Here is a 51,547-nt window from a genome sequence, read left to right as displayed (position 1 = left end):
ACCATCTGGTTGACGGGCTATAGAACTTACATAGCCATACTTAGCTAATATCTGTATCTTCTCTTCTTCATTCTCTTCTAAAACATGAGGCATGAGACATAGCAAACTTTCTGATAATGACATCTGGTGCCTGCAGGCGTTAGACTATGCTACCTGCAGATGGTCCAGGTTTTGCTTCTTAGTCTCAAGATGAGAAAGGGGGAAATGGCAAGACAAGGCAAGTTTATTTCTTTAGCACAATTCATACAAATGGTTGGCAGCCTTTACCTGTAAAAATATTCATGTTTTTTTGTTTGTTTGTTTGTTTGTTTGTTGTTGTTTTTCAGTTACCCCCTCTATCACATCCTATTGATTGCCTAGTAATGTAGTCCATATGCTATTATAATTCAACATTTTAGCCAAAGAGCAATTATTCCCGAGGAGCAAAGCTGGTAAAATGCAAGGCAGGCCTATAATATACTAAAATTCCATTTTAGGGCATTGTGATGTGTATCTAAGAAACTGATAAACAATAAAAATAAAAATAAAAATCTCAACCATTCTTAATGGCCGACAAAACCAGGCAAATGGAAAGTACATTTTGTTAAGAGTTGCATGGTGCTGCTTTCTTGCAACCCTGCATTGTGTCAGATGGTCTTCAATAAGACTTCAACCTCCACAGTAATGTTCAAATGAGACCACTTATGTTTGAAAACCTTTAGTATTTTGAAATTTTTTGCTTCATTTTCTTGAATTCTTTCTAAATAGGCACTGTATTCTGGGGAACTCTTTTTCCACAGTCCTGAAAGTGCAACATTAACATTGTTAAAGACTAAACAAAATGAGTCAGTTCAGTTCAGTTAAACTATGTTTTGTAATCATGTTCATCAACATTTTTGGAGCAGCAATTCCCATCAACCCGAAGATTAGTAGTTCAGATTTCCACAGTATCAGTGTAAGGGTGGAGCAACTTTTGCAAAGCTGGACAAACCAAAACAAAACCCAAACAATGACATAAACCAAGCTTTGCAGTGACTGTGATTAGCATGAATTGGTTAGACCATTTACACAATATTATTTTTTTTATCTAAAAAGAAAACAAATGTTGTAGGCAATTGTATAAATGGTAATGATAATTTAATAAGCATCCCTTTTTTAAATTGTTTTTATTTTGTAGATCTCTGAATTCTAGTCTTCTGGTCATTTTGAATTAAAGGGTTACAGAGTTATTGGGTAACACATATACTTCTGGAGTTGCAGAAGGTTATACAGTGTTAAGCAACATTAAGCAAGGGACCAAAACCGATGGCTGGCCCTCGACATGAGTGTGCAAAATAGGCTGTAAATGCATTCAATGAATGGTGAAATTATTGTGAACTCTACATTTTTATTAGACTTAAGGACTTTAATAGCCTTTATAATAGCTTTAGACCAAAGGGATTACAGGAAAAACTCATTTTACTTATGTATTTATTGCTTTTGTTCATGGTTTTTGATCAGTTTGGTCTCTCAGCACGTTTTCTGTGGAAACAACACAGTTTTCTCCCATTGGGGCATTAGGATCAACCCTTAAAGTACATATACCAAACTTTCCAATTGTACATTTAACACAATTTTGATTGATTATACAGAAGGATTTGTTAATTTTTAATTCCAAGCAAGTTTTAACTAAAAAAATAAGGCAAAATGTGAAATTTGTCAGTAAGTTTTATTTTTCCCAATACTAATTAAGATATTAAAACAACAAAAACAAAATGAAGCAAGACATTTAAACAAGTTTCTGTTTTAAATTTCCCAAATATCGCTAATTTTGGCAATTTTTACACATAAAATGGTTTATTCACATATGAAAACATAATATGATATAAAACGTGTAATGCATTTTTTCGTACATTGTTGTAGTTTAGTAAATAAGAGAAGTTTCAAATTGATACCTCTAAATTTAAGATGTTGTCCTATTCACCTGCAGTGTCTTAAGTACGATGCCAAATGCATTCCTAAATACAACATGGATTCTGAAACACAAACATTTTATTTCATAAAACACAAATCTTTAGGGTAGCCTCAGTTCATTTTCATTTTACCTTGTGACTGGAGACAGAATTAAGTGGACCATAATAGCTAAAGTTCAAAGGCTACATGACATGTAAATGATGGAATCATAGGCAACAAGAAATTTAGAATGTATAGGCTTTATGTACGGGTCATGCAGGAGGATTTGTTGACAGAAGAGATTTAAAACTGGCTTTATCCATTATTCAGTTTCATATGTCCAAAATATGTGCTTTTGTGCGTGTGTACGTGTGTGTGTTTGTGTGTGCGTGTGTGTGCCATTTTTACATTTAAATACCTCATATATATATTAAAACATTAAATGATTATGAAATTAAACTACATTAAAGGTTTCAAACTGATATCTCTAAATATAATATTTTTCCCATTGATCTACAGTGTCTGGGCCTAAAATACAGCAGAAAAGTAGGTATGGCTGCATGACAAGCATTTGTTATTTAGACTATTTTGTTGCTTACAAAATTTAGCGTCATGGATCTAAGTGTACGCATGCACAAACATGACGTCAGCTTTAAGGGCGGGGCACGACCTTGCGTACAGAAGCCCCGCCCACATTTTTTAACAACAACCCCCTCACACACTCTCCACTACTGCACACTGACCCTGCTCTACCTCTCACACCCCTACGAGCTTTTCTGGGACGTTTGCTGAAAAAAAAACCCTCTCATTCGACGTGCCTGTCTTTTGAAGGGCCTGTTCGTGATAGTTTTATCGCCCCATGACACGTTTCAGACTTGGCTGTGGGAAAGCTACGAGCAAAGAGAGGGACGCTCCGGCTCTGGTGTGTTTGGATTCATTCAACCACAACAACAATGGCAGCGCATGATTTCAATTTCTTACTTGCTACTGATTCGTACAAGGTGAGTAAGGGCAGCAAATGAGGCTTGTTCAATCTTTTCATCTTTGATCCAATCGCCTTGTGTTTTAAAATTCCCCTGTGCAGCAGTAGCAGGCTGTGGGCTATGCTAAATGTCACCACTTTAGTTTACGATGGCCACACAAGCTACACCGTGTAGTTTGGTGAAAGTCCACATGCTCCAGTAGAGGTCAAAGCTTCATCTTAATCTTAATCTTGCCTTTTTGTTGGCTGTGGTCTTATAAACGTAAACACTGAGATCACTGGAACTACAGCTCATCCAAGATTCAGATTTTAACTAAGTGGCCATCAGTGTTTATCAACCACAAATGTCATGATGCTCAATTATTGTATTGTTTCACTATAAGATACCTTTGTCAAATACTATATGCCAGCTTAAAAGGAATAAAACTATTGTCAGACAGTATCATGCTCAATAGCCTCATGCAGCATTTTAGCTTTCATTTTCTTTTCAGCAGAACCTGAGCTCAGCAGTGAGGCAGTTGTAGTAGATTGCACACTGTAAGTTATGTTTCGCAATGGTTTATATTAATCTACTTATGCTCAATGTCTTTGTTACTACTGTGAAATAATATGACCTTTTTATCGAATGCTTTTTAGGATACTCTTGTAAAGGTCTGTAATAATCATAAAATATATAGGCTAGGCTATATATTTAAAGACCTGTTGGCTCAATTTGTGATTAAGTAATAAAAGTGTTTTTAAACCAATACCAGACAGAGCCAGGTTGTCCTTAGAGCACTGAGCATTCCTTTAGTGATTAGCCTTTACCAGAGTTATGCTTTTACTTTCGACATAGCAGTCCCATTATCCTGATTATCCCACAGCACTCGCAAGGTCTAACCTTTTTTTCCTCTGAGTTGGTCATTACAGCTGGATTGCATTGTCATGCTTCTCTGCTTCTGACCTGTGAGAGCCAATAGACTCCCCCTTTCTGAAATGACATTCTTTAAGACCAATGCCAATGAGTTTTCTTTTTTATACACCAGATAGCCTCTAACTCCAGTGTCTGTCACAGACTTAGCGCATGCATGAGGCTGTCCAATACGAGTGAGTGGGTGTGTCTGTGTTCGAGCATGGAGTTTCATTCAACAGAAAAAAAAAGACTGAATAATGATTATCTCTACTCTGTAATGGCACAAGATCATATGCTGTCACCACCTGACTGAGAACCTCACTCTCAAGTACTGCAGTGTAATGTTTCTGTTCTTTAATAAAAAATGTATACTGATACTTAGACAATTGGGCTTATTCACGATCAATGTAACAAATAACAGTTGTTTTACTAAGAGGGGGTGCTATCTGCTTGAATCATAATGAAATTGAATTTGTGATCTTGGCTTTAGAAAATGATGATATGATTTTCTTAAACTTTTTTTGCATACACCCTACGCCAAACTTGTTTTGCTCTCAGTTGTGACTAATCTTCTTTAGTTTGAGGAACCACACCTAAAAGACGTCTTCCACTGAGTGCCAGTAAATCATCTTATGGTATAAGTCCCTTTCCCTAAAATGCCATACTTATTGACCTAGATGCCAGAAATGTTTTCCTTTTCGATCTCTCATTGTCACATGTTGATTAAAATCTGGTTAACATATATTTTTTGATGATGTTACTCTTCTGGCTCTAATTGAGAAAGCACATATATTTAGGTCTGTTTGCATAAATTAAGGTTGTTATGCTTTTGTTTGTGGTGTCATTCTTTTGTTTTAGATCACACACTACAAACAGTATCCTCCAGATGTTAGCAAAATCTATTCCTACTTTGAGTGTCGGCGGAAGAAAGGCTCCCAGTTCAATGAAGTCGTCTTTTTCGGTTTGCAGTATTTGCTGAAGAAATATCTTACAGGTATGTTCAAATTGTGATCTAAAAATGTTTTATTCTGTACAGCATTTTTTAAAATTGTCTGATGTAGGTATGTAATGTTATTTATATTTTATCACAGGCCGAATCGTGACAGAAGATAAAATTCAGGAAGCAAAGCTCTTTTACCAGATGCACTTTAAGCAGACTGTATTTGATGAGGAGGGCTGGAGAAAGATCCTCGAGGTATCATCCGTTGCTACACTGTGTGTCCATTTGGCTAGTGTGCATTAAATGTTTATATTTTTTGTGTCAGAAACATGATGGGCGTTTACCGATCCGTATCAAAGCTGTTCCTGAAGGCAAGATTATTCCAAGAGGCAATGTGCTGTTCACTGTGGAAAATACAGACCCCAGCTTCTTCTGGCTGACCAATTATATTGAGGTAATTACTGTACAAAGGTCATTGTGTAGGAGAATTTTGGTCATTTGCCAATTTGCTTGTTTCATTGATGAAGTGTTGGACTGTTTGATCAGATCACTTTTAAAAATGGCCCTTAGGACACTGTTGTGATGTTTGGTTATACACATAAAATAAATTGGGAAATTTAGACAATGCATAGAGATAGGAATAAAAAGACCTTGTTGTTGGCGATACCTTCTGTTCCAGTTTCTAATCTGACAATTAAGTAAGCAACCAGAAAATTATTATTCTCGTTTTTTTTTTTCAGACTATGTTAGTCCAAATGTGGTATCCCATCACTGTTGCCACCATTTCCAGGGAATTCAAAAAGATCCTTGCCAAGCACCTCAAAGCTACATCAGGTAGTTTGGAAGGCCTAAATGAGAAGCTCCATGACTTTGGCTACAGAGGGGTCTCTTCACAAGAGGTCAGGATTACTATATTGATACATCATATGCAGTATATGATATTTATCTTCAAATTATCTTTGCTTATTACCTGTATCTTATTTTAGTCTGCAGCTCTAGGGGGAGCAGCTCACCTGGTGAACTTCTGTGGCACCGATACAGTGGCAGGGCTGTTGATGGCACAACGATACTATTCCTGCCCCATGGCTGGTTTCTCCATCCCAGCTGCTGAACACAGGTACTATATCTTTCTAGGCTGGCTACCACTGTTGTTTTCCTTGTTTTTATTTAAGTCTGAGGATGGAGTTATGAATAGGAGATAAATGATGTCTAAAATCACCATTCCTATTCAAAGATGGATTGTCTTTCCTAACAAAATTGCCTCTTTAATTCCTATCTCAAACCTCTGTACCTGATTATCTTCAAAAAGAGTGGTTAGTGGCTTAGAGATGGCGATTTTACAGATTGGGGTCCCGGGCTGCTTTTGCAACTGTCTTGGTACATTCTCTTATGGAGTGGCTGTTTAGTTTCTCCAATGTAACACTCACTGCAGTCTTCACTACACTGAATGGAGTAGACTACATTGCTTTGTTTGTGACTCAGAGTTTTGTCCTTTGGGTGGGCCTGTTTCTGTCTTAAAGTGTTAGTAGGTTTGAAATAAATTTCATGCTATCTGAAAGTCCTCTGAAGCTTTTCAGACACACCAGCTCTGTAGGCAATAGTTACACCTTTTCTCTCAGAAAGCAGGATGAAGTCATTGATTGACAGATGTATTACAGACTATCCTTGCATCTCCCAAAAATACACAAATAAGGAGCACAGATTCCATCACATACAATGTGGCCAAACATCTGAAGACCATCCTGGCTGGTTGGTAACACGGAGTGCCATATTGCAAACAACAGAATTTGTTGGCAAAGTCAAGCATCTGCAATTTGACCCAGATGAGACACCATGATTTCCTTTGATGTGTCCTCTCTTTTCACTTATATCCCTACATCAGTAGTGGTGGAGGCAGCAAGGAGAAGACTACTGGAGGATATTAAGGTAAAAGAGAACTAACCTGTCACATGACCAAATCTACCAACTGCTGGAAATTTGTTTAAATAGCACATATTTTCAGTTTATAGGAAACTTCTTCATTATTGCTAACTTGCTTATAGAAGTTTTCAGGCCCTCCACCCACACATTGGCATTGCTACATCGATGACAACTGGACAAAAATCTAAATTTAAGATGTGGAACCCACTACACACTGAAATGGGCCTTCAATAGACCTAAGAGAGCCAAAAAAACAGAATCAGAATTTAGGAGAAAAGGTATAATTATTCCCTACACAGCTGGTGTGTCTGAAAAGATTCAGAGGATTTTCAGACAGCATGAAATCCCAGTCTATTTCAAACCTACAAACACAAAGACAGAAACTGGTTCACCCAAAGGACAAAACCCTGAGCCACAAATAAAGCAATGAGGTCTACTCCATTCAGTCTAGTGAAGACTACAGTGAGCAAGAAACAAAACAGCCACTCCATAGGAGAATGTGCCAACACCGTTGCAAGAGCTCCTCGGGACAATTTGCTGTATATCTCCATCTCAAAGCCACTAACTACTTCTTTGAAGATAGTGAGGTACAGTTCTTAGCTAAAGAAAAGTAAATATTTTGAGATGGGAGTTAAGGAAGCAATTTTTGTTAGGCAAGACAATCCTTCTTTGAACACAAATGGGGGCTTAGACATAATTTATCTCCTATTCATAACTCCTTCCTCAGACCTAAATCAAAACAAGGAAAACAATAGTGATAGTATGCTAATAGGTGTGAGAGCCCCCATTAGCGGCCTGACACAAGTATGGCACAGGCACAGTTCACACTTGGTGTAGTTCAATAGACCTAGTCAACAAACTGTATACAAACAGGCGTGTCAGTATCAGTGTAGTTGGCTCCTTCCTTTAAATATATATAAGGCAGTTTCCACCAGTAATCTAACCAGAACTAAGAATTAGGGGAGAAATGTCTTCACTCTAAAACTTTTCTTGAGTTGACAGAATTGAATTTTTCTTTTGCTATTAATTGTTGTGTACGTTTTATTTGCACTAGTGGGGTAACATAAAGCACATTGTAAGCAAATGTCAAACAACTCTGAAGCCCAATTCCAAGCCCCACAAGAGTGGGGTGCACACTGCATGTAAAAAAAAGGATTAGTTTAGGTTTAGATCTGCTTGTAATAACTTCTCTGTGTGTCTTTAGCACCATTATATCATGGGGCAGAAGTCGAGAGAAGGACGCTTTTGAGCAGGTATTGGACCAGTTCAGCTCAGGCCCTGTGTCAGTGGTGAGTGACAGCTATGACATCTTCAACGCCTGTAAGCACATCTGGGGGGACAAGCTGAAGGAGCGAGTGATGGAGCGCAGCCAGGACTCATGTCTGGTCATTCGGCCAGACTCTGGAGACCCCGCTGAAACACTTATCGAGGTGTTTTTGAATTTTTTCCTAACATATCAATCTTAAAATATATCTAAATTTCCCCTTAAACTACTACTAATGTTTTACTCTTTTCATTAGTTCTTACACAATTCCTTACAAGAAACACTGAAAACTATTTATGAGAGTAAAATACACCATACACAGTTCCAATTTTACCTCTTGCTGCTTTTAAAATGGCTTATTAAAATCTTTCCCACAGGTCATAAAGATCCTGGAAGATTGTTTTGGCTGCTCCAAGAACTCTATGGGTTACAAAGTGCTGCCCTCCTACCTGCGTATTATCCAAGGAGATGGTATAGACCTCAGCTCTATTAATGAGGTAAGCCATTTTTTCATGCAACATTAGGGATGGGAAATTAAGGACAGGGCAATAACTCTGTTCAATATTGGAACAGAGGTTTTTTACACAGGGGTTTTCACATATATCTGTAGCGGCCTATATAAAAAAAGAAAAGAACAGTTGGAGGATATTTAATCTATCTTTACAATAAGATAAATTTGTGGGTTATGGACTTTCAAAGCTAAATATCTGTATCTGCAAATTGGTTATTGGTTACAGCAGCAAGCCAAATGTTGGGTATCGACATTGGCTGAAAAAAATCCATAGCGAATCATCCCTATTTGTAATTATATCTGGCAGCAAATTCATTCATTTAATGCTTTTATTATCACTGAAGTTTGCTCATATTGTCTTGCACCGCCAATTACCAATGATCTTGTTACTGTTTACCTCATCTTAACCAAATCAGACACAACCCTTTCATTGTTTATTTGAGGTGAATGCACTTAAGTCATGAGTTCATTACCACCATTCCCAGTGAACAGTGAGACACAAGCACCTATGTAGTGTGTGTTTTTCAATCTGCTAACTAACTAATATTACAAAACGTATTTAACACATGAATGTAAGAATACATTGTGTGTAAATGGTCATGTTACCTAGACAAGTTAGTAGAAATAGTAGAAAACTCATAAAAGCATTTGCGCCTCTGATGATGATGTCTTCTTATCTTGCAGATTCTTCAGAAGTTGAGTGAAGAGGGCTGGAGTGCTGAGAATGTTCTGTTTGGATGTGGAAGTGCTTTGCTTCAGAAGCTCAACAGAGACACACTGAGTTGTGCCTTTAAGTGCAGCTACGTGGAGTCGAACGGCAAAGGCGTAGGTTCTTGTTCAGCTACACACCACTCTGTACATTCATCTTTTTTAAAGCTTTGCTAAAGAGGTACTTTTCTTTGAGATGTTATGTACCATTTTAATTTTACATTTCATAAACAACCTCTACTCATAACAGTTGTAATGCTGATTTATTCTTATCACAAAAACATTTGAACATGACGACCAAGTTCTTTGTCTTGAGGGCCAAAACGTCAAATTATAACAATTATCCAATTATAAAGAAGAATTAGCCTCATTCTTGGGTTGCTGAGTTTAGTGTCTCAAATTCAGTTGGTTTAAGCCTAAAATGACTCTTTCTGATCGGAATCCTCCCTACCTAAACCTCAGCATCTGTAGCCAGTCATAAATCAGTGATGGTACAGCTTCTGCAGCTGAGAGAATGCATGAGTGAATTCTCGATGTTCTAAGCTTTCACATGGCCTGTCTATTTACTGAGAATGAGGAAAAAACATCAGTTCAGTCGTTGTAATGCCTTTATTGTTATACATTACATAAGAAAAAAAAAACATACATCCACAAAATTTTCTGCAAATACTACCTTCATATGTTTAAGCACCATGTTCTAAGATTAACATGCAATCTGCAGTTGCAGATTGCATGTTCCCCTTAGAAGAAGAAATGCTTGTAATAAATACTTTTAATTTCCATGTGTATTTACGTTTTTTGCAGATGGATGTGTACAAGCAGCCTGTGACTGATCCCTCCAAAGGGTCGAAGCGGGGCCGGCTGTCTCTGAGGAGAAACTCTGGTGGCTTTATTGAGACAGTGGAGAGAGGCGCAGGGAAGCCAGAGGAGGTTTGTCATATATAATAATCAAAGAGTTTGTGGGTGTAGGTGGATATGGAATGGCAAGTTCTTGTTATAACTATATTAATGTAATGTTTATTGTAAGCAGTTATTAATCAGTTGAACTGCAAGCATCTGCGTGACCAGTGAAATATTGTCACACAGACGCTTGCTGGTACTTGTATTTCCACATCCATGAATCATACCAGCCATGCATATAGTACACCAGTTACAAAAACAGTATTATTGATGTATGTTCACGTCTGCCTCTATTACAACATGTTGCAAAATGTTGCAGGATCTGCTTGTGACTGTGTTTGAAAATGGAGTCCTCCTTCGTGAATATTCTCTGGACGAGATTCGAAAGAATGCTCGACTTAGAGACCTTGACCTAAACACCACCATGTACAACAGTGAAAAAGAACTGCTGGGGAAACATATCCTCAATGGACTGCACTGAGGCTAACAGCTGTGAGTCTAACTACGCGGCAGGAACAACTCCTTCAGACAGAATTGGCCAAATCCCTACTCACTTGTTACCAGAGGAGGCCACATGAAAATATTTTCAAGTAGACTTTGCCACCTGGCAGGACATCAGTGTTGGGGCTTGTCAACACACATTCCACCATGTTAGGCTGTTGGTGGCGACCAATCAAATATAATATGCAGACTTGTATTATTTCCTCTCACCCAGAAAACAGTTTACCTTAATATCCTGTTTGTCTTGCCAATTTGACAACATACCAATTTCATTTAAGAATAAGCTGTAATGTATCTAACAGCAAAAGGCTGTTTTTAACATGCAAACAGTATGTTTTTTATTAAACATTTTGTTTAAAGTATGATTATATATTTTTCAGACTATTCATTCATAATTATTAATATAATCCACTGTGTTTTTATTACTACTTCACTGCCACATAAACAACAAATCATGGTTAATGTTTTAGCTTATTTAGCCACATGCTTTAATCAGTTGCCATTTGAAAATGTTATGACCTGGAGCAAGCACAAGAGGAACTGTTTTATGTTTTCACAAGCCAAGCCACCCTAGCTCACATTATAGAACACATTATAAAAGATGACCATGAAAATTTACTTTTACCCTAAATTGCAAAGTCTTGGTCATTCTAACATTCAAGATCTCATCTGTTAATTTAATGTAATCATGCTGTTTTACATTTCACACGTTTTTCATTAGCAGATGAAGGTGATCATGTTATGTAGTACTACTTACTAAGATAAACACCTGAAGTGTCAACAGAGAAAAGAACAATGTTTTGGTCTCTGACGCCCTCTACTGGACTAGCAGTAGCCATGCTGGTGCAGCTTATAAGAGGAAGATCTTTTAATCGTGGAAATTAGAAGCACCACGCAGTGGGTTGTTGTCATACTTAAGGTACTGAAGGAAATGATTAACCAGCAAACCTTCCAAATATTGTTCTCTGGAGCAGGCCTCTGTCAAGTTTTGTTTTGGTTTTGTTTTTGCTTAAGCATTTCATTTAGCCTAAAATCATCGTCATTGTTCCGTTTGAGGTTCTTTACTGTATCCTATTTTCACAACTATATTATGTGTAATGAAACTATCAAAGGGCAACGTGTTTCACTATTAATTAAATTATGGACTTATTTTTTGCCTTTTTGTGATTAAAATAAAAATACAAAATAAAACAAGACAAATTCTCTCAGTTACGTTTTGAATTTAGTTAACACGCCCAAAATTCCAACTTAATTAGACCTTCAATTAAATTCCAACTTTCATATTCTGGAGAAATGAAAGTGAAAGTGGCCATGCCCAGTCCGCGCGCCTCTGTCTGCTCGGTGCACATTATTCTGGGCTGGAGCCTTTCCCCGTGTCCTCGTTGGTAGTGTGCTAATAGTAATAACCAACGCAGACATGAGCTTATGGAATCAAGAGGACTCAGTGCGTCCCTGCATTGACCTCATAGACTCGCTCCGGTCTCTGGGAGTGGAGCAGGACCTGGCGCTGCCCGCTGTCGCCGTCATCGGAGACCAAAGCTCGGGGAAGAGCTCTGTGCTGGAGGCGCTCTCTGGAGTGGAACTACCAAGAGGTGCTGTTAGGTCATATCATGCCACTTTAGTATTATTTTTTGCAGTACTGTATTGTGTAAATCAATCAAATAGCCTATGTGCTTTTATGTTAAGCCTAAATAAAAGTAAACAACATATGCAAGTTGTTAAAAGTCACACCAAAAATACAAACACACTGCTACAGATTGAGCTGAAGTCATCCTGTGGGTCACTTAGCCTACTTACTCAAATATTTAATGACTATTTTCACAGTAACCCGTTGCACTGTTACTAAGTATTGGCTCAGTAGGCCTATGTCACACCCAGCACTGTTTAAATGGTATGTACTAGACTGCACACTATTACTCTGCTTATGGCCTACTTTTACAGTTGGCTGTTTGGACACACCCTCTGCTAAAAAGGCCAAATATTGTCAACTGATATAGGCATATGGTAGTCAATTTGTAAACAGTCTAAAGGATATGTATTAGTCTGTTTATTCCACTTGAGATGTATTGAGCATCATTTTGGCTTTTCCATCCACCTGTGTGATTATAGGTCGAACATATCCCCTTGTGCTGAGGATGAGGAGAACCAAAGAGGAGGATGGTTGGTGTAAATGAGGTGCTGGGAAGAAACCCAAACTTGTGCCCTCAGGAAAGGACTGTATTTAGGACTAGTTTAGTATCCACAATCTCCCCAGGTTGTTCGGCAAGAACAAAGTGACCAGACGCCAATCCTCACTCTACCACTCTTTATTGAAGTTGTGTTTATGGTTTATGCTCATATTCATGATTCATGCTCATAGTTGTCCATGGTTGCTCATGTCTGTTCATGGTTTCTAAAAGGCAGAAAATAAATGCTATGAATGTGATGAATGATACAACAAATTAAATATCAGATATGTGGTATTAATAAACATAACAAACATGTAAATACACAATATAGAATACAGAACGCATTAGAAAAAAGCTACAGATATAATACAAAGCAATAACGAACTAAGAGTCAGAGAATGGCACTTTCTCGCCTAAAGTACAAAATTCCAACTGTCCTTGAATGCACCACAGACGGCAGCAGAAAGCAGTGAAAATACAGAGGTCTGCCGGTCCGTGAATGCATCACTGGCGCAAGTTGCGTAACAGCAACGCGGACTAAGGAAACAGACCTAATTAAGGCTGGATTGACGCATATGAACTACAAATACTTATAATACTGAGATTAACTTACGTTCTCAAGGACACATGAACAATTGTAGATGAAGTAAAGGAAAAACATTTAAAGTTGGGAAGGAGAGCTGGTGCGACTGTCCCGAACACAACACTAACTACTACTAAAAAGTTCCGCTGGTGGCTGCTGAATTGTGATTGGTTGAGGAGTGAGAAGGGGTGGTTACTGATTGGTTGAGATGGTTGCTGGGCTGGATTATCTGAATAATAATGATAAAAACTGTGAAAACCTAATGCCTAAACCAGGAACGTCATAAACAAATTAAAACAAAACAGATAAAACAGATAAAATTACACTCTTGTTAACAGCCGCCCCCAACTTTGAGGAGCAAAGTTGCACAGTGTCAGTTAGGAACATCCTGTGGGAGAGAAGGAAGCCTTATGAGCTTGGCCACAGGTCTAGTATAAATCTTGTTTCCGACCTGCACTTGACAAGTGCGAACCCTGCCGTCGGTTCCTGGGAAAACGACTGTGACTTTGCCAACAAGCCACAGAGCACGCGGGAGCTGCTGATCCACAATAAGAACAATGTCACCAACACTGATGTCCTCAAGGTCACGATGCCACTTAGAGCGATTCTGAAGGGATGGTAAGTAGTTCCTGATGAAATGGATCCAAAACTGGTCCGATAAGGCTTGACAGTGTCTCCATCGGCGGCGGCTAAGGAGCTCTGTGTCTGGATACACCACCTGCGGAGTGGATGAGTCTAGCCGCCCCATCAGCAACATGTTGGGAGTGATAGGATCTGGATCTGCCACATCTGAAGAGGTGTAACCGAGGGGTTTTGAGTTGATGATGCTCTCTACTTCAGTGAGGATGGTTCTCAGAACTTCTTCAGTGACTGTCTGAGAGCCCAGTATTGTGTGCAGTGCTGACTTGATGGAGCGGATTTCCCGCTCCCAGGAACCACCAAAATGAGGAGCACTTGGTGGATTAAAACGAAAGTGGATTTGCTGGCTTGCAAGTTGAGACTGAAGATCAGGGGCAAGTGCATTGAAGGCTTCCTGAAGTTCTGAGCTGCCACCTTTAAAGTTGGTGCCTTGATCAGATAGTAGCTCGTGAGGCTTGCCCCGTCTGGAAATGAAGCGCCGTAGGCTCATGAGGAATGAATCAGTGTCCATGCTGGCCAGCAGATCTAGGTACACTGCGTGTGTGGTGAGACATTTGAATATTATGCCCCATCTTTTTTCATTGCGCCTCCCAACCTTGATGAGAAAGGGTCCAAAACAGTCCATCCCAGTAGAGTAAAACGCTGGCTGGTGTAGGCGTAAGCTGGAAGGTGGGAGGTCAGCCATTTTAGGAATGATGGGTTGACCCCGCCATTTACGACATTCTGAACAGTTATGCTGATGTTTGCGGACTGCTTCTCTGCCACGCAAAATCCAGAACTTTCTCCGAAGTTCAGCAAAAACTCTTTCTGTACCTGGATGGGCCAGCTTGTTGTCATAATCTGCAATGATCAATTTGGTGATGAGATGATGAGGGTCAAGAACAATGGGGTGTAATGTCTCTGAGCTGAGGGAGTCACAGCGTCTTAGTCGGCCCCCAACCCTGATCAACTGAGTCTCTGGATCATATTCTGGAGCTAAAGTGAGGAGTCTACTGCTGGATGGAATGGGCTTTTGGGAGGAAAGAAGAGCAAATTCTTCGGGAAAGCATTCACTTTGCACCTGTCTGAGGAGTGACAGTTCAGCGTGTCTGAATGATTCAGCAGTAGGCTTGGGATCTGTGGCCGCCCCGTGACATACTCTGACTGTAGCCTCTAGTAGCTCTTTGAAGTTGTTAAACTGGCTGGCCTCAGGCAGAGATGGGTGTGAGAGAGTAGTGATGAGGCCACAGAACTTTGCCTTCCGCAGCTCGACTGGATCATCGGGGCAGGATATCACTGGAGAAGGAGGCCATGATGATTCACTCTCTCGAAGGAAGGAGGGTCCGTTACTCCAGCGGCTGTGACCCTGTATCTGTGAGAGTGTCAATCCGCGGGTGATATCATCAGCGGGGTTCTCACTGGAGTGGACATAGCGCCATGAGCTGCACTCTGTTAGCTCCTGGATATCTGCTACCCTGGCACCGACAAAAACTTTATAGCGGCATGAAGGAGACTGCAGCCAGTTCAACACTGTCATAGAGTCGGTCCAGTAGGTGACAGATGAGATGGGGACAGTGAGCTCTCGTTTCAGAACTGCACCAAGCTGAGCACCGGTATGGGCAGCGCAAAGTTCCAGCCTTGGAATGGACTGCTGGCGAACTGGGGCAACACGTGAACGGGCAGCAAGGAATTCCACGTGGACTTCACCTTTACTGTCGACGGTGCGTAGGTACGCGACAGACCCATATGCTCTTTCTGACGCGTCTGAGAAGATGTGGATGCTCTGAGTTGCGGATGCGAGGTCTGTATCCGAGTAGACATAACAGCGATTGATGGAGATACTGGGTAGGATATGAAGCTCACTCACCCAGGCATCCCACAGGTGAAGCAAGTCCTCAGGAAGGTGAGGATCGTCCCAGTCACGTTTCTTCCGCCAGAGGTTCTGCACCAGGATCTTTGCTCGGGTAGTGTAGGGAATAAGCAGTCCTAGGGGGTCATATTGTCTGGCTAGGACTCGATATATGTTGCGCATTGTGGGCAGAGGCTGTTCCGTGTGGCGGAGACGATATGTGATGGTGTCAGTTCTGCAGTGCCAGTGCAGCCCCAGAGTTCGCTCTGGAGGGTCTACACCGTCCATGGATAGCCACAGTTCTCTACTTTCTGACTTGAGCTCAGGTGGCATATTACTGATGATGTCTGGAACATTGCTGGCCCACTGTCTCAGTTCAAAGCCACCAGACTGGAGGAGAGCCTGTAGCTTAGTGACAAGCTTTTTTGCTTCTTTAACAGATGAGAAGCTTTGAAGAAGATTATCCACATAGAAACAGTTCTCAACTGAATGTCGAGTATCTTCATCAGGACTACTGTGATCGAAGACATGCTTTTGGAGGGCAAAGGTTGCGCAGCAAGGACTACAAGTGGTGCCGAAAGGAAGAACCTGCCATTGGTAGATGTCCGGCTTGGAGCTGCGGTTCATATCCCGCCAGATAAAGCGGAGGAAGGGTTGATCTTCTGGCAAAAGGCGAACCTGATGAAACATTCCCTTAATGTCACTGCTTACTGCAATGGGGTACTGTCTGAAACGGAGCAGGACCCCGAGAAGAGTGGCGCCTAATGTGGGCCCTGGAAGCAAATGTTCATTAAGGTTGTTGTTTTGGAAAGTGAACGAACAGTTAAAGACAATGCGGTCTTTGCCATTGTGATGGACCATGTGATGTGGAATATACCAGGAACTAATGCTCTGCTCTGCAGGTGAGGTGATCTTTCTGATGTAACCTGAGTCTAACAACTTTGTGATCTCCTGTTTATAGGAATCTGCTTTGGCGGGGTCTCTGGAGAGGCGGATCTCTGTACCACGCAGGTGACCCATGACTGCTTCCTTTCGTGCATTGAGGGGGGGAAGTCCTTCTTTCCACAGCAGGGGGGTGGCATATCTGTTGACGCTGTCAACTTTGGTTCTGGTTGTTTTCTCCTCAAGAAGTTTGATGGCTGCGTTGTCCTGCTTTGATCTAGTGATCAGCTTCTCATTGCAGTATGGTAAAATGTCCATCTGCCACAATCTGGAGACGTGGCTGAGTAAGTCGGCAGATGAAGGGGCTGTGTTTATGAGGAGACACTGAGGTGTGGAGGACTGGTGCAGCAGGACTTTGGCAGGACCTTGTAGAGTCCATCCAAGGCGCGTCTTTAGTGCAGCTGGACCCCCTGGTGGTCCTAAGCGCACACGCTCAACTGGTGTGAGGAGATGAGGGTAATCTGAACCGATGAGGAGTAGTGGCTGAGCTTGGCTGAAGGAATGGAGTGGGAGACCTTTCAGGTGGCGATATGTTTTTTGAAGAGCCTCGGCAGGATGAGAATGCTTAGAGAGCCCGAGCTCAGTTGCTGTGAAGGCTCTACGTATGAGAAAGCGTTTCTGAGGATGGATAGCGGATGATATGCTGAAGGACACTGACCTGCCTGACACAGTAGTGAGGTCTTGACGTATAGTCTTAAGTGCCAGGTCTTCCTTTTGACCATGAAGATGCAGCTCTTGGGCAGCACCATGGAGGATGATTGTGCGCTCCGAGCCATCATCTAGAATGGCATAAGTTTCAAGGCTGTGCTGGCCATTGTGGAGGATAACTTTGACCATTTTCAGGAGAACACAGCTGCTTCTGCGATCTGGATCTAAGTAATAAGTGACCGGTTGCACACCTGGAACTGATTGCTCTGGTTTACCTGCAGTGGAAGAGTTGACTTCATGGAGAATATCGAGATGGGTTTGACTGCACTGGTGGCACTTGGCCTTGAGATAGCACTGAGATGCTAAATGGTTTCTGCCACATCTCCAACAACGCCTCCCTGTTTTGATCCAGGCAGTTCTTTGTTCAGTAGAAAAGTTCTTGAACTCTGGACATTGATTGAAATAGTGTTGCATGTTATTACAATAGGGGCAGTACTTCTTGGGCTGCTCTGGCAGTGAGGTAAACTGAGGTCGCACCTGCGATGGAGGCTTTGGGGAGGTAGGAGAAGGATCAGAGCCAAGTAATACTGTGGTAGGGCGTACACTGGGTCTCTGCAACTTGGGCTTCATAACTTTCTGACGGTCATCTCGTAAGGGGCGCGAGTGATGAGGTGGAGCATACTCATCCTGAACACGGACTTCATACTCAAGCCAGTCAGAAAAGTCCAGGAGTGTGGGTATAGGGGTGCGAATAGGATCGATGAAACGTTTGAACTGTGCCCTCAGTTCGTGTGGCAGTTTGGACAGAAGACGTGAAGTGTGTGACCCACATTCCAACTCTGCCCTGCCCTCTCTTCCTAACTGCTCCAACATTCCTACGAGTGCTCTAACCTTGAGCCCGAAGTGACGGAACCCACGACTGTCGCCACTTCTGACTGGAGGCTCGGCTAGGACCTCATTGATACGCTGTAATGCCAGTTTGTGGGGCTGTCCATACATTTCTGTGAGTGAAGCCATGGTCTTGGAGTAGGGGGCTGAACTGTTACTATATGAGTCGGCTATGAGGAGAGCATCTTCTAGCTTGAGATGATCAACTAAGATTTGATATTTAAAATGCTCAGTAGCATCTTTGGGCAAGATATTGTCCAGGGCGATCTTAAGGCGGGCAAACTGACGTGGGTCATCATCAGTAAACAGGGGAATATGAGGCTTTGGCCCTCTGTATGAGGTCTCAACAGTAGGTGGCACTGGAGGGGGCGTGTATGGCTCAAGATACTCTGGAGTGGCATGTAGCCTTGAGTTGTAAGAGGAAAGATATGAGACAGGAGGAGGAGGCAAAGATTCATCTGTAGGAGAAGGAAAATATGAGACAGGAGGAGGAGGTGGAGGCAATGGATAATCTGACGGAGGAAGAAGAGGTGCATCAGGCCATGGTGGTGGAGGAACATCCACAGGACCTCTACTGTAGCTATGAGGGGTGGAAGTGCACTCCGGAGAATGATGTGGTAGATGTGATGCTGCGCTGCTCTCAAACTGAGTAGACTGCCATTGACTTGACTGATGAGGCCAAGGACCAGAGCCCAGAGAGAGGGAGCTGAAGAGAGATTGCATCTCTCGCTTGATCTGAATATTGTCCTCTTTCATTTCCCGTAGAGCTGATAGGACTGCCTCGGAGTTGAGGGTTTGTGGCGCAGGTCTCTCTTGTGCTGGAGAAACAGGTGATACAGGAGGATGAGGAGCTGCTCCCTCGGTGGAGTGGTCACGGAGTGTGCCGGAGTCGAGTTGACGTCTTGGGAGAGACACCAGGAAATCATCGAGATACCGGGGACGACGGACATCACGACGAGGACGAGACATGATTGGACTGAGGAAACTGCGGATCCGGCTCGAAGGACCATGTAAATGAGGTGCTGGGAAGAAACCCAAACTTGTGCCCTCAGGAAAGGACTGTATTTAGGACTAGTTTAGTATCCACAATCTCCCCAGGTTGTTCGGCAAGAACAAAGTGACCAGACGCCAATCCTCACTCTACCACTCTTTATTGAAGTTGTGTTTATGGTTTATGCTCATATTCATGATTCATGCTCATAGTTGTCCATGGTTGCTCATGTCTGTTCATGGTTTCTAAAAGGCAGAAAATAAATGCTATGAATGTGATGAATGATACAACAAATTAAATATCAGATATGTGGTATTAATAAACATAACAAACATGTAAATACACAATATAGAATACAGAACGCATTAGAAAAAAGCTACAGATATAATACAAAGCAATAACGAACTAAGAGTCAGAGAATGGCACTTTCTCGCCTAAAGTACAAAATTCCAACTGTCCTTGAATGCACCACAGACGGCAGCAGAAAGCAGTGAAAATACAGAGGTCTGCCGGTCCGTGAATGCATCACTGGCGCAAGTTGCGTAACAGCAACGCGGACTAAGGAAACAGACCTAATTAAGGCTGGATTGACGCATATGAACTACAAATACTTATAATACTGAGATTAACTTACGTTCTCAAGGACACATGAACAATTGTAGATGAAGTAAAGGAAAAACATTTAAAGTTGGGAAGGAGAGCTGGTGCGACTGTCCCGAACACAACACTAACTACTACTAAAAAGTTCCGCTGGTGGCTGCTGAATTGTGATTGGTTGAGGAGTGAGAAGGGGTGGTTACTGATTGGTTGAGATGGTTGCTGGGCTGGATTATCTGAATAATAATGATAAAAACTGTGAAAACCTAATGCCTAAACCAGGAACGTCATAAACAAATTAAAACAAAACAGATAAAACAGATAAAATTACACTCTTGTTAACAGTTGGTGTGGTATTGTCACATATCACAGGAATGAATGTAACATAACTAAAACGATGATACCAAACCCTGAGGATGTGAAGACTAAAATTGAAGAAGGTGAATATTATCAATATGCTGAAACTATTTATTAGGCCTAATAGCTTAGTCCTTAAACTACTGCTTTGTGTGGAATTTTTTATAGTTATACCTTGGAACTTTTCTCTAACCAGTGAAGGCTTCCTTTGTCTGGATATTGCCTCATCTACTGTACCTAATCTGACACTTGTTGATCTACCAAGCTTACCCACCGAGCAAAACACTACAGTTCAGGTATTTTCACCAGTAAAAAGTAATGAGAGGATGGGTATTTGATAAAGCAGTGTTTTTCAAGTTATTCTTAGTTACGGCACACTTTTTTGGTTGTTTTTTTAAGGTATATTTACTGGTAATGTGAATATTGTCCATGCCTCTGTCCTTTCAGGTTGGTAATAGTGATTGTTTTTCCTTTTGGATCAGAAATTTGCCTGCATGGGACATCCAAAATGCTAAATTATTCAACTAAATCTGTAAATCCCTGAACTAATAATTGATAGATTTTTATTTATTTATAATTTTTTTCAAAGCACATCTAGCAATACCTCACGGTGCACTGGGTGAAAATCAATGAGTTAAAGAAAGACAAAAAAACCACACAACATGGCTACTCAAACTGGATGTTGATTGCTAAAGGGTAATCTGTCTTTATTAATGTCTCATTGCTCTTCAGTTTCAGACAACTTTATTAATACTACCAGGGGCAATTAATTTGAGCAGTCAAAACATATAGTAACAACCAAACATTCAACACATGAAGCAATTATGAATAAAGAGAAGCTCTGAGGTCAATGAAGCGCCAAAAAAAAACCACATTACATCTACAAGACTCATGTTTAAAAGGCAAATGGCAGTAGGTTTATTCCTATTCCATGTCAAATAACTATTTGTTTTTGAATAGGGAACAACATAGCAATGACCTGAGGGCAGTAAAGAAAACTCACCTTTTAAAATATGACTCTGTGAGCTAAGAGTCACATTGTTTTTTCTTGAAAATGTGTTAATTACAAAATTAACTTGTGAAGTTAATGCACATTTGAGATCCTATAGGTCCAGGTGTTGCAATGGGCTTGTTCTGTTTAATTTAATTTCTTGTAAATTTGCTTAATAATGTTTCAGATCAAATCTTTTCTCAAAAAGAAATATATTTTGGTGGTTGTTCCTTGTAATGTGGACATAGCTGAAGCAGAGTCTATGAAGATGGCAAAGGACGAGGACCCTACTGGACTCAGGACTTTAGGTAAAATATTTTTGTATTACTGTTTGATCTGTAAACTGTTAAACTTCAGCTTTCTTTTCTCACAGGTGTTTTGACTAAACCTGATCTGGTTGACAAACAAAGAGAAAAGGTTATTGTGGACATTGTGCAGAACAAGGTTCCCCCTCTTAATCAGGGATATGTGATAGTAAAATGCCAGGATGAGGGAGAGCAAAGTGTGAGGTACTCAATCAAGAGAGAAAAAGCCTTCTTCAGGGACCATGCACTTTTTAAGTAAGTGAAGATTTATTAACCCTTACTTCACTTAGAAGGTCTGTTGTGACACATTGTACATACCTGCTTATTTTTTGTGTGTCTTTGGACGGAGTATAAGGCTCATAATAAAAATACGACATTTAAGTCATAACATTTCGATGTTGAAGTCACAATATTACGAGAATAAAGTCTAAATATTATGAGAATAAAGTCGTAGTTAAAGTAATGACAGCATTTTATCAAGATGTAGGGGTGCAAAAGAACAGTGCTTATTTAAGTTAAAAGCTTAAATAAAACCTACATAACTTTATAGTGCTGGCCTTTTAAACATGAACAACTGCTGAATCATTTCCATGGGAGTGATTCTCATGCACCTCCGTGTGTAGTTTTTAGCAAATGTGGTTTTGACATATGACTGAGCAAATGTAGTCCTTCAGGTAAGGAACAGCAGTGTATTTAGCCTGCTATATTGACAGACTAACACTATATCTATATTTGATCAAAGGAAACTGTATGATGATGGCAATGCAACTGTACCTAAGCTGGCAGAAAGACTCACTCTGGAGCTGCAGCAGCATATTGAAGTGGGTAGATGCGAGTAGGGGAATTTAATTTGCAATGCATGTTTTATTGGAGTATATTTATTCCTTTTTTCTTTTAGAAATCACTTCCTATTCTGAAAGAACAGGTAAAAAATCACTTCCTTCAAGATAGTGCAGAGTTGAAGAGATATGGATTTGAATGCCCATCTGATGCAGCTGACAAACTGACTTTCCTCACTGATGTAAGTGTGCTATTCATTACCATGGTGGTCATATATGTAAATAATCTTCTTTTATATTGTAGAAAGTCACGATATTCACTGAGGACACCGGCGGATTTTTAACAGGAGAACTTCTGGAACTCATAGATAAGAAAATATTCAGTGAATGGAGATATATTGTACAAAACGCTGTAGACACATGTATGCATGGCACATTAAGAATTGAACCAAATTCAGTAATCTTACTGGGCCATTTTAACTTGCAGTCACTGGGACCTTTGAAGAGGAGGTGGCCCAGTATGAGCAAAAGCACAAAGACAGAATGCAGTCTGGCTTTATGAACTACAATTCCTTCAAAAGCATAGTCAAAGAGCACATTGGACTTCTGGAAGAGCCTGCAGTTTTGACACTCAAGGATGTGACAGGCATGTGACCCTTAGCAACGTTATCTGCTTTTATTGTACCGGTAATTATTTTGTTCATTTGTAATTACTTTTTTTTTCTTCTCTCAGATATAGTAAAAAAAGAATTGCAAGTGATAGTGGAGAACAACTTTGCTGCTTTTCCAAAACTCCAGATGAAATCACAGGTACATGAATGTTTTTTGGTCGATTGGGAACCTGTTCCATTTACAACAATGACTGGGGATGGTCTTTGATGTATTACTTTTATTCTTTGTCTTAGAATATAATTTCTGATGTCATTTTGACAAGGGAAAAAACAACAGAGTCCACAGTGAGGATGCAGTTTAAAATGGAACAGTATGTTCATTTAGGGGACAACATGTGCAGCAACACAAATAAAGAGGACATGCATGTAACTACCGACACCATCAGTAATAAGCGTCTAAACAACATGATGGTCCAGCTGAAATCATACTACCACGTAAGTCTCTGATAATATAACATTACGTATCCTCATTTACTGAAATGTCAAATGTATTCATGGGTGACTAAATTCACAGTCATTCAGCCAACTGCATTCAGAATAACATGTAAAAAGTGAAATATGTCAGTTTACATAGTAAAGGATTCTAATTGATTTCAGGATAAATTAATTATGAGTACAAAACAAAATACTTAATTTGACATAACAATTATATTCTTTGCACCAATCCAAGACTGCCTCTCAGCGGCTAGCAGGCCAGATCCCACTGGTGATCCGTTTCCAGATGTTGCAGGAGTTGTCCACTCAGCTGCAGAAGGAGATGCTGCAGATGGTTCAAAATAAGCCTGACACCGGTGTACTGCTCCGAGAGGACTCCAGTATTAGGAGCAAAAGAAACAAGATCCAAAGTCGCTTCAAACGTCTAACAAAAGCATGCATTTTGTTGTCTGAAGAAATTCCTAGAACAAAGTTGTACTAGCAGTTATAAGTCTTTAAACACATTTTTGTTACTTGAATTTTAAAGATACGATACATAGCTTGTACTCTTGGTGGTTTAGGAAGGAATCACGATCTCAACTGAACTTTTGTTGCAAGAGCCTCAACCTGCATATAAAGGACACATACAGGTTTTTCCTCCTTTGCAGTATATGAACAGACCATGCTCAGAAAGATCAGAACCTCTAAAGTTCACTCACTGACAGTCTTCTCCACAGAGATCAAGGCAAGGCAAGGCAAGTTTATTTGTATAGCACAATTCGTACACAAGGTAATTCAAAGTGCTTTACAGAATAAGAAACATTAAAATCACACAAATCAAAACATAAATAATCACAAATAATCATCATAAAATTAACATTAAAAGTGAAGAGTGCAGAATAAAAACCTTTCAGTCATATGCACAGCTAAACAGAACTGTTTTGAGCCTGGATTTAAACATTGGCAAAGTAGAAGCCTGTCTCACATCTTCAGGAAGACTGTTCCAGGTTTTAGCTGCATAAAACTTAAACGCTGATTCTCCATGTTTAGTCCTGACTCTGGGCACCAGCAGGAGGCCGGTCCCTGAAGTCCTCAGAGTGTGAGATGGTCCATATGGCACCAACATGTCGAAGATATACTGTGGACGTAGGCCATGGAGAGATTTATACACAAGCAAAGCTGCTTTAAAGTCTATTCTTTGAGCTACAGAAAGCCAGTGCAGAGACCTGAGCACAGGACTTACGTTCTCGTACTTCCTGGTTCTAGTCAGGACCCGAGCAGCAGCGTTCTGGATGTACTGCAGCTGTGTTAAGGCATGTTTGGAGAGGCCAGTGAGCAGGCCGTTACAGTAGTCTAACCTACTGGACACAGATGCATGGATAAGTCTCTAAGTCTGGCTTTGACAGTTTACCTTTGATTTTTGCAATGTTTTTTAGGTGGTAAAAAGCTGCAGATGTTATTGATTTGATGCGGCTGTTAAAGTTCAAGTCTGAGTCCATTATTACCCCTAGATTTCAAGCACAGGCAATGACTCACAACTGTACCGTCTAAACAAAATAAATAAATAAAATACATTTCAATTATTTTGTTATAATTTCATATGTTAATTGCTGATCAAAGAAGAAGCAATGTAAAGAAGCAATGCATTAAAATAGTTTAACATTTATTTCAACATTTGAAGAGAGTTTATGGTCTGAGGTGTGGACCTTCCCCCTGTTCTCCTGTCCGTTAACTCCGGTACAGTCTATAACCTGGAACCTACAAAAACAGTTCACAAAATAAATAATTAATGAGGCATGTAGAAGTCAGTTATTATACACACCTGATCTGCACTGAAGCTGAAACATAAACAGAGAAAATAGTCAAATTCAAAGACTGATCCACTGAACAGTAAGAGATATTGCATATTCTGAATGACATTAAAGTTTAAGCTTCATTCTCTGACAAAAACACAATAATTGTAAAGCATCCTATTTAATCACAAGGACTGGAAGACATGAATTACTCAAAGAGCAGAGCTTAGAGCTTTTTGGCATTTTTTTGGTTGTTTGTTTTTTCACACAGAGAGATATTTCAGATAGAAACTCATAGGTGCACGTTGGCTTGTTGAGCAAACACTTTTCCAATCAGTCATATTGGCCTAATAATGTAATTACTGCAGCCAAAGTAGCAAAACACATGCACTGTCTTTGAATTAAATTAGTAAAATGTATTTGTCTACAGTCTATGTGTTTGTTATATGATTAAATATGCTAATGTGACCCATTTGTAACCACTCCACAATGCTCATTTTTTGCCTATCTTGGGTTATGCTCACTTGATGCAGTTTTGATAATGAACAATGAATAAATAAAAATAAATAAAGAGATTTTTTGGCAACTTTGACTATAGATTTGGATCAGCTCATTTCAATTTCCCTAGCATTTAAAATGTTCAAACACCAAGATGCACATATATTTCATTTCTCAGCAAGTTCAATTTTGTTATGTTGCTGCATTTGCCAAATAACCTCTATATGTGGTCTATAAGCTGAATGTGCTGATGATCTTATTAATGGATCCAGACTCACTTCACTTCAGGTCTGACAAAAGCATGCATTTATAGCAGCAGTATTTAGGCATATAATAGTAGTAGTAGTTCAGATTCAGAAAACATTATTGATCCCAGAGGGCAATTCATTTTTAGCATTCTCAGCAGTTCTCACTTCTCACATACATGCAAACACACACAGTGTGTCAGTCCATTACAGTCCACAAGTGGAACTCAAAGCACAATTGTCATGATGCTTGCATTTCCTGTCCTCCTGTGTTCTTCCCCCCTCCCCTACCTGTCTGCCTGGAGCTGGGTGGAGTTCCTGACTCCTCCCGCGCGCACCTGGAGCGCATCAGCGCAATCACCTCTACCGCTGGGGAGCTTAAGATGGACGAGCTTCAGACACTCGGTGCCAGACCGTCCGCGTGTCAACGTGACTACTCTTGCTTTGTTTTTGCATTTTGTCATTTTGTCCTTTTCGATGCTCATTGGATTTTTGCTACTCTCCAGGTTCCTGCTCTCCTGCTAGTTCCTGCTCCTGCCTCTGCACCCCAGCTTAGTGATGTAAAACCGAAACCTCATGAAACGTTGAACCACTTTGAGACAACTGCACTGAAAATGACACACTGCTTCGAATCATTTGACACAGTCAGAAGAGCGACACCTGCTGGATTTGTCTGTAATGCATTTCTGTGGATGTGACGTAAAGCTTTTGTGAACCTCGCTTACTCCCTTCCTCTAATCCCCACTCCCCTTTTCTGTGACTTTTGTCTGGATGAATTTTATCACTTCCATTTTATTTATATTCTCTTATAACTTATGTTTATTATGAAATTGTTTTACATTATTTTGTGTCAACTTGTGTTTAAATTAAGTTGCTTTTCCCACTTTGGCGCAACTCATGTTTTTAAATATGCTGTATCAATAAAATGGCTACTTTCTAATAAAAAAAAACAAAAACTTTTCAAACTGGTGTCTGTGTCCTATACTTATGTTTGTATTAGTTTTACTCTGACTTGGCCAACTAAAGAGTTTACAGCTACAGAGGTGTTTTGGAAAAATTGGAGAATAAAATGATGTGGTTAAGTAACTGGGATAATGATTGTGCAACTGTAGTTTTTCTGAAATTGGAACATTTTTGGAAAAGGTGTCAGGGGTGTGAGTGGGGGAAATGTGAGATAAGGTATTTGTAAATTCTGGCTTATTAAGTCAAAGTGCTCCCATGCACATGACCATGCTCTTTTTGGTGGCAACAGCTGTCCCTCCATATCTCTTCCTTACTGTGACACTCGCACTCTTTCAACCACTCAAACTCACTCTCAACACTTACATATCACTGACCTAAAACTATGACTATGTATCTTATATAGGCCTAGGTGTGTGTTGATGTGAATCTGTGTATGTGGTGGAGTGTATCTTGTAAGTGTTATGTAATATGTCACCAAGTGTATATAAATGTATCTGTACTAGGTGTAATCTATTCTTACCTGCTTTAAGATAAACTTTCCCTTATTGAATAACTAGTATAGTGTTAGAAATGTGTCAACAAAATCTCCTCTCAAAACCCACAGTTCTTGGGGGGATTCAGACTCTTAGCTCTGACACAATTACAAACCACCCCCATCAAAATTCCCGCGAAGCAGCTTGAAACCGGAGCTCGACATGTATCTCTGACACTTCTGACGTAACGAGGCCTCGGTTTGACTGGTCACGTGATTTTTGGCGTGGTGAAGCGCGTATCGAAACAACGCTCAGCGACACTCGGTACAGAGGCTAGAGCGTAACATCTCTACCCCAGCTCCTTTACAGTCCACCCTTTGTCTTCGCCTCCTGGCCTGTCTTGGTCCCCGGCTTGCTCCTCGTCTCCTGCCCTGGGTCCTGCTCTCTGGATTACTCCTGCTCGGCTCGCCCTGGTCTCGTTCCGCTCCTGTCCTCGGTCCGATCCTGGCTTCCCGTCCCCGCTCTGCACTACGCCCGCCTGGTCTGCCTCCCGCTCCCTGCTCCCCGTTTGTGACTTATGAACTATTGACTTATATTCCTGCACAAATTGTGAATAAACACAGTGAACTTGCCCCGAGTCTGCACTCCTTGGTCCGCACCTGCACCTGCCATTACGACAACAATATAAGAACAATATGCATAATACAGTGCAAAACTTCAAGAAACACTACCCTTAGAATTCAGCAATTTAATAGCTGAGGGCACAAAAGAATTTGAAAAGCGATTTGTTTTCCGTATCGGAGCATAAAACCGACGCCCTGAAGGCATCATAATAAAGTCAGGAGCCAGAGGATGGAGGGGCTGAGCCAGGAGACACTGGGCTTGCTCAGCACCCGCTCCTCCCACAGAGAATGCAGCTCCCTCTGTTTAACCCTTGTAATTTTTTAGCAGTAATAATAATAATAATAATAATAATAATAATAATAATAATAATAATAATAATAATAATAATAATAATAATAATCATCATCATCATCATCATCATCATTCTGCCTGCATGGTGCTCAACGGTCACATCCTGCTCAGATACCGGAAGTAAATTTTCCATTCATTTTTCCCATAGACTTTTCGAAAAATTGAAATATTAAGAGTTCAAAGGCATCGCGGAGGCTAACCAGCTACGTGCTAACTAATAAAATACAAGATTCTGCGAAATGTTTTCATAACTTTGCGTTTATAAAGTTTCCGAAACCTAAAATTATAGGTCATGTGGTCATTAGTTACGTAGATGATTATGTCCGAGCAAGCATTCAACCATTTATTATTATTATTATTATTATTATTATTATTATTATTATTATTATTATTATTATTATTATTATTATTATTATTATTGTATTTATTTATATTATTATTTTTATTTTTTTTAAGTCAATGAGAAAACTGAATGTGATACTTAGTTCACTGTTGAGCTCCACTGGCTGGATTCAGGTGTCTCTGTCTAGGTTGTATTTCTGTAAAACGAAACTCTTTCTTTCTTTCACGAGTTAAAGAGGTAGCTTAGCTTTTTAAAGTAAAGTCCCATCTGATTTACTATCACAGAGCAGCCTAGACCCACCTGCCTTATAAAAACACCCAGTCTAGCCTTTTACTTCATCACATTTGCCAGTTATTTTAGACAAACTTTAGGTTTCCATTGTACATAATGAGAAACCTCGTGTAAGTTTCTGTTTCCTCTGATGGGCGGACGCTTTCTTCACACTCAGCCCGAGTCAGCGGTCTGAATTGGCAGACTGCAGTGTGGAATAGTAGCCTAGTTTTTTGACAAGTAAGTGTCAGCATGAGCACGCTAAATCAACACTACGAGGAGAAAGTGCGTCCCTGCATTGACCTCATAGACTCGCTCCGGTCTCTGGGAGTGGAGCAGGACCTGGCGCTGCCCGCTATCGCTGTCATCGGAGACCAAAGCTCGGGGAAGAGCTCTGTGCTGGAGGCGCTCTCTGGAGTGGCGCTGCCCAGAGGAAAGGGTTGGTATAATGATCTCCCCTCTCTCTTCTAGCCCAGAATAGCCCTCGTGTTATGTATTAATTGCATTTTAGGTTAATATTGTACCAACATACAAGTACCTGGATGTTCATCTGAACAACAAACTGGACTGGACTCACAACACAGACGCATTGTACAGGAAGGGCCAGAGCAGGCTCTATCTCCTAAAGAGACTCAGGTCTTTTGGAGTGAGAGGGCCACTCCTGAAGACCTTCTATGACTCTGTGGTGGCATCAGCGAACCAGTACGGTGTGGTCTGCTGGAACAGCAGCATCCCAGAGAGGGAGAGGAAGAAGCTGGACAAGGTCATCAAGAAGTCCAGCTCTGTCCTGGGCTGTCCTCTGGACTCAGTGCAGGAGGTGGGGGACAGGAGGGTCCTGGCTAAAGTCTTTTCTATGCTGGGCCATGAGTCTCACCCCCTGCAGGATGCTCTGTCTGCCCTGGAGAGCAGCTTCAGTGACAGACTGATTCACCCTCGCTGTGTGAAGGAGAGGTTTCGCAGGTCTTTCCTTCCTACTGCTGTCAGACTGTACAACGAACACTGTTAACACTGGACATGTGTCATTCAACTATACCCATGTGCAATACTGAATACCATGTAAATCCACTGAAATCACTTTACTGAGATTTATTCTGTTCATATGCCGCACTGCACTGTCACTCTTATTGTATGTAATAGTTTTTGTTGGTATTTTATATTTTGCTCTTAGAATCTATTTTTAGTTTATTTTTTAAGTCTATTTTTTAAATTATTTAAGCTATTATCTTGTTTTATTGCATGTTACAATTTTCCTGCTGTTCTTGAACTGTGCGGTGCAATAGTGGAATTTCCCCACTGTGGGACTAATAAAGGCATATCTTATCTTATCATCTGACGTAGGCTAATTAAATGTGACTAGACCAATAGGAGACTTTCACGTGAGAATCCCATTAAGATGGAGGACAGGTCAGAACTCTGAGCTGTCACAGTCTCAGACGGTGGGCAAGGCCATATGCCAAACTCAAAAAGGGAGATTCACTGTTTGTAGAAGAAATGTCCAAAATAAAAATCATCACCATTGACCTTTTTATTATGGATTGGGTCCACAAACTTATAATATGAATCTCGTGATTTCCTTTCAAGTCACAGTAATCACACCTTTGGAGTTTAATAGCCTAATGGCACCACTCTCTGAGCATATTGTGACAAACAATGTCACAATACTTTCATTTCTGCTTCTTTATGCTGATACAGAAGGCACTGTACTTTGCATCTGTCAGTTTAGAGGATGGGCCCAGTAATTATAGAGCTATTAACCATAGACCAGAACCAAAAATCTGCAATCTGACACTTAAACTGCAAATTATACCATACTCCCTCCAGCTCAGTTTTAAACTTCAGGGATTCTAGAAAGTACTGATGTCATTTGAACCCAAACTATTTGATGTTTCACTGTCAGACTGCAGATTTGTTGAAACCATTTAATGGTAACATCTCTATAATTATACTACTGGACTTGTCCATTGCTCTCCATTTTAAAATTAAATTATGACCCAGCTTGTTAGGCATATTTAAATATTTGACTATAGGAAAAGTGCCATGCATTTTCATTTTGGACACCGCAAATGGCCTATATGAAGTGACATTGTGTGTTGTATATAAATGCTAAATATAACCCTAGGCCATCTGAGCAGGAAACTATATGCATTACATTTAGTTTATTGTGAATTAACATATTCTAGTATCTATTCTGTTTCAACCATGACAGGAATTGTGACAAGATGCCCCCTTGAATTGAAGATGAAGCGAAAGAAAGCTGGAGGAGAGTGGTATGGAAAAATTAAATATCAGGATCATGAAGAAGAATTAGAAGATCCAGCAGATGTGGGAGACAAGATTGTAAAAGGTATGATTTGGATTAAACATCACAATTAACATGTTATTTACCCCGTGGTATATATTTTTTGTTTTATGAACTCCTAGCTCAGAACATTTTAGCTGGTACTGGGGTGGACATCAGTGAAGACCTCATCAGTTTGGAGATCGCCTCCCCTGATGTTCCTGATCTCACACTGATCGATCTTCCTGGAATCACCCGTGTAGCTTTGCAAGGCCAAAAAGAAAACATCGGAGAAACAGTAAAGCAATGTGTTTTGATTCAAGAGTCATTACGTTCATGCATCAACTTTTATTGCCATTAATCATACCTATTAATCATATTCTGTGAGGGCCGGTCGATTAATCGGTGGATGTGCATTGGTCGACTAAATCGTTTATGTAGATTATAAGGATTTATATGGGACAACAGCAGAGAGGAGAAGTTAGTGAGTTATCTGCAGATTACCTTTTTGGTATTTATATTTAAAAAGGCAGATTAAACTCATGATTCACAAGTTTAAAGTGCATATGGCAGGTTAGCCTACTTATTTAACTAAAACTTCATTATATTGAAGATTTTACTTAAAATTTTGTCTAGTTTCATCAACCTTTTAAATTTTGGTGAAGTTCAGGATTTGACATATGTAGAAGTAATTGTCACCTACCAACAATAATGTTAACATGGGCTAAAACCTGTCTAAATTGTCAGTGCATTGTCAGTGCGGATGGAATTTTCCATGTTGAGGACATAGGGATGACATATTCTAAAAATACATAAGCAATTTATATATAATATAAATTGCTTTTAATGTTTGATTTTATGTTGTAAATTTTGTGATATTTTATTCTTGTATGTATTGTGAAGCGACTTTGAGTATCTTGAAAAGCGCTATATAAATAAAATGTATTATTATTATTACTATTACTAAAATACCTGTCATATGCACTTTAAAGTGTCTAATGTCTAATCCAGGGGTGCCCAAACTTTTTTCACCGAGGGCCATATCTTTAAAAATATTCGACACGGAGGGCCACAGTGAATAATTCAGATGGTGCATGTAACATAGTTTTGACTTCATACTTTAAATAAGGCTTGAAATATTAACATTTGGTCTGTTTGGCAATGCAGTATTTAGGTTATATTGGTAGTATTATTCAAATTTGCCATAAAAAGTACTGGTTATGATCAATTGGGCCAGTTCGCTTGTAGGTTTGAGGGCCAAAAAAAATTGGTCAGAGGGCTGCATTTCGCCCCTGGGCCATAGTTTAGACACCCCTGGTCTAATCGATCAGCAGGACATGTCTTTAGTAAAAAATTTTTAGGCAACTATAACCCTACTTTCTACTAATACTGTATTGAGTTTAGGGCTGCAGAAGAAAACAGAATATATTGATGTTTCCAGACAGACATTCTATTACCTAAACAATGGCAACTTCTGTGGTTCGATGATTCAAATTGTGATTAATTGTGCAGCCTTATTTGACTTTACAATTGATTACAAAATTAAAATAAATTCAAAATGTAACACATGCATTGGGTACTTTTTAGATAAAGAGACTCATCTCACGGTTTATCAAAAAACAAGAGACAATCAGTCTGGTGGTGGTTCCTTGTAATGTGGACATAGCCACGACAGAGGCTTTGAAGATGGCCCAGGAAGTGGATCCCAATGGAAAAAGGACTTTGGGTGAAACACTTCAAAATAAATAGAATATATACTTAACCACTGCTCACTTGACTTACGCGTTCACTTTGTGTTTTAGGTATTTTGACTAAACCAGATCTGGTGGACAAAGGCACAGAGGAGACAGTGGTGGACATAGTACATAATGAGGTCATCCATTTGACAAAAGGGTTTATGATCGTCAGGTGTCGAGGTCAGCAGGAGATCACAGACAATGTGTCTCTGCCAGCTGCCATAAAATTGGAGGAGACCTTCTTTAGGGACCACGCGTTTTTTCAGTAAGTTTGTTGTTAAAGATGCACTTTGCAACTTTTCATGTGGACAGTCTGTCACCTGTTTGTGTCCATGGAGGTGTTATCTCTTTGCCTAGAATGCTCCACTATATATATATATATATATATATATATATATATATATATATATATATATATATATATATATATATATATATATATATATATATATATATATATATATACATATACATTATACTATTATGCATATACAATTGCATGTTTTTTGTTGTTAAAGAGGTACTTTGAGCTTACTGTGAGCAGGTTGTCTCTCCACAGATCTTACCTTAAACTTGGCCTAGTGGCATCACATGCTTGTCTCCAGAGATAGAAAAAGTTTAATACCATAATCTGGAACTTGCAGGAAAAGCAAAAACATCTAGACAAAGACAAACAGGTGGCGGAAAGTTACTTGGTGGACCTTTAATTATTGCTGTACTCATGGCATATCCATAACTGGAAGGTTGCACATCAAATCATTTAGAAGTAACAGAATATTGAACAAGCTGTTACAATATTCAGTACAATTATGTACACAATTTTATTTCTTTAAAGCACTCTATACAAGGAAGGATATGCTACAATCCCCAAACTGGCAGAGAAGCTTACCTTGGAGCTGGTGCATCATATTGAGGTGGGCTGTCGTTGACATATATATCATAATTAATCATGTTATAGATGTCTATAGATGTCTATCTTTTCAGACGTCTCTTCCTCGACTTGAAGAACAGATAGAAGAGAAACTGAACCAAACACGAGTGGAACTGGAGAAGTACGGTACTGGACCTCCATCTGATGTAGGAGAGAGGCTCATCTTCCTTATTGATGTAAGTAACTATGAATATAGGAATTTACTTGAAGGTACCTTCTTTCTTTTACACCTTTAGGCTGTTACACTGTTCATTTCAAGCACGCAGACACATTTTAAGAAAAATGCCGTATTTCATGAATTCAAGTACTTGTAAATGTGTGATATCAGTTGTAGTCTTAAACAGTAGTTCAAGCTTTTCCCATGATAATGTATTTAAAAAAAAATAAAATAAATTGGCCTTCTGAACGCAACTGGATCTAAACAAAGTCTAACAACCCCAAGACAACTCCAGGTATAAACCAGGTCTAAAACAGGAACACACCAATGCAAATCAGACTGTTTTATTACCTTTATACAGACAAGTTAGATATTGTACATGGAGAATCATTGCTTTTATAGACTGGTCCCCCTATCAGTTGTTACAACAAAGAGACAGGACTCAGGGAGCAGTTTAACAGTGTTTATTTTACAGTTTGTAAATGTGCACATGAAGGTAGATCAGATAGTAGAGAATGGGGTAGTTTGCAGTTGTCCAAGAGTAGTCGTGGGCAGTGGAGGAATCAGAGATGAGCAGTACCGGTAGAGGTGAGCAGGGTCAGAAGTTGTGAGGTTCGTACCAGTCGTGGAGAGCTGGGTCAGAGACAGAAGAGCTGAGCTGGTCCAGGAAGTGGGGTCTGATGACAAGCAAAAAACATCCAACTTAGAAATGAATGGCAAAATGCAAAAACAAGAATCTGAGCCAAGCAGCCCTGTACCACTGTGGATACAAGGACGATCTGGCACTGAGTATCAGGTCCTGGCTCCCTTTGTCCTCCCCAGGTGCAGCTTGATTGACAATTAGTTGCAGGTGTGCATGGGAGGAGCCTGAGTCTCTGCCCAGCTCCAGGCTTTGACACAGGGAGGGGGAAAACATTACAAAAACACGAGGCAAACTGGGATCTTGACATAGACGTAACCCCCCCCCCCCCCTTTTTTTTTTTTTTTACCTTATTTTAATGCATGCCCTTATTTTTTTGTTTTAATCATAGTTTATATTATTATACTTTGTTGTACACTGTATGTTTGTGAATTTTGTTCACTTACAGTGATTCTGATTCTAGTGACATGTTGAACTTATGTTGGTTCTCATAATAATATTTATGAACTGTGTGTAATATGGCATACTTGTCTGCATTACTTAAAACTTAATGCTCATGTTTCAGAAAGTGACAGCGTTCACTCAAGATGCTTTCAGTTTAACCACCGGAGATGAACTAAAGTGTGGAGACAAGCTCAATGTCTTTTCTACACTCAGGAAAGACTTTGCCAAATGGAATTATATTCTGGACCAATCAGGGAATAACTGTAGGTGTTATGATTCATTTGCTCTATGGAAGCAACACAGAAGTGACAATGTTCTTTTGCAGTTAATGAGAAAATTCAGAAAGAGGTGGACATCTATGAAGACATGTATCGGGGGAAGGAGCTGCCTGGATTTATTAACTATAAAACCTTCGAAGCCATGGTCAAGGAACAGATCAAGCAGTTGGAGGAACCTGCTATCAAAAGGCTCAAGGATACAGGAGGTATGGAGCTAACTATAGCAGTGATTAATTGAATAGTTTGGGTTCACGTGACACAACATTATACAATCCTTATATGTTAAAACATCAGCTGGACGGCACACCAGAATTATATAGTGGAATGTTTTGTTTTGCTGATGTTTTTTGACCTGGTTTATTGTGAATATCTCTGTAATTACCGGGCCTATCCACATAAAACAAAAACTGCCACAAAGTTCAACATATTTTCTATCTCTTCAGTAAACACAAATTCAATATTTTTTTTCTCAAAACAGGCTCAGAATGTGCTGCTATTGTCCCAACATTTGTGGATTTCTATTTTGGATATTTCTTTAAAAAAACGTATATATCCTATAGAGTTGCATCGGCCACTGCCCTCAAACTGAGATTATGACACAATGAAATTCTAGGACGTGAAGTTAATTTTAAAAAACCTCGGATTGACCTCAGATTAATGTTTAGTGCTTCGCTCATTAATTGAGCTGAAATCTGCAATGTTTTTCATTCCCTTGTGAGCATACTCACACCTTCATAAAGTATTGAAGTAGTGTGTACTTTGGATCCCAGGAAATTCTGTTACCATAAATACATGTAAACGTCTTGTAGTAGACGTTTCACAGTAGTAGACACAGTAGTAGATCTGACCTCTACTTTGACCAAATGTCTTACAGATTCTATTAGGAAGGTGTTCATACAGTTGGCTCAAAATAGTTTCACAGGATTTCCAAACCTTCTGAAAACAGCCAAGGTATTTATTTGCATTATAGGTGTGTCTCAATAAGGGTTACTTAATATTATACTGTGACATTTTCCCTGCCATCTTTGTTAGAACCAAATTGAATCGATTAAGGAGGAGAAGGAGACTACTGCAGAAGACATGCTGCGCACTCAGTTCAAAATGGAGATGATCGTCTACACCCAGGATAGGACCTACAGCTACAGCTTGAATAAGAGGAAACGAGAAGAGGATGAGGAGGAAGAAAGACGCCCAAAATTCCACAATAACAGGAGCACTGTCTACTATACGGAGAACAAGACAACTCTCCAAGAACTCATGTTACATCTTAAATCCTATTACCAAGTAGGTTATTTTCAATTGTAAATCTCTCCAGTTAAATACCTGACCCATACCCCAATCCTCCTGCAGGGCACCACTACAAATTATCTGTCACGTTTTAGTTATATCTTTTGCTTTTAGCTACATCCAACTTTTTGACATTTCCATCTTTTGCATCCTTCTTATAGCCCACTGTTGCCTGAGATTATATGTCAGCTAGTTTATCACATGCCATATAAATCAACATGGATGCAAAATATTTGATTATTAAACATATACAGATTCAAGTTTAAAGAAATATATGAAAAATCAACTTAAACTTCAACTTATGTTTTTCCCCTCATCATTGCTTTACTCAAGAGTTTGATTGATTCAAGCATGTTGGTCCTGTATTGTCCTGCATTTAAAGCTTGTAAGTTTCACATACTTACCTACCTGTCCCTGCCCGATTTATTTGTAAAGTTAAGACTCTAGGTTATACATGTAGGTTTTTGAATATATTTTTCTTGTCATTAAATAAAAATACATTAATGACAATACACTTCTTGTTATGGTGAAACTTCAATAGAGACAATGCTTATCAGTTCTGCATTTATGAACAGGAAGTGGATCCCAGTGGAGAGAGGACTTTGGGCAAATATACAAATTCAAATGTGCCTAAATGTAGAGTAATATTTTTGTTTTTTCCATAGATTGCAAGCAAACGTCTGGCAGACCAGATTCCGATGGTCATCCGTTACAAAATGTTGCAGGAGTTGGCTGTGGATCTTCAGAGGCAGATGCTGCAGATGCTTCAAGACAAGGACAATGTGGAGTTTCTCCTCAAAGAGGATTATGACATCGGTAACAAAAGAACTGTTTTGCAAAAGCGATATGAGCGTCTCCTGAAGGCTCGAGCACATTTAATTACGTTCTAGACATCACACATTATGTATATGACAGATGTGATGGAATCAGTACTCTCCATCCTTCAGCCTCAGCTAATTCAATGTATTCATTCATAACTGATAAAAATGGGCAAGGGTCATTGCAGTTTTTAAGTGTCTTCAGTATGTTTAAACCTAGTTAGCCTGGTGGTTATTTTGTGAAATTACTTATAGACAAAGTTTTCTAGAACTATTAAAAGGTTGAGTGAACTTTATTCAAAAGACATAAAAAATACAACAAGCTGTATAACAATTTCACTCTCCATTGCCAAAAGGGCTTCCTTGACTATTTTCATCATTGTCAGATTTGTCGTCATCTAAAGTGGAAAAATATATAAGTATATATGTATGGATTACATCAAATAAATAAATATGCATACACATATGTCTGTGTGTGTGTTTGCGCGCGTGTGTATATATATACATATACATATATATATATATATATATATATATATATATATATATATATATATATATATATATATATATATATATATATATATATAATACTCAGTCTGCTGAAGTTCTTGTATGGTGCTGAGGAGCACGTGAAAATTGTTTTTTCTCAATTCCAACTGAAAATAATTTGAAGGTTATGTACATTTAATTAGCACATGCTGAGGTTTTAAGCTACAGAAGCATTATTTTCTATTTTCTGATCAGTTAGTTCAATCATGGAATCTGCTGTAGCCACTCCTCCAGTTTGGGGGTCATTGCCCCAAGTGCGCCAATGACCATGGGCACCACTGATACTTTGACCTTCCAGATTTTCTTCAGCTCGTCTTTGAGCCCCTGGTATTTCTCTAGTTTCTCATGTTCCTTTTTTCTGATGTTCCCATCACTCGGCACTGCGATGTCCAACACAACAGCTTTGCTCTGTTGTTTATCCACCACCACAATGTCCGGTTGGTTCACCATCACTATTCTGTCAGTCTGTATCTGGAAGGCCCACAGGATCTTGGCTTGATCATTCTCCACTACCTTTGGAGGTGTTTCCCTCCTTGATCTCGGGGTTTCCAGCCCACACTATGCACAGATGTTTCTGTACACTATGCCCGCCACTTGGTTATGCCGCTTCATGTATGCTTTCCCTGCCAGCATGTTACACCCTGCAGTTATGTGCTGGATTATCTCAGGGGGCTCTTTGCACAGCCTACACCTTGGGTCTTGTCTGGTGTGGTAGATCTGGACCTCTATCACTCTGGTGCTCAAGGCCTGCTCCTGTGCAGCCAGGATAAGTGCCTCTGTGCTGTCCTTCAGTCCAGCTTTCTCAAGCCACTGGTAGGATTTCTTGATATCAGCTGCTTCAGTTATGTTTTGGTGCTACATCCCATGCAGGGGCTTGTCCTTTCATGAGTTCCTTCAGCACCTCTTCCTCTGCGCTCCACTGTCTGACATGTCTGAGCATGTCATCTCTTGGGGCTTGTCCTTCATGTACTTATGGCCCTTGGATGTTTCATTCGGGGCTGTGTAGACTTTTCTAATTTTCCATTTCTCTACTATGGTAGGTGGTCATAGACCATCAAAGTCTTCCCCATTGAGAACTCACATTGGGCTAATGTACCCAGCATCCTCTGATACTGTGTGAATCTGCACAAAACAAAACGCGATTTATATGTATGCAGTCACTGATTAGACAAGAAAAGAACGTGGTCCTGTTTTAGTGTCAAGGGTTGCTCACTGACTGACCCTTCCTCTGGGCTGGAGAATTCAGAATCAGAAGACTTTTACTGCCATCGTTTGTGAACACAGTTCACAAACTAGGAACTTACTTCGGTGATAAAGTGCAAATAAAACACACTGAATAAATACAAATACAAATAAGGGCACGCACAAAGTTATAAAAAGATTGCACCATTTGATGAAGCTCTTTAGGAGCACTTAATCCGGATTCCGGAAGTAAACTTTCCATTAATTTTTTCCCATAGACTTTTTGAAAAAAAAATTCAAAAAATTGAAATATTAAGAGTTCAAAGGCATCGCGGAGGCTAACCAGCTACGTGCTAACTAATAAAATACAAGATTCTGCGAAATGTTTTAATAACTTTGCGTTTATAAAGTTTCCGAAACCTAAAATTATAGGTCATGTGGTCATTAGTTACGTAGATGATTATGTCCGAGCAAGCATTTGATAGGTTCACCTTTTTAACCTATATTACAGTTCAAAAGAGAAGAGAAGACAAGAGAGATTATTTTGTCTCAATATTGAGGAGAAAGAGCGGAGAGGCAAAACCTTCAGTTTACAACCTCACTCCTTTCTGAAGTCTCGACCGTCTTTCTCCTCCTTTTATTTAGTTAGGGACCCTAGTTACAAATGTGTTCTCAAGGGATGGGGGACATACTTTACATACTTTACAAGCAGTGTAAAAACATATGACGAAATTCACAGAGAAATATATTTTGTTTTTGCATTTCTAAAGGTCATTCCCAAGATGTTTCTGTTTCAGGGTTTCAGAGTAACCTTCTTCCCATGGGATCCTGCAACTTTCAAAAGATATCTTCTGCAAGACTCAAGAACAAACATTAGTGCAGATTACATAGTTGAAATGAATATAATGATTATAATAAGAGTGAACATTACAGTACCTACAGTACCTTTAAAATGAACAGTGAGATAACATAATATAACTTGAATATATATTTTGAATCCATCACATTCAACCGTTTATTATTATTATTATTATTATTATTATTATTATTATTATTATTATTATTATTATTATTATTATTATCATCATTATTATTATTATTGATGTTTGGGGGTTTTTAAGTCAATGAGAAAACTGAATGTGATACTTAGTTCACTGTTGAGCTCCACTGGCTGGATTCAGGTGTCTCTGTCTAGGTTGTATTTCTGTAAAACGAAACTCTTTCTTTCTTTCACGAGTTAAAGAGGTAGCTTAGCTTTTTAAAGTAAAGTCCCATCTGATTTACTATCACAGAGCACCCTAGACCCACCTGCCTTATAAAAACACCCAGTCTAGCCTTTTACTTCATCACATTTGCCAGTTATTTTAGACAAACTTTAGGTTTCCATTGTACATAATGAGAAACCTCGTGTAAGTTTCTGTTTCCTCTGATGGGCGGACGCTTTCTTCACACTCAGCCCGAGTCAGCGGTCTGAATTGGCAGACTGCAGTGTGGAATAGTAGCCTAGTTTTTTGACAAGTAAGTGTCAGCATGAGCACGCTAAATCAACACTACGAGGAGAAAGTGCGTCCCTGCATTGACCTCATAGACTCGCTCCGGTCTCTGGGAGTGGAGCAGGACCTGGCGCTGCCCGCTATCGCTGTCATCGGAGACCAAAGCTCGGGGAAGAGCTCTGTGCTGGAGGCGCTCTCTGGAGTGGCGCTGCCCAGAGGAAAGGGTTGGTATAATGATCTCCCCTCTCTCTTCTAGCCTAAATATCCTACGTGTTAAATGTTAATTGCATTTTAGGTTAATATTGTACCGACATCTGTCGACGTAGGCGAATTAAATATGACTAGACGAAAAGGAGACTTTCACTTTCACAAAGTTTATATATATATAAATAAAAGTTTATATATATATATATATATCCATCCATCCATCCATTTTCTTCCGCTTATCCGGGGCCGGGTCGCGGGGGCAGCAGTCTAAGCAGGGACTCCCAGACTTCCCTCACCCCGGACACGTCCTCCAGCTCCTCCGGTGGGACCCCAAGGCGTTCCCAGGCCAGCCGAGAGACATAGTCCCTCCAGCGTGTCCTGGGTCTTCCCCGGGGCCTCCTCCCGGTGGGACGTGCCCAGAACACCTCCCTAGGGAGGCGTCCAGGAGGCATCCTGAGCAGATGCCCGAGCCACCTCAGCTGGTTCCTCTCAACGTGTAGGAGCAGCGGCTCTACTCCGAGCTCCTCCCGTGTGACCGAGCTCCTCACCCTATCCCTAAGGGTGCGCCCGGCCACTCTGCGGAGGAAACCCATTTCAGCCGCTTGTATCCGCGATCTTGTCCTTTCAGTCATTACCCAAAGCTCATGACCATAGGTGAGGGTAGGAACGTAGATTGACCGGTAAATCGAGAGCTTCGCCTTCCGGCTCAGCTCCTTCTTTACCACAACGGACCGATACAGCGACCGCATCACTGCAGACGCTGCACCGATCCGCCTGTCAATCTCACGCTCCATCCTCCCTCACTATATATATATATATATATATATATATATTTCAGACTTTTCCTCCAGCTCAATGGGATTCTCACGTGAAAGTGAAGGTCTCCTTTTCAACAACATGACTGAAAGTTCAGATATAGGTTAAAAAGCAGGCAAGTATATATCATATGTTATTAATGTAAGTTTAGGATGAGTTTACAGTTCTAGGAAATATAATGTCCCAATGAGACACCCATGTAAACCTGTGTGTGTGTGTGTGCGTGTGTGTGTGTGCGGGGGTGTGTGTGTGGGGGTGTGTGTGTGCGTGTGTGAGATTGTAAGATTCTAAATATGAAATATAACCATAGGCCCTCTGAGCAGGAAACTATATGCATTACATTTAGTTTATTGTGAATTAACATATTCTAGTATCTATTCTGTTTCCACCATGACAGGAATTGTGACAAGATGCCCCCTTGAATTGAAGATGAAGCGAAAGAAAGCTGGAGGAGAGTGGTATGGAAAAATTAAATATCAGGATCATGAAGAAGAATTAGAAGATCCAGCAGATGTGGGAGACAAGATTGTAAAAGGTATGATTTGGATTAAACATCACAATTAACATGTTATTTACCCCATGGTATATATTTTTTGTTTTATGAACTCCTAGCTCAGAACATTTTAGCTGGTAATGGGGTGGACATCAGTGAAGACCTCATCAGTTTGGAGATCGCCTCCCCTGATGTTCCTGATCTCACACTGATCGATCTTCCTGGAATCACCCGTGTAGCTGTGCAAGGCCAAAAAGAAAACATCGGAGAAACAGTAAAGCAATGTGTTTTGATTCAAGAGTCATTATGTTCATGCATCAACTTTTATTGCCATTAATCATATCTATTAATCATATCATTCTGTAGGGGCTATGGTTGATCAATCACTATATAGTAGTATAGTCGACCTCTGCACATCCCTTGGATGTAGATAGTTTATGTAGATTTTAAGAATTTATATGAAACAACAGCAGAAAGGAGAAGTTAGTGAGTAAGTTATCTGAAGATTAGTTATTTTGTTGGTATTTATATTTAAAAAGGCAGATTAAACTCATGATTCACAAGTTTAAAGCGGCAGGTTAGCCTACTTATTTAACTAAAACATAGTTAACATCATTATATTTACGATTTTACTGAAAAATGTGTCAAGTTTTATCAAACTTTAAAATTTTGGTGAAGTTCAGGATTTGACATATGTAATATGTAGAGGTAATTGTTACCTACCAACAATAATGTTAACATGGGTCTAAATTGCACTATAGTTATGACTACACTAGTAAAGATAAATTCTTGTTCAAACTGTCAGATTAATGTCTTCTTTGCCTGTAAATTGTCACTGCATTTTGGATGGAATTTTCCATGTTGTTGACGTAGGGATGACATATTCTATTTCAGAACTCATCGCTACTCCCTTTTTTTTATACTTTTCTTTTCAACTTTTCTTCACAAATTGACACTTACCTGATGTAAAACTATGATAAGTAATTACCACAGATACTATCCCACCAAACCAAGTCATAGTTATAAAAAGATGAAAACCTCTCATATGCACTTTAATGTGTCTAATGTCTAATCGATCAGTAGTATGTCTTTAGTAAGATTTTTTAGGCAAATATAACCCTACTTTCTACTATTAGTGTATTGAATTTAGGGCTGCAGAAGTTCACAAAACACAACCACAAGCATTAACATTTAGGAGAAGAATATGAACTACCAATCTAATACAAGAATATTGTATAATTTTTGTATTTTATTTTTTATTAAAATAGAATATATTGATGTTTCCGGACAAAGACATTCTATTACCTAAACAATGGCAACTTCTGTGGTTCGATGATTCAGATTGTGATTAATTGTGCAGCCTTATTTGATAAAATTAAAAGAAATTCAAAATGTAAACACATGCATTGGGTACTTTTTAGATAAAGAGACTCATCTCACGGTTTATCAAAAAACAAGAGACAATCAGTCTGGTGGTGGTTCCTTGTAATGTGGACATAGCCACGACAGAGGCTTTGAAGATGGCCCAGGAAGTGGATCCTGATGGAGAAAGGACTTTGGGTGAAACACTTCAAAATAAATAGAATATATACTTAACCACTGCTCACTTGACTTACACGTTCACTTTGTGTTTTAGGTATTTTGACTAAACCAGATCTGGTGGACAAAGGCACAGAGGAGACAGTGGTGGACATAGTACATAATGAGGTCATCCATTTGACAAAAGGGTTTATGATCGTCAGGTGTCGAGGTCAGCAGGAGATCACAGACAATGTGTCTCTGCCAGCTGCCATGAAAAGGGAGGAGACCTTCTTTAGGGACCACGCGTTTTTTCAGTAAGTTTGTTGTTAAAGGTGCACTTTTTAACTTTTCATATGGACTGTCTGTCACCTGTTTGTGTCCATGGAGGTGTTATCTCTTTGCCCAGGATGCTCCACAGTAAGGCATTATCTATAATTATACATATACATTATACTATTATGCATATACAATTGCATGTGTTTTGTTGTTAAAGAGGTACTTTGAGCTTACTGTGAGCAGGTTGTCTCTCCACAGATCTTACCTTAAACTTGGCCTAGTGGCATCACATGCTTGTCTCCATAGAGATAGAAAAAGTTTAATACCATAATCTGGAACTTGCAGGAAAAGCAAAAACATCTAGACCAGTGGTTCTTAACCTTGTTGGAGGTACTGAATCCCACCAGTTTCATATGCACATTCACCGAACCCTTCTTTAAATTCAAGACACATGTGTTTTACTGGTGCACAAAATGAACCGTGCATTAACATCACTGTGTTCAAAGAATAAAACCAGTACAATGCATGAAATTACATACATACCTTTTCACAAAGACATGACCTACCACACTGAAATGATTTAAATTTTTTATCTTATGTATTCCAATAATGAACTTATTGTATTTATGCAATTTATTATTTTTAACATTTTAACACACACCGTAACTCCACAACCAATTGTGCTCTCATGTAAATTCATGTCAAAGCAGAGGCATGGGGCTCTTTAAATACGTTACTGTCATTACAGTAATGTGCTTCCATGGTCCCTCGAAGATATCCAATCAGAGCACAATTGTCACCGGGATCCTCCCAGTCAACGCTGGGGCATCACTCTGGCCGTGTCATGCTGTCTCAATTCACCAAAGTGCCTTTAAACGCTTGCTGCGTTCGAACAGATTTAAGTCAGGCGGGTACTTCGATAGGTACACTGAATCGTGCATTTGTCAAATTGGGACACTGCCAGCTTCTGGAGATGCTCGCAGTCCGCAAATCATATGAGTCGGGTGTGTGTCTTGACCTCCGCCGAACTCCTGAGACTGACTCACTGAACCCCTAGAGTTCGATCAAACCCAGGTTAAGAACCACTGATCTAGACAAACAGGACAAACAGGTGGCGGAAAGTTACTTAGTGACAGAATATTGAACAAGCACTTACAGTATTCAAGTATTCAGTACAATTATAGACATGTACACAATTTTATTTCTTTAAAGCACTCTATACAAGGAAGGATATGCTACAATCCCCAAACTGGCAGAGAAGCTTACCTTGGAGCTGGTGCATCATATTGAGGTGGGCTGTCGTTGACATATATATCATAATTAATCATGTTATAGATGTCTATAGATGTCTATCTTTTCAGACGTCTCTTCCTCGACTTGAAGAACAGATAGAAGAGAAACTGAACCAAACACGAGTGGAACTGGAGAAGTACGGTACTGGACCTCCATCTGATGTAGGAGAGAGGCTCATCTTCCTTATTGATGTAAGTAACTATGAATATAGGAATTTACTTGAAGGTACCTTCTTTCTTTTACACCTTTAGGCTGTTACACTGTTGTTAATTTCAACCACAGTCACATTTCAAGAAAAATGCATGTATTTCACAAATTCAATATTATATTATACTTTGTTTAATGTTGCACAATATTTTTGTGAATTTTATTCACTGACAGTGGCAATAAAACTGATTCTGATTCTGATTGTAGTGACATGTTGAACTTATGTTGGTTCTCATAATAATATTTATGAACTGTGTGTAATATGGCATACTTGTCTGCATTACTTAAAACTTAATGCTCATGTTTCAGAAAGTGACAGCTTTTACCCAAGATGCTCTCAGTTTAACCACCGGAGATGAACTAAAGTGTGGAGACAAGCTCAATGTCTTTTCTACACTCAGGAAAGACTTTGCCAAATGGAATTATATTCTGGACAAATCATGGAATAACTGTAGGTGTTATGATTCATTTGCTCTATGGAAGCAACACAGAAGTGACAATGTTCTTTTGCAGTTAATGAGAAAATTCAGAAAGAGGTGGACATCTATGAAGACATGTATCGGGGGAAGGAGCTGCCTGGATTTATTAACTATAAAACCTTCGAAGCCATGGTCAAGGAACAGATCAAGCAGTTGGAGGAACCTGCTATCAAAAGGCTCAAGGATACAGGAGGTATGGAGCTAACTATAGCAGTGATTAATTGAATAGTTTGGGTTCACGTGACACAACATTATACAATCCTTATATGTTAAAACATAAGCTAAAGGGCATGCCAGAATTATATAGTGGAATGTTTTGTTTTGCTGATGTTTTTTGACCTGGTTTATAGTGAATATCTCGCCGCCACTGCCGAATTATTATGACACAATCAAATTCTAGGACGTGAAGGCAAGTTAATTTTACAAATCTCACTCCAGGTTAATGTTTAGTGCTTCGCTCATTAATTTAGTCCCTTGTAACCAGACTCACACCTTCATAAAGTATTGAAGTAGTGTGTACTTTGGATCCCAGGAAATTCTGTTACCATAAATACATGTAAACGTCTTGTAGTAGATATTTCACAGTAGTAGATCTGACCTCTACTTTGACCAAATGTCTTACAGATTCTATTAGGAAGGTGTTCATACAGTTGGCCCAAAGTAGTTTCACAGGATTTCCAAACCTTCTGAAAACAGCCAAGGTATTTATTTGCATTATAGGTGTGTCTCAATAAGGGTTACTTAATATTATACTGTGACATTTTCCTGCCATCTTTGTTAGAACCAAATTGAATCGATTAAGGAGGAGAAGGAGACTACTGCAGAAGACATGCTGCGCACTCAGTTCAAAATGGAGATGATCGTCTACACCCAGGATAGGACCTACAGCTACAGCTTGAGTGAGAGAAAACGAGAAGAGGATGAAGAGGAAGAAAGACGCCAAAAATTCCACAAAAACAGGAGCATTGTCTACTATATGGACAACAAAGCAACTCTCCAAGAACTCATGTTACATCTTAAATCCTATTACCAAGTAGGTTATTTTCAATTGTAAATCCCTCCAATTAAATACCTGACACTTACCTCAACTTCCCTGCAGGGCACCACTCCAAATTGTCTGTCACATTGTAGTTATATCTTTTGCTTTTGGATACATCCAACTTTTTGGCATTTCCATCTTTTGCATCCATCTACTTATAGCCTGAGATTATGTGTCAGATAGTTTATCACATGCCATATAAATCAACATGGATGCAAAACATTTGATTATGAAACATACAGATTCAAGTTTAAGGAAACATATGAAAAATCTACTTAAATGAGCTTTAACTTTGTTATAATGGTTTTCCCCTCATGATAGCCTTACTCAAGAGTTTGATTGATTGAAGCATGTTTGTCCTGTATTATCCTGCATTTAAAGCTTGTGTTTCATGTACCTACCTTCCTGTCCCTGCCCGATCCCTGTACTTAGTTGCACTTATTTGTAAAGTTAAGACTCTAGGTTATACATGTAGGTTTTTGAATATATTTTTCTTGTCATTAAATAAAAATACATTAATGACAATACACTTGTTGTTATGGTGAAACTTCCATAGAGACTAAGCTTATCAGTTCTGCATTTATGAACAGGAAGTGGATCCCAGTGGAGAGAGGACTTTGGGCAAACATGTTAGAAAACATATAAATTCAAATGTGCCTAATTTTTTTGTTTATTTTCCATAGATTGCAAGCAAACGTCTGGCAGACCAGATTCCGATGGTCATCCGTTACAAAATGTTGCAGGAGTTGGCTGTGGATCTTCAGAGGCAGATGCTGCAGATGCTTCAAGACAAGGACAATGTGGAGTTTCTCCTCAAAGAGGATTATGACATCGGCACTAAAAGAACTCATTTGCAAAGTCGTCATGAGCGTCTCCTGAAGGCTCGAACATATTTAATTATGTTCTAGATATCACACATTATGTATATGACAGATGTAATGGAATCAGTACTCTCCATCCTTCAGCCTCAGCTAATTCAATGTATTCATTCATAACTGATAAAAATGGGCAAGGGTCATTGCAGTTTTTAAGTGTCTTCAGTATGTTTAAACCTAGTTAGCAATACTGTCACCTGGTGGTTATTTTGTGAAATTACTTATAAAGTTTCTAGAACTATTAAAAGTTAAAAGTCTGCATCAAAAAAATCTAACAAAATTTATAAGAGTGAACTTTATTCAAAACACATAAAAATAAAACAAGCTGTATAACAATTTCATTCTCCATTGCCGACAGGGCTTCCTTGACTATTGTCATCATTGTCAGATTTGTCGTCATCTAAAATGAAAAAAAAAAAAAAAATCTGCATTACATCAAATAATAATAAATATATATATATAAATATATATATATAAATATATATATATATAAATATATATATATATATATATATATATATATATATACACACACACACACACACACTATAATTACTCACTTTCAAGAGTCTGCTGAAGTTCTTGTATGGTGCTGAGGAGAACGTGAAACTGTTTTTTCCTCAATTCCAACTGAAATGATGTCAAGGTTCACTTTAATCTTATGGGATGGGGTAAAATATTGCTCTAAAACTTGAATATTTACACAATACCTTTGCATCTACATTTTCTTTAATATGAGACAGTTGCTGAAGCTCTTTGTCCAGTGCCTCCAACTGCCTGCAAAAAGGATTAAGTGTTACCATAAAAAGAATTACACACATTCAGTTGATGAAGCATACGTACTTTAACGTTTCATGTCTGTCTGGATGTTGTTGTATTACTTTAGCAAGAGCATCATATTCTGTGAAACAGACAAAATGTATGGCTATTACACTGTTACTGTACTACATTAAATTAGCACATGCTGAGGTTTTAAGATCCAAAAGCATTATCTTCAATTTTCTGACAAGTTTAAGTAAGCATTGTTACCTTGACGATTCTTTCGGATTCTTTTGGCTCTTTGGATTTCTTTTTTGCAGTCAGCAATTTTGTCATGTGCAGATGTGATGTTTTGCTCTACAAATAAAGATGTAAATAACATAAATGATTCTGTACATAAAATATAAAATATAGTACTTCCACTAATATGCTATTGATCAGGAATACCTATTGTTGTGTAGATTTTCTCATAATTTTCCATTTCTCTGAGATTCATGTCATACACCATCAAGGTTTTCCCCATTGAGAACTCACATTGGGCTAATGTACCCAGCATCCTTTGATACTGTGTGAATCTACACAAAACAAAACACGACTTATATGTATGCAGTCATTGATTAGACAAGAATAGAAAGTGGTCCTGTTTTAGTGTCAAGTGTTGCTCACTGACTGACCCTTCCTCTGGGCTGGTAGGAGAATTGCACCATTTGATGAAGCTCTTTAGGAGCACGTTAATCCGGCGGTCATCTCCTGCCCCATCCCCGTCAATAAGAAGGCGTTTACGAATAACTTCATCTGTGTACAAGGAACAGACAATTATAGAGAGTTATACCGAAAACCATGAACAATGTTAACTCAGGTAGGCTAGCCCACGGTTAGCTCCTGGCCCCATAGTTTACTCAAATGCCACATTTTCGGATTCTACGCATATGTGATAACAAATCATGTAAACAGCATAGTTTAAGTTGATTTCAAGCACATGCCGTATGTTGTCTATCTAAATATTAACAATCTACAACATCATTTTACCATCTGTGACGGCTCCCATGTTTGGACTCTTTGTTTGGTTTTGCGAGCTGTGGTTTTAAGGAGCTTCAGCGCCTCCTGCTGGTGCGGAGTATGGCTCAGACAACTAATGTGGAATGAGGTGAAAAAATACATTGAAACTGAAGTAAAATAATAACTTACCAACCTTCAGTGAAACATGAATTGCAACACATTCAACACAATGTATGTAGCCTGTGCTCTTGCTGTTTTAAAAAGGTCCTATTACAACTGAACTTGCATGAAGTGTTTATCAGTATATGGACAGGCCATGCCTCATGGGAAACTCCAGAATTCACTCACTGAGCTGCAGAGCCTCGGGTTTAGGTAGTGAGGATTCAAATGATCAGGAGGGTCCTTTTAGGTTTAATCCTAATAGTTTTCAGCACTGACTCAGATCTCAAATGAGAGACCCATGAGGCTAATCACCAAGAAAACTAAAACACCAGGTTATAACATAAATAAATGGGACATCATCTCCAATGTTTTTGTAATAATGAATAAATCAGCATTAGAAATGTTATATTGTGAAAACAGCATTTGATTTAACATGTGTATTTGGGGAAACAGAAGTCCAAATCTAAAAGGTTATGTTTTAATATTCAGCATTAGTGGTTTGTTTTTGCCAAGTAGTTTCCGTAAGTTGTATCTGTATATTCAAATTTCTCCTTTTTTTTTCTCAATAATTTGATTTGTTTTTTGATTAATGAATAATTTTAACTTATTTCAGATGTCTTTGGTGAATGTGCACTCAAAGAAGAGATGCTTTATTGTTTCTTCTGTTAAGTTGCAAATTGAACAGTTTTTGTCTTTGTCTATGAATTTTGATTAGAATAAGTTGGTAGGGTATATTCAATGAATGATTGTCCAGTGCATTTCTTCTATTTTATTCTATCCAGTATTTTGAGGGAATCAGCCAGGTTGTTTTCCATATTATTTTGGAGATTTCTGTGTTCCATTAAGCTTTGCAGGAGGGAGTAATTTTATTTTGGTTTTGAATACAGTTTCTGATGTGTATACTGGAGCATTTCTTATTAGGGATGTCTAGCATTTGCGACTTGTCTTGGTTGTACTTATTGTTTGAGACCACTTGGTATTGAATTTCTGAGGTAAATTCTTGAGAAGTGATAGGAGGTTGATTGTTATGAATGATACATATGACTGAATATGGCCAGTATTGTCAAAAAGATCTTGCAAAATGAATGTTTCGTTTGAATCATTATATTTTTGTTGTTCCAGATTATACTTTTTTTTTCATTGACACATGTGAAAGGAAGGAACTCATTTGTCACTTGTGATTTATAAATAAAATCTAATTTATCTCACCTCAAATTAAAAGCGGTTGCTGCTTCACTGACATGTAGGCTGTACCTAAATATTTTACACTTTTTTTTAACTTCAGTGTTATAATACATTGTCATTACATTCATATAAGCATAGTATTTCACATTTAAACCTGATGCATTAGAAAACATTTGAACATTTGTTATAGCACTTACACATAAAGTTGTATCATGAGCAAGCTGAGCGATTTTAATGTCCTTATTAAAAATTGACATACTTTAATTTGTCTTTTATAATATGAATGAATAGAAGATCAACAGTTAACACAAACACAGATGGGGCCACAGGATATTCTTGACTTACAGACCTCCTACAGGAACCTGGAGGCTGTATTCAGATATAACATAACGTTAATATTTTGATAGAGCAGTTGAATAAGTGACACAAAGTTGAGACCCCAACCAAAACTATGTAGTCTCTTGAATAGGAAATGATGTTCTACCAAAGTCTATAAATATCCAGAAATATTATTAAAGCATTAGTACTGAGGTAATCGAGAAGATCCGGT

The 51,547-nt window shown here is 39.2% G+C and overlaps 5 protein-coding genes across 5 annotated transcripts; 4 read left to right on the top strand and 1 right to left on the bottom strand.

Annotated features, from left to right (window-relative positions):
- Window positions 1–2,640: 2,640 nt before the first annotated feature.
- nampt2 (nicotinamide phosphoribosyltransferase 2) lies at window positions 2,641–11,698 on the top strand. Its single transcript, XM_033965979.2, has 11 exons — window positions 2,641–2,912; window positions 4,644–4,779; window positions 4,877–4,980; window positions 5,051–5,179; window positions 5,466–5,624; window positions 5,712–5,842; window positions 7,850–8,075; window positions 8,287–8,406; window positions 9,105–9,245; window positions 9,933–10,058; window positions 10,348–11,698. The coding sequence occupies exons 1-11, from the start codon at window positions 2,865–2,867 to the stop codon at window positions 10,507–10,509; spliced, it is 1,482 nt and encodes a 493-aa protein (XP_033821870.1). The 5' UTR covers window positions 2,641–2,864; the 3' UTR covers window positions 10,510–11,698.
- Window positions 11,699–11,848: 150 nt separating this feature from the next.
- Window positions 11,849–25,381, top strand: LOC117370535 (interferon-induced GTP-binding protein Mx-like). The gene is made up of 13 exons (XM_033965981.2): window positions 11,849–12,121; window positions 12,639–12,697; window positions 20,166–20,253; window positions 20,339–20,466; window positions 21,349–21,469; window positions 21,535–21,721; window positions 22,209–22,287; window positions 22,365–22,487; window positions 22,550–22,667; window positions 22,733–22,891; window positions 22,979–23,055; window positions 23,151–23,351; window positions 23,587–25,381. Exons 1-13 carry the CDS (start codon window positions 11,947–11,949, stop codon window positions 23,830–23,832), a joined length of 1,761 nt encoding a protein of 586 aa, XP_033821872.2. The 5' UTR covers window positions 11,849–11,946; the 3' UTR covers window positions 23,833–25,381.
- A 3,657-nt stretch (window positions 25,382–29,038) lies between these two features.
- LOC117370532 (interferon-induced GTP-binding protein Mx-like) lies at window positions 29,039–37,920 on the top strand. Its single transcript, XM_033965978.2, has 12 exons — window positions 29,039–29,329; window positions 31,097–31,234; window positions 31,312–31,466; window positions 32,756–32,894; window positions 32,971–33,169; window positions 33,740–33,818; window positions 33,889–34,011; window positions 35,198–35,339; window positions 35,402–35,560; window positions 36,229–36,305; window positions 36,387–36,638; window positions 37,307–37,920. Exons 1-12 carry the CDS (start codon window positions 29,143–29,145, stop codon window positions 37,529–37,531), a joined length of 1,875 nt encoding a protein of 624 aa, XP_033821869.1. The 5' UTR covers window positions 29,039–29,142; the 3' UTR covers window positions 37,532–37,920.
- A 2,685-nt stretch (window positions 37,921–40,605) lies between these two features.
- On the top strand, window positions 40,606–48,085 carry LOC117370531 (interferon-induced GTP-binding protein Mx-like). Its single transcript, XM_033965976.2, has 12 exons — window positions 40,606–40,910; window positions 42,107–42,244; window positions 42,322–42,476; window positions 43,624–43,762; window positions 43,839–44,037; window positions 45,212–45,290; window positions 45,361–45,483; window positions 45,809–45,950; window positions 46,013–46,171; window positions 46,603–46,679; window positions 46,760–47,011; window positions 47,701–48,085. The coding sequence occupies exons 1-12, from the start codon at window positions 40,724–40,726 to the stop codon at window positions 47,923–47,925; spliced, it is 1,875 nt and encodes a 624-aa protein (XP_033821867.1). The 5' UTR covers window positions 40,606–40,723; the 3' UTR covers window positions 47,926–48,085.
- Window positions 48,086–48,172: 87 nt separating this feature from the next.
- On the bottom strand, window positions 48,173–49,751 carry thoc7 (THO complex 7). The gene is made up of 8 exons (XM_033965983.2): window positions 49,681–49,751; window positions 49,326–49,446; window positions 49,099–49,226; window positions 48,922–49,008; window positions 48,736–48,793; window positions 48,603–48,669; window positions 48,453–48,522; window positions 48,173–48,292 (listed from the first exon to the last, which is right to left on the bottom strand). The coding sequence occupies exons 1-8, from the start codon at window positions 49,697–49,699 to the stop codon at window positions 48,231–48,233; spliced, it is 612 nt and encodes a 203-aa protein (XP_033821874.1). The 5' UTR covers window positions 49,700–49,751; the 3' UTR covers window positions 48,173–48,230.
- Between the last annotated feature and the right edge of the window lie 1,796 nt (window positions 49,752–51,547).

The sequence above is a fragment of the Periophthalmus magnuspinnatus genome, chromosome 5, assembly GCF_009829125.3.
Source record: "Periophthalmus magnuspinnatus isolate fPerMag1 chromosome 5, fPerMag1.2.pri, whole genome shotgun sequence".
Classification (NCBI taxonomy): Eukaryota; Metazoa; Chordata; class Actinopteri; order Gobiiformes; family Gobiidae; genus Periophthalmus; species Periophthalmus magnuspinnatus.
The sequence above is the reverse complement of the archived record's forward strand: the minus strand, read 5'-3'. Positions and strand labels throughout refer to the sequence as shown.

What these genes read in the sequence shown, in the direction of transcription:
- nampt2 (XM_033965979.2), top strand. Translation starts at nt 2,865, where the DNA reads ATGGCAGCGCATGATTTCAATTTCTTACTTGCTACTGATTCGTACAAG. An exon ending in GGCTGACCAATTATATTGAG is followed by an intron (nt 5,180 to 5,465) that starts GTAATTACTGTA and finishes TTTTTTTTTCAG; the next exon opens with ACTATGTTAGTCCAAATGTG. An exon ending in GAGGGGTCTCTTCACAAGAG is followed by an intron (nt 5,625 to 5,711) that starts GTCAGGATTACT and finishes ATCTTATTTTAG; the next exon opens with TCTGCAGCTCTAGGGGGAGC.
- LOC117370535 (XM_033965981.2), top strand. Translation starts at nt 11,947, where the DNA reads ATGAGCTTATGGAATCAAGAGGACTCAGTGCGTCCCTGCATTGACCTC. An exon ending in AAGAGGAGGATGGTTGGTGT is followed by an intron (nt 12,698 to 20,165) that starts AAATGAGGTGCT and finishes AACAGTTGGTGT; the next exon opens with GGTATTGTCACATATCACAG. An exon ending in AACTGACTTTCCTCACTGAT is followed by an intron (nt 22,488 to 22,549) that starts GTAAGTGTGCTA and finishes TTTATATTGTAG; the next exon opens with AAAGTCACGATATTCACTGA.
- LOC117370532 (XM_033965978.2), top strand. Translation starts at nt 29,143, where the DNA reads ATGAGCACGCTAAATCAACACTACGAGGAGAAAGTGCGTCCCTGCATT. An exon ending in AAGAAAACATCGGAGAAACA is followed by an intron (nt 31,467 to 32,755) that starts GTAAAGCAATGT and finishes GGTACTTTTTAG; the next exon opens with ATAAAGAGACTCATCTCACG. An exon ending in GGACCAATCAGGGAATAACT is followed by an intron (nt 35,340 to 35,401) that starts GTAGGTGTTATG and finishes GTTCTTTTGCAG; the next exon opens with TTAATGAGAAAATTCAGAAA.
- LOC117370531 (XM_033965976.2), top strand. Translation starts at nt 40,724, where the DNA reads ATGAGCACGCTAAATCAACACTACGAGGAGAAAGTGCGTCCCTGCATT. An exon ending in GGCTCATCTTCCTTATTGAT is followed by an intron (nt 45,484 to 45,808) that starts GTAAGTAACTAT and finishes CTCATGTTTCAG; the next exon opens with AAAGTGACAGCTTTTACCCA. An exon ending in GGACAAATCATGGAATAACT is followed by an intron (nt 45,951 to 46,012) that starts GTAGGTGTTATG and finishes GTTCTTTTGCAG; the next exon opens with TTAATGAGAAAATTCAGAAA.
- thoc7 (XM_033965983.2), bottom strand. An exon ending in CCTACCAGCCCAGAGGAAGG is followed by an intron (nt 49,227 to 49,325) that starts GTCAGTCAGTGA and finishes TGTTTTGTGTAG; the next exon opens with ATTCACACAGTATCAAAGGA. An exon ending in AATCCGAAAGAATCGTCAAG is followed by an intron (nt 48,794 to 48,921) that starts GTAACAATGCTT and finishes TCTGTTTCACAG; the next exon opens with AATATGATGCTCTTGCTAAA.